This window comes from Perna viridis, chromosome 1 (genome assembly GCF_037379345.1).
Source record: "Perna viridis isolate PV_CMFRI_1.1 ecotype Kerala chromosome 1, ASM3737934v1, whole genome shotgun sequence".
Lineage (NCBI taxonomy): Eukaryota > Metazoa > Mollusca > Bivalvia > Mytilida > Mytilidae > Perna > Perna viridis.
Window position 1 is genome coordinate 45,275,684 of NC_142445.1, and position 65,821 is coordinate 45,341,504.

Consider the following 65,821-nt stretch of genomic DNA (forward strand, 5'->3'; position numbering starts at 1 on the left):
TAATCTCCATAATGATTTTTAAATGTACCCCTATCTTGTGAAAACACTGGGATTTCCCATGCTATTTATAGACCCTTCACTTCCGGTGACCAGTACTGCACTGCAAGTCTGCTAACCCCACATGCCATTCTGAGGATTGTGAGCTGACATACGTAGAATCATGCTGATATATAGTCATCTGCAGGTTAAAGTTAAGGTAAAGTCCAGAGAAGCCATTGAATATTGTGAAATTAGCATAGAAGCCTATGGGAAGTGGAATTAGTGGTTTTTAGCCTTAAGCTGAAGCCATGGCAAAATGAAAAGTTTCTTGAAATAGCTTTAAACTACTTGAAGATCTTGTTAACTTTGCCATGAGAGGAATACACTACAAAAATCCTTCAAAATATGCATTTTTTTAAGTTATAGGTCCAAGTTATGGAAAATTGGTCTTTTTGGCTGATTTTTATGTCCTATCTTGTAAAAAGTGTAGAAAATTTAGTAAAAATATCAAATATTAAACTTTGAGGGCTATATTTACCTAAATATGGTAGTAATAAGCACTTGAAATCAAGTTTTGTGTAGATTTGAGCAAAAATTAGGTTAGAAATGAGGCAAAACTCACTTTCATTACTGCGGTTAAGGCCATATAAGCATTCCCCTATGGCAACATGGAAAATCCATTATTGAGCACTTTTTTTGCTTTAGGTGCCCTTTACTGGTCATGTTTTAATGTGAAAACACTGTATTTACAAACTTAAAGCCAAATATATCACCTTTTGTGAAAATTTAAAGATTTAGGATTTTTGACATGTGATCAAGAAAAAGGGGGAGGCATGTCAGAAATAAATTTTAAAAAATAGACCAATTTCTCAGAAAATGATTACTTTTAAAACTATTTCTTCATTAATATTGTTAAAAAACAAGTTGTGATTGATATTTTTTATTTGAAAAGTCAGAAAAAGTTCTTTGCAAATATTTAATGCATTTCAGTATGGTAGAATATTTTCACTTTTTTGCTGGCACAACTTGGTTACCCTATATTTAAAAATCAAATATTTAAGAAAGTGCTTGTCACATTTCACTGAAACTTTGCAAATGCATTCAGTATGTGTGTAGGAAGATACCTGTATAGTTATTTATTTTTTCTAAGACAAAAAGTGACTCTTTAGGTTACAGACCACCAATTCAACCAATGAGCATTTGGAACGTACGCAAAAATAGTCCTACGCAGAAATTACCCCTGTTCCTCATAGTGCTGTGAAAAAAGTTCTCATTTCATTTAAAAAATTTAAACAGTTTCTGAAAGGAAAAACATTTCTGTACATTTTATAGGTGCATTTTGCTTCTTGTGATGTGAAGCCTAATCTCCATAATGATTTTTAAATGTACCCCTATCTTGTGAAAACACTGGGATTTCCCATGCTATTTATAGACCCTTCACTTCCGGTGACCAGTACTGCACTGCAAGTCTGCTAACCCCACATGCCATTCTGAGGATTGTGAGCTGACATACGTAGAATCATGCTGATATATAGTCATCTGCAGGTTAAAGTTAAGGTAAAGTCCAGAGAAGCCATTGAATATTGTGAAATTAGCATAGAAGCCTATGGGAAGTGGAATTAGTGGTTTTTAGCCTTAAGCTGAAGCCATGGCAAAATGAAAAGTTTCTTGAAATAGCTTTAAACTACTTGAAGATCTTGTTAACTTTGCCATGAGAGGAATACACTACAAAAATCCTTCAAAATATGCATTTTTTTAAGTTATAGGTCCAAGTTATGGAAAATTGGTCTTTTTGGCTGATTTTTATGTCCTATCTTGTAAAAAGTGTAGAAAATTTAGTAAAAATATCAAATATTAAACTTTGAGGGCTATATTTACCTAAATATGGTAGTAATAAGCACTTGAAATCAAGTTTTGTGTAGATTTGAGCAAAAATTAGGTTAGAAATGAGGCAAAACTCACTTTCATTACTGCGGTTAAGGCCATATAAGCATTCCCCTATGGCAACATGGAAAATCCATTATTGAGCACTTTTTTTGCTTTAGGTGCCCTTTACTGGTCATGTTTTAATGTGAAAACACTGTATTTACAAACTTAAAGCCAAATATATCACCTTTTGTGAAAATTTAAAGATTTAGGATTTTTGACATGTGATCAAGAAAAAGGGGGAGGCATGTCAGAAATAAATTTTAAAAAATAGACCAATTTCTCAGAAAATGATTACTTTTAAAACTATTTCTTCATTAATATTGTTAAAAAACAAGTTGTGATTGATATTTTTTATTTGAAAAGTCAGAAAAAGTTCTTTGCAAATATTTAATGCATTTCAGTATGGTAGAATATTTTCACTTTTTTGCTGGCACAACTTGGTTACCCTATATTTAAAAATCAAATATTTAAGAAAGTGCTTGTCACATTTCACTGAAACTTTGCAAATGCATTCAGTATGTGTGTAGGAAGATACCTGTATAGTTATTTATTTTTTCTAAGACAAAAAGTGACTCTTTAGGTTACAGACCACCAATTCAACCAATGAGCATTTGGAACGTACGCAAAAATAGTCCTACGCAGAAATTACCCCTGTTCCTCATAGTGCTGTGAAAAAAGTTCTCATTTCATTTAAAAAATTTAAACAGTTTCTGAAAGGAAAAACATTTCTGTACATTTTATAGGTGCATTTTGCTTCTTGTGATGTGAAGCCTAATCTCCATAATGATTTTTAAATGTACCCCTATCTTGTGAAAACACTGGGATTTCCCATGCTATTTATAGACCCTTCACTTCCGGTGACCAGTACTGCACTGCAAGTCTGCTAACCCCACATGCCATTCTGAGGATTGTGAGCTGACATACGTAGAATCATGCTGATATATAGTCATCTGCAGGTTAAAGTTAAGGTAAAGTCCAGAGAAGCCATTGAATATTGTGAAATTAGCATAGAAGCCTATGGGAAGTGGAATTAGTGGTTTTTAGCCTTAAGCTGAAGCCATGGCAAAATGAAAAGTTTCTTGAAATAGCTTTAAACTACTTGAAGATCTTGTTAACTTTGCCATGAGAGGAATACACTACAAAAATCCTTCAAAATATGCATTTTTTTAAGTTATAGGTCCAAGTTATGGAAAATTGGTCTTTTTGGCTGATTTTTATGTCCTATCTTGTAAAAAGTGTAGAAAATTTAGTAAAAATATCAAATATTAAACTTTGAGGGCTATATTTACCTAAATATGGTAGTAATAAGCACTTGAAATCAAGTTTTGTGTAGATTTGAGCAAAAATTAGGTTAGAAATGAGGCAAAACTCACTTTCATTACTGCGGTTAAGGCCATATAAGCATTCCCCTATGGCAACATGGAAAATCCATTATTGAGCACTTTTTTTGCTTTAGGTGCCCTTTACTGGTCATGTTTTAATGTGAAAACACTGTATTTACAAACTTAAAGCCAACTATATCACCTTTTGTGAAAATTTAAAGATTTAGGATTTTTGACATGTGATCAAGAAAAAGGGGGAGGCATGTCAGAAATAAATTTTAAAAAATAGACCAATTTCTCAGAAAATGATTACTTTTAAAACTATTTCTTCATTAATATTGTTAAAAAACAAGTTGTGATTGATATTTTTTATTTGAAAAGTCAGAAAAAGTTCTTTGCAAATATTTAATGCATTTCAGTATGGTAGAATATTTTCACTTTTTTGCTGGCACAACTTGGTTACCCTATATTTAAAAATCAAATATTTAAGAAAGTGCTTGTCACATTTCACTGAAACTTTGCAAATGCATTCAGTATGTGTGTAGGAAGATACCTGTATAGTTATTTATTTTTTCTAAGACAAAAAGTGACTCTTTAGGTTACAGACCACCAATTCAACCAATGAGCATTTGGAACGTACGCAAAAATAGTCCTACGCAGAAATTACCCCTGTTCCTCATAGTGCTGTGAAAAAAGTTCTCATTTCATTTAAAAAATTTAAACAGTTTCTGAAAGGAAAAACATTTCTGTACATTTTATAGGTGCATTTTGCTTCTTGTGATGTGAAGCCTAATCTCCATAATGATTTTTAAATGTACCCCTATCTTGTGAAAACACTGGGATTTCCCATGCTATTTATAGACCCTTCACTTCCGGTGACCAGTACTGCACTGCAAGTCTGCTAACCCCACATGCCATTCTGAGGATTGTGAGCTGACATACGTAGAATCATGCTGATATATAGTCATCTGCAGGTTAAAGTTAAGGTAAAGTCCAGAGAAGCCATTGAATATTGTGAAATTAGCATAGAAGCCTATGGGAAGTGGAATTAGTGGTTTTTAGCCTTAAGCTGAAGCCATGGCAAAATGAAAAGTTTCTTGAAATAGCTTTAAACTACTTGAAGATCTTGTTAACTTTGCCATGAGAGGAATACACTACAAAAATCCTTCAAAATATGCATTTTTTTAAGTTATAGGTCCAAGTTATGGAAAATTGGTCTTTTTGGCTGATTTTTATGTCCTATCTTGTAAAAAGTGTAGAAAATTTAGTAAAAATATCAAATATTAAACTTTGAGGGCTATATTTACCTAAATATGGTAGTAATAAGCACTTGAAATCAAGTTTTGTGTAGATTTGAGCAAAAATTAGGTTAGAAATGAGGCAAAACTCACTTTCATTACTGCGGTTAAGGCCATATAAGCATTCCCCTATGGCAACATGGAAAATCCATTATTGAGCACTTTTTTTGCTTTAGGTGCCCTTTACTGGTCATGTTTTAATGTGAAAACACTGTATTTACAAACTTAAAGCCAAATATATCACCTTTTGTGAAAATTTAAAGATTTAGGATTTTTGACATGTGATCAAGAAAAAGGGGGAGGCATGTCAGAAATAAATTTTAAAAAATAGACCAATTTCTCAGAAAATGATTACTTTTAAAACTATTTCTTCATTAATATTGTTAAAAAACAAGTTGTGATTGATATTTTTTATTTGAAAAGTCAGAAAAAGTTCTTTGCAAATATTTAATGCATTTCAGTATGGTAGAATATTTTCACTTTTTTGCTGGCACAACTTGGTTACCCTATATTTAAAAATCAAATATTTAAGAAAGTGCTTGTCACATTTCACTGAAACTTTGCAAATGCATTCAGTATGTGTGTAGGAAGATACCTGTATAGTTATTTATTTTTTCTAAGACAAAAAGTGACTCTTTAGGTTACAGACCACCAATTCAACCAATGAGCATTTGGAACGTACGCAAAAATAGTCCTACGCAGAAATTACCCCTGTTCCTCATAGTGCTGTGAAAAAAGTTCTCATTTCATTTAAAAAATTTAAACAGTTTCTGAAAGGAAAAACATTTCTGTACATTTTATAGGTGCATTTTGCTTCTTGTGATGTGAAGCCTAATCTCCATAATGATTTTTAAATGTACCCCTATCTTGTGAAAACACTGGGATTTCCCATGCTATTTATAGACCCTTCACTTCCGGTGACCAGTACTGCACTGCAAGTCTGCTAACCCCACATGCCATTCTGAGGATTGTGAGCTGACATACGTAGAATCATGCTGATATATAGTCATCTGCAGGTTAAAGTTAAGGTAAAGTCCAGAGAAGCCATTGAATATTGTGAAATTAGCATAGAAGCCTATGGGAAGTGGAATTAGTGGTTTTTAGCCTTAAGCTGAAGCCATGGCAAAATGAAAAGTTTCTTGAAATAGCTTTAAACTACTTGAAGATCTTGTTAACTTTGCCATGAGAGGAATACACTACAAAAATCCTTCAAAATATGCATTTTTTTAAGTTATAGGTCCAAGTTATGGAAAATTGGTCTTTTTGGCTGATTTTTATGTCCTATCTTGTAAAAAGTGTAGAAAATTTAGTAAAAATATCAAATATTAAACTTTGAGGGCTATATTTACCTAAATATGGTAGTAATAAGCACTTGAAATCAAGTTTTGTGTAGATTTGAGCAAAAATTAGGTTAGAAATGAGGCAAAACTCACTTTCATTACTGCGGTTAAGGCCATATAAGCATTCCCCTATGGCAACATGGAAAATCCATTATTGAGCACTTTTTTTGCTTTAGGTGCCCTTTACTGGTCATGTTTTAATGTGAAAACACTGTATTTACAAACTTAAAGCCAACTATATCACCTTTTGTGAAAATTTAAAGATTTAGGATTTTTGACATGTGATCAAGAAAAAGGGGGAGGCATGTCAGAAATAAATTTTAAAAAATAGACCAATTTCTCAGAAAATGATTACTTTTAAAACTATTTCTTCATTAATATTGTTAAAAAACAAGTTGTGATTGATATTTTTTATTTGAAAAGTCAGAAAAAGTTCTTTGCAAATATTTAATGCATTTCAGTATGGTAGAATATTTTCACTTTTTTGCTGGCACAACTTGGTTACCCTATATTTAAAAATCAAATATTTAAGAAAGTGCTTGTCACATTTCACTGAAACTTTGCAAATGCATTCAGTATGTGTGTAGGAAGATACCTGTATAGTTATTTATTTTTTCTAAGACAAAAAGTGACTCTTTAGGTTACAGACCACCAATTCAACCAATGAGCATTTGGAACGTACGCAAAAATAGTCCTACGCAGAAATTACCCCTGTTCCTCATAGTGCTGTGAAAAAAGTTCTCATTTCATTTAAAAAATTTAAACAGTTTCTGAAAGGAAAAACATTTCTGTACATTTTATAGGTGCATTTTGCTTCTTGTGATGTGAAGCCTAATCTCCATAATGATTTTTAAATGTACCCCTATCTTGTGAAAACACTGGGATTTCCCATGCTATTTATAGACCCTTCACTTCCGGTGACCAGTACTGCACTGCAAGTCTGCTAACCCCACATGCCATTCTGAGGATTGTGAGCTGACATACGTAGAATCATGCTGATATATAGTCATCTGCAGGTTAAAGTTAAGGTAAAGTCCAGAGAAGCCATTGAATATTGTGAAATTAGCATAGAAGCCTATGGGAAGTGGAATTAGTGGTTTTTAGCCTTAAGCTGAAGCCATGGCAAAATGAAAAGTTTCTTGAAATAGCTTTAAACTACTTGAAGATCTTGTTAACTTTGCCATGAGAGGAATACACTACAAAAATCCTTCAAAATATGCATTTTTTTAAGTTATAGGTCCAAGTTATGGAAAATTGGTCTTTTTGGCTGATTTTTATGTCCTATCTTGTAAAAAGTGTAGAAAATTTAGTAAAAATATCAAATATTAAACTTTGAGGGCTATATTTACCTAAATATGGTAGTAATAAGCACTTGAAATCAAGTTTTGTGTAGATTTGAGCAAAAATTAGGTTAGAAATGAGGCAAAACTCACTTTCATTACTGCGGTTAAGGCCATATAAGCATTCCCCTATGGCAACATGGAAAATCCATTATTGAGCACTTTTTTTGCTTTAGGTGCCCTTTACTGGTCATGTTTTAATGTGAAAACACTGTATTTACAAACTTAAAGCCAACTATATCACCTTTTGTGAAAATTTAAAGATTTAGGATTTTTGACATGTGATCAAGAAAAAGGGGGAGGCATGTCAGAAATAAATTTTAAAAAATAGACCAATTTCTCAGAAAATGATTACTTTTAAAACTATTTCTTCATTAATATTGTTAAAAAACAAGTTGTGATTGATATTTTTTATTTGAAAAGTCAGAAAAAGTTCTTTGCAAATATTTAATGCATTTCAGTATGGTAGAATATTTTCACTTTTTTGTTGGCACAACTTGGTTACCCTATATTTAAAAATCAAATATTTAAGAAAGTGCTTGTCACATTTCACTGAAACTTTGCAAATGCATTCAGTATGTGTGTAGGAAGATACCTGTATAGTTATTTATTTTTTCTAAGACAAAAAGTGACTCTTTAGGTTACAGACCACCAATTCAACCAATGAGCATTTGGAACGTACGCAAAAATAGTCCTACGCAGAAATTACCCCTGTTCCTCATAGTGCTGTGAAAAAAGTTCTCATTTCATTTAAAAAATTTAAACAGTTTCTGAAAGGAAAAACATTTCTGTACATTTTATAGGTGCATTTTGCTTCTTGTGATGTGAAGCCTAATCTCCATAATGATTTTTAAATGTACCCCTATCTTGTGAAAACACTGGGATTTCCCATGCTATTTATAGACCCTTCACTTCCGGTGACCAGTACTGCACTGCAAGTCTGCTAACCCCACATGCCATTCTGAGGATTGTGAGCTGACATACGTAGAATCATGCTGATATATAGTCATCTGCAGGTTAAAGTTAAGGTAAAGTCCAGAGAAGCCATTGAATATTGTGAAATTAGCATAGAAGCCTATGGGAAGTGGAATTAGTGGTTTTTAGCCTTAAGCTGAAGCCATGGCAAAATGAAAAGTTTCTTGAAATAGCTTTAAACTACTTGAAGATCTTGTTAACTTTGCCATGAGAGGAATACACTACAAAAATCCTTCAAAATATGCATTTTTTTAAGTTATAGGTCCAAGTTATGGAAAATTGGTCTTTTTGGCTGATTTTTATGTCCTATCTTGTAAAAAGTGTAGAAAATTTAGTAAAAATATCAAATATTAAACTTTGAGGGCTATATTTACCTAAATATGGTAGTAATAAGCACTTGAAATCAAGTTTTGTGTAGATTTGAGCAAAAATTAGGTTAGAAATGAGGCAAAACTCACTTTCATTACTGCGGTTAAGGCCATATAAGCATTCCCCTATGGCAACATGGAAAATCCATTATTGAGCACTTTTTTTGCTTTAGGTGCCCTTTACTGGTCATGTTTTAATGTGAAAACACTGTATTTACAAACTTAAAGCCAAATATATCACCTTTTGTGAAAATTTAAAGATTTAGGATTTTTGACATGTGATCAAGAAAAAGGGGGAGGCATGTCAGAAATAAATTTTAAAAAATAGACCAATTTCTCAGAAAATGATTACTTTTAAAACTATTTCTTCATTAATATTGTTAAAAAACAAGTTGTGATTGATATTTTTTATTTGAAAAGTCAGAAAAAGTTCTTTGCAAATATTTAATGCATTTCAGTATGGTAGAATATTTTCACTTTTTTGCTGGCACAACTTGGTTACCCTATATTTAAAAATCAAATATTTAAGAAAGTGCTTGTCACATTTCACTGAAACTTTGCAAATGCATTCAGTATGTGTGTAGGAAGATACCTGTATAGTTATTTATTTTTTCTAAGACAAAAAGTGACTCTTTAGGTTACAGACCACCAATTCAACCAATGAGCATTTGGAACGTACGCAAAAATAGTCCTACGCAGAAATTACCCCTGTTCCTCATAGTGCTGTGAAAAAAGTTCTCATTTCATTTAAAAAATTTAAACAGTTTCTGAAAGGAAAAACATTTCTGTACATTTTATAGGTGCATTTTGCTTCTTGTGATGTGAAGCCTAATCTCCATAATGATTTTTAAATGTACCCCTATCTTGTGAAAACACTGGGATTTCCCATGCTATTTATAGACCCTTCACTTCCGGTGACCAGTACTGCACTGCAAGTCTGCTAACCCCACATGCCATTCTGAGGATTGTGAGCTGACATACGTAGAATCATGCTGATATATAGTCATCTGCAGGTTAAAGTTAAGGTAAAGTCCAGAGAAGCCATTGAATATTGTGAAATTAGCATAGAAGCCTATGGGAAGTGGAATTAGTGGTTTTTAGCCTTAAGCTGAAGCCATGGCAAAATGAAAAGTTTCTTGAAATAGCTTTAAACTACTTGAAGATCTTGTTAACTTTGCCATGAGAGGAATACACTACAAAAATCCTTCAAAATATGCATTTTTTTAAGTTATAGGTCCAAGTTATGGAAAATTGGTCTTTTTGGCTGATTTTTATGTCCTATCTTGTAAAAAGTGTAGAAAATTTAGTAAAAATATCAAATATTAAACTTTGAGGGCTATATTTACCTAAATATGGTAGTAATAAGCACTTGAAATCAAGTTTTGTGTAGATTTGAGCAAAAATTAGGTTAGAAATGAGGCAAAACTCACTTTCATTACTGCGGTTAAGGCCATATAAGCATTCCCCTATGGCAACATGGAAAATCCATTATTGAGCACTTTTTTTGCTTTAGGTGCCCTTTACTGGTCATGTTTTAATGTGAAAACACTGTATTTACAAACTTAAAGCCAAATATATCACCTTTTGTGAAAATTTAAAGATTTAGGATTTTTGACATGTGATCAAGAAAAAGGGGGAGGCATGTCAGAAATAAATTTTAAAAAATAGACCAATTTCTCAGAAAATGATTACTTTTAAAACTATTTCTTCATTAATATTGTTAAAAAACAAGTTGTGATTGATATTTTTTATTTGAAAAGTCAGAAAAAGTTCTTTGCAAATATTTAATGCATTTCAGTATGGTAGAATATTTTCACTTTTTTGCTGGCACAACTTGGTTACCCTATATTTAAAAATCAAATATTTAAGAAAGTGCTTGTCACATTTCACTGAAACTTTGCAAATGCATTCAGTATGTGTGTAGGAAGATACCTGTATAGTTATTTATTTTTTCTAAGACAAAAAGTGACTCTTTAGGTTACAGACCACCAATTCAACCAATGAGCATTTGGAACGTACGCAAAAATAGTCCTACGCAGAAATTACCCCTGTTCCTCATAGTGCTGTGAAAAAAGTTCTCATTTCATTTAAAAAATTTAAACAGTTTCTGAAAGGAAAAACATTTCTGTACATTTTATAGGTGCATTTTGCTTCTTGTGATGTGAAGCCTAATCTCCATAATGATTTTTAAATGTACCCCTATCTTGTGAAAACACTGGGATTTCCCATGCTATTTATAGACCCTTCACTTCCGGTGACCAGTACTGCACTGCAAGTCTGCTAACCCCACATGCCATTCTGAGGATTGTGAGCTGACATACGTAGAATCATGCTGATATATAGTCATCTGCAGGTTAAAGTTAAGGTAAAGTCCAGAGAAGCCATTGAATATTGTGAAATTAGCATAGAAGCCTATGGGAAGTGGAATTAGTGGTTTTTAGCCTTAAGCTGAAGCCATGGCAAAATGAAAAGTTTCTTGAAATAGCTTTAAACTACTTGAAGATCTTGTTAACTTTGCCATGAGAGGAATACACTACAAAAATCCTTCAAAATATGCATTTTTTTAAGTTATAGGTCCAAGTTATGGAAAATTGGTCTTTTTGGCTGATTTTTATGTCCTATCTTGTAAAAAGTGTAGAAAATTTAGTAAAAATATCAAATATTAAACTTTGAGGGCTATATTTACCTAAATATGGTAGTAATAAGCACTTGAAATCAAGTTTTGTGTAGATTTGAGCAAAAATTAGGTTAGAAATGAGGCAAAACTCACTTTCATTACTGCGGTTAAGGCCATATAAGCATTCCCCTATGGCAACATGGAAAATCCATTATTGAGCACTTTTTTTGCTTTAGGTGCCCTTTACTGGTCATGTTTTAATGTGAAAACACTGTATTTACAAACTTAAAGCCAAATATATCACCTTTTGTGAAAATTTAAAGATTTAGGATTTTTGACATGTGATCAAGAAAAAGGGGGAGGCATGTCAGAAATAAATTTTAAAAAATAGACCAATTTCTCAGAAAATGATTACTTTTAAAACTATTTCTTCATTAATATTGTTAAAAAACAAGTTGTGATTGATATTTTTTATTTGAAAAGTCAGAAAAAGTTCTTTGCAAATATTTAATGCATTTCAGTATGGTAGAATATTTTCACTTTTTTGCTGGCACAACTTGGTTACCCTATATTTAAAAATCAAATATTTAAGAAAGTGCTTGTCACATTTCACTGAAACTTTGCAAATGCATTCAGTATGTGTGTAGGAAGATACCTGTATAGTTATTTATTTTTTCTAAGACAAAAAGTGACTCTTTAGGTTACAGACCACCAATTCAACCAATGAGCATTTGGAACGTACGCAAAAATAGTCCTACGCAGAAATTACCCCTGTTCCTCATAGTGCTGTGAAAAAAGTTCTCATTTCATTTAAAAAATTTAAACAGTTTCTGAAAGGAAAAACATTTCTGTACATTTTATAGGTGCATTTTGCTTCTTGTGATGTGAAGCCTAATCTCCATAATGATTTTTAAATGTACCCCTATCTTGTGAAAACACTGGGATTTCCCATGCTATTTATAGACCCTTCACTTCCGGTGACCAGTACTGCACTGCAAGTCTGCTAACCCCACATGCCATTCTGAGGATTGTGAGCTGACATACGTAGAATCATGCTGATATATAGTCATCTGCAGGTTAAAGTTAAGGTAAAGTCCAGAGAAGCCATTGAATATTGTGAAATTAGCATAGAAGCCTATGGGAAGTGGAATTAGTGGTTTTTAGCCTTAAGCTGAAGCCATGGCAAAATGAAAAGTTTCTTGAAATAGCTTTAAACTACTTGAAGATCTTGTTAACTTTGCCATGAGAGGAATACACTACAAAAATCCTTCAAAATATGCATTTTTTTAAGTTATAGGTCCAAGTTATGGAAAATTGGTCTTTTTGGCTGATTTTTATGTCCTATCTTGTAAAAAGTGTAGAAAATTTAGTAAAAATATCAAATATTAAACTTTGAGGGCTATATTTACCTAAATATGGTAGTAATAAGCACTTGAAATCAAGTTTTGTGTAGATTTGAGCAAAAATTAGGTTAGAAATGAGGCAAAACTCACTTTCATTACTGCGGTTAAGGCCATATAAGCATTCCCCTATGGCAACATGGAAAATCCATTATTGAGCACTTTTTTTGCTTTAGGTGCCCTTTACTGGTCATGTTTTAATGTGAAAACACTGTATTTACAAACTTAAAGCCAAATATATCACCTTTTGTGAAAATTTAAAGATTTAGGATTTTTGACATGTGATCAAGAAAAAGGGGGAGGCATGTCAGAAATAAATTTTAAAAAATAGACCAATTTCTCAGAAAATGATTACTTTTAAAACTATTTCTTCATTAATATTGTTAAAAAACAAGTTGTGATTGATATTTTTTATTTGAAAAGTCAGAAAAAGTTCTTTGCAAATATTTAATGCATTTCAGTATGGTAGAATATTTTCACTTTTTTGCTGGCACAACTTGGTTACCCTATATTTAAAAATCAAATATTTAAGAAAGTGCTTGTCACATTTCACTGAAACTTTGCAAATGCATTCAGTATGTGTGTAGGAAGATACCTGTATAGTTATTTATTTTTTCTAAGACAAAAAGTGACTCTTTAGGTTACAGACCACCAATTCAACCAATGAGCATTTGGAACGTACGCAAAAATAGTCCTACGCAGAAATTACCCCTGTTCCTCATAGTGCTGTGAAAAAAGTTCTCATTTCATTTAAAAAATTTAAACAGTTTCTGAAAGGAAAAACATTTCTGTACATTTTATAGGTGCATTTTGCTTCTTGTGATGTGAAGCCTAATCTCCATAATGATTTTTAAATGTACCCCTATCTTGTGAAAACACTGGGATTTCCCATGCTATTTATAGACCCTTCACTTCCGGTGACCAGTACTGCACTGCAAGTCTGCTAACCCCACATGCCATTCTGAGGATTGTGAGCTGACATACGTAGAATCATGCTGATATATAGTCATCTGCAGGTTAAAGTTAAGGTAAAGTCCAGAGAAGCCATTGAATATTGTGAAATTAGCATAGAAGCCTATGGGAAGTGGAATTAGTGGTTTTTAGCCTTAAGCTGAAGCCATGGCAAAATGAAAAGTTTCTTGAAATAGCTTTAAACTACTTGAAGATCTTGTTAACTTTGCCATGAGAGGAATACACTACAAAAATCCTTCAAAATATGCATTTTTTTAAGTTATAGGTCCAAGTTATGGAAAATTGGTCTTTTTGGCTGATTTTTATGTCCTATCTTGTAAAAAGTGTAGAAAATTTAGTAAAAATATCAAATATTAAACTTTGAGGGCTATATTTACCTAAATATGGTAGTAATAAGCACTTGAAATCAAGTTTTGTGTAGATTTGAGCAAAAATTAGGTTAGAAATGAGGCAAAACTCACTTTCATTACTGCGGTTAAGGCCATATAAGCATTCCCCTATGGCAACATGGAAAATCCATTATTGAGCACTTTTTTTGCTTTAGGTGCCCTTTACTGGTCATGTTTTAATGTGAAAACACTGTATTTACAAACTTAAAGCCAAATATATCACCTTTTGTGAAAATTTAAAGATTTAGGATTTTTGACATGTGATCAAGAAAAAGGGGGAGGCATGTCAGAAATAAATTTTAAAAAATAGACCAATTTCTCAGAAAATGATTACTTTTAAAACTATTTCTTCATTAATATTGTTAAAAAACAAGTTGTGATTGATATTTTTTATTTGAAAAGTCAGAAAAAGTTCTTTGCAAATATTTAATGCATTTCAGTATGGTAGAATATTTTCACTTTTTTGCTGGCACAACTTGGTTACCCTATATTTAAAAATCAAATATTTAAGAAAGTGCTTGTCACATTTCACTGAAACTTTGCAAATGCATTCAGTATGTGTGTAGGAAGATACCTGTATAGTTATTTATTTTTTCTAAGACAAAAAGTGACTCTTTAGGTTACAGACCACCAATTCAACCAATGAGCATTTGGAACGTACGCAAAAATAGTCCTACGCAGAAATTACCCCTGTTCCTCATAGTGCTGTGAAAAAAGTTCTCATTTCATTTAAAAAATTTAAACAGTTTCTGAAAGGAAAAACATTTCTGTACATTTTATAGGTGCATTTTGCTTCTTGTGATGTGAAGCCTAATCTCCATAATGATTTTTAAATGTACCCCTATCTTGTGAAAACACTGGGATTTCCCATGCTATTTATAGACCCTTCACTTCCGGTGACCAGTACTGCACTGCAAGTCTGCTAACCCCACATGCCATTCTGAGGATTGTGAGCTGACATACGTAGAATCATGCTGATATATAGTCATCTGCAGGTTAAAGTTAAGGTAAAGTCCAGAGAAGCCATTGAATATTGTGAAATTAGCATAGAAGCCTATGGGAAGTGGAATTAGTGGTTTTTAGCCTTAAGCTGAAGCCATGGCAAAATGAAAAGTTTCTTGAAATAGCTTTAAACTACTTGAAGATCTTGTTAACTTTGCCATGAGAGGAATACACTACAAAAATCCTTCAAAATATGCATTTTTTTAAGTTATAGGTCCAAGTTATGGAAAATTGGTCTTTTTGGCTGATTTTTATGTCCTATCTTGTAAAAAGTGTAGAAAATTTAGTAAAAATATCAAATATTAAACTTTGAGGGCTATATTTACCTAAATATGGTAGTAATAAGCACTTGAAATCAAGTTTTGTGTAGATTTGAGCAAAAATTAGGTTAGAAATGAGGCAAAACTCACTTTCATTACTGCGGTTAAGGCCATATAAGCATTCCCCTATGGCAACATGGAAAATCCATTATTGAGCACTTTTTTTGCTTTAGGTGCCCTTTACTGGTCATGTTTTAATGTGAAAACACTGTATTTACAAACTTAAAGCCAAATATATCACCTTTTGTGAAAATTTAAAGATTTAGGATTTTTGACATGTGATCAAGAAAAAGGGGGAGGCATGTCAGAAATAAATTTTAAAAAATAGACCAATTTCTCAGAAAATGATTACTTTTAAAACTATTTCTTCATTAATATTGTTAAAAAACAAGTTGTGATTGATATTTTTTATTTGAAAAGTCAGAAAAAGTTCTTTGCAAATATTTAATGCATTTCAGTATGGTAGAATATTTTCACTTTTTTGCTGGCACAACTTGGTTACCCTATATTTAAAAATCAAATATTTAAGAAAGTGCTTGTCACATTTCACTGAAACTTTGCAAATGCATTCAGTATGTGTGTAGGAAGATACCTGTATAGTTATTTATTTTTTCTAAGACAAAAAGTGACTCTTTAGGTTACAGACCACCAATTCAACCAATGAGCATTTGGAACGTACGCAAAAATAGTCCTACGCAGAAATTACCCCTGTTCCTCATAGTGCTGTGAAAAAAGTTCTCATTTCATTTAAAAAATTTAAACAGTTTCTGAAAGGAAAAACATTTCTGTACATTTTATAGGTGCATTTTGCTTCTTGTGATGTGAAGCCTAATCTCCATAATGATTTTTAAATGTACCCCTATCTTGTGAAAACACTGGGATTTCCCATGCTATTTATAGACCCTTCACTTCCGGTGACCAGTACTGCACTGCAAGTCTGCTAACCCCACATGCCATTCTGAGGATTGTGAGCTGACATACGTAGAATCATGCTGATATATAGTCATCTGCAGGTTAAAGTTAAGGTAAAGTCCAGAGAAGCCATTGAATATTGTGAAATTAGCATAGAAGCCTATGGGAAGTGGAATTAGTGGTTTTTAGCCTTAAAAGAGGTCCATGGTTAAGGCCTTATATAACTAGCTTAAGTCCCCAACGATTTCATGCGCCTTTCCACGGTCAGGAGATGTTGGTAATTAATGTGTCTTTGCGTCGTTATATCACTTAGATTTTTCTGCTTATTTAATTACTCTTGTTGTTGGGATCTATTTTGAATTTATGTAAATACACTGATGCATTTGTTGCGTTTCACCGTAACCGCTCTGCATATGATTATCGTTTTAACGCGTTCCGTTCTGAAACACCTATGTGTATTTAAAAACTCCTAATTCGATATAAAATTTTTCATCCAAATTTCGGTCCCGATTTTTTTCTCAACAAACTTTTCAGTATGAGAAGTTTTGCTTGTGTTAGATATTTCATTATAAGTCTGGTCTATCTTTTACTTTTAATTAACTTATTAATTAATCCATCGGTGATAAAACTACGCATAGTGCAATTTTGGGTTTGCGAATTAACCAATTTAAATCATCAATCTACTAAATACAAGAAGCAAAAAGAAAAAAGACTAATGCAACATCAGTAACATGTTTACAATTACAATGAAACTTATCACAAATAAACGTTTGTGATCTTCATCAAAAGCGTCCATTATGATAAAATATCCGGCTTCCGGATAAAATCCATCGTAAAGTTTCCGTTTTAACTTGTTCTTGTTTCGTACGTCTGTCACACTAAATGTACATTACGATCTTCCTTGATCACTGAACAAACATTTCCGCAAGATAAAACTGTTAAATTTGTTGACCCCCTGAACACATCAGATTTGTAAAAAGTCTTTCCTTATATGTAGATGTTGAAAAATACTAGGTATACATGTACTATATTGCGTGATTTCTATAATCTACGAAGATCGATGATTCTTCCGTTCAGTTTTCAAATACGATTCGTACTTAAACAACAGAGGTTTCAAAATACTATCTGCTTTGTGACTGTCTTTGTAAGAATCATGCAAAATCTGAAAAATGTGTTACACCCCAAAAAGGCTACATATTTTTATTTTCGTAATTAAGTTGTTTTATGGGTCTATACTATGAAATTTGTAATTATTCATTCAAATCTGCCTGCTCTTAAGATATAATCAATATTGAAAACCCAATAGATTCTATTGTATTTGAGTGTCATTTACAGAGTTATCTCCCTTAATTTTGAAATCTACAGTGCATTCTATAGAATTTTTATTTCCTAAGAACACGGGTTATATGAAAAACTAAATGTTAATTTCTGTTTACTATGGCAATTCAAACAAAATATCAAAAATGAAAATATGTAGGCTTTTTACCCATGAATCACACTATGCATGATTCTTAGCTGGAGTGCTACTTAAAATGTGACGTACATTTCGAACAAGAACAAACAAGCAAAAGCAACAAATCTAGTTTCAAACTTATTTCATTAACCTCATTCGTTGCCCGTGATGTAGAAAAACAAACTTATTTCATTAAGCTCTTTCGTTGCCCGTGATGTAGAAAACAAACTTATTTCATTAAGCTCATTCGTTGCCGGTGATGTAGAAAACAAACTTATTTCAGTAAGTTCATTCATTGTCCGTGATGTAGAAAACAAACTTATTTCATTAAGCTCATTCATTTCCCGTGATGTAGAAAAAAAAACATGATTTCGTAATAAGGTACAAAAGTAATCATGCAACTAAAAATAGTGAAATACGTTTTCGGGAAATAAATTACAAGAAGTAATACAAATATGCAATGTCAAAGTGATTTTACAACTTCAGATAACTTATGACTCGCATAAAGTAAGTCAATTGGGATCTCATGCATGCCCTTGTGCAGTTCTAGTGGAATTGCCATTGCCCGGTCAACTTCCAATTATCTCTCTACACATGGGCATGAATTGCCTATGCCCTAACCATGCTAATGTCACAGAAAAGTTCATTTGAAGAGTCCAGTAGATCTGTTACAAAATACATGTTCTTTTTTTATATTTGTTGTAACAAAGCGTTGCTAAGGGTGCACTATACGGTTACATTAAGGCGCACTGTTTCGCACACCAAGTTACCCCGGTCAAATTTTGTAAAACTTAAAATTAAAAGTTGAATTTTGGTGGATACATTGTTTAAATGTAGTTAAGCATTTATACATAGACAGATGTAATACATGTAATGGTAAACAGGTGTAATTTAAAGGAAGAATGGTATCCGGAACGTTTCCATCCCCTGTCGTATTAGGTTCTCTCCTCAGCATCAGATGGCTGATTTTCAAAATACCTTATTTCGCACGACCTTTTGGAACTAAGATTGTGAGAGAATGAATCGAAAAGGGTCTTATTATTTTTACCCTTTTTCCACCTACTCCATGCATGCTTTCATCCTGTGGTAGTGTCTAAGTGCCTGATATTTTATAAAACATAGTAATTGGCTGTTAGTTTTGGAAAGACACCTCTGATTTGTACTAAAACTCAGTAACATTTTTTTTCAGTATGTTACCATGGCTACTAGATTTTATAACAATAATCACTAAGTTACTTATAAATGAATTGAACCTCCACACACCAAGGATTTAAAAAATCTGCACTTTTTATGACAAAACACTAGAAATTTCTGTGCGGAGTGCTTCAAAATAGCTTTATTTCAACAAAATGAAACAAAAATTTTCAGAAATGACCTAACTGTACTGTACTATCTAAAACGCGAGAATCCGAGGATGGTTCTAAATTTAGATTTATTAGTTACCGATGCAGACAATTTCGTAGAATGCTTGAAAAGCTACCTAATATTTTGTTGAATGTATATGTACGTATTTTTCAGAAATTCTTTTATGCACGCACATGTATTATGATTGGCTATAAGCTTTTGTGAAAAAAAACCTTTTTGAAGAATTTGTAAAATGTGCAATATGTACTTCCGCCTTTACAATGATCATCAAAATCACTTATCAACATTTTTTATTAAACATTTTCCATTTGAAGTTAAAATCAAAATATAGGACTTTCAGACTTTTCAAAAACTCCATTTCACTTAGTAGATTAATCGACTGAACCGGGAAGAGGAAGACATGTTGATTACTATCGCCATATATGTACTTAAACATGAGCACATTGGTGGTGAATTCCATTACTTATTTGTCAGCACTTTTTTTTCTATACGAACAGAAACACAATCTTGAAATTCGGATAAAGCAAGACCGAAAATTAACAACTGTATGTATACCACGGTAATTGCGGTTTGTGAGAAATTAAGTATATATAAGCATCTATCATTAAATTTACTTTTAAGCCAGTAGTTAGGGACCTATCATATTCTAGTCTATCAAGTATATCTACAGAGTACGCTATTTCTCAAAAACTAAGACCTAACATTGTTTTCATGTAAATCAAAAACAATCATAAACAAAACTATTATAATACCTTGCATGCTTTTTACTGGTAACAAAATTCTCAGTCCGGATATTAGGACAAGAAGAGAAAAATAATCAAAACATTTCCAGGGAGAACACGTAGCACTTTTATCGATTTGCCTTGCCCAGGATAGCTCATGCGTGGTGTTATCATTCTATAACGGCGATGCTTGGAAATGGTATGCTGTCAACCTGCATCTTTAAAAACCAAGCCTAACTATATATATCATCTTAGCAAATTCTAACTGTCAAATGTTGAAGACTATATAAATCTGAAATTATGCATTATCATATTAATTATAAACATTAAATGTTTGTTTACTTTTTGTTTAATAACAATGAAGAAGAAAAACAACTAAACAACAGATCGATCATCAAACATTCAACAAAAATATAACAAGCTAATTATTTTGCCTTCAATATATGTCAGCGAAATCGCGATAATTTATGTTCAGGAAGTTTTTAATTTGTTTCATAAGTAGTTAAAGGGCTTACATATTTGGAGATGGAAATTTTTCAAGTATTTACAAATAAATGTACATATTTGAATTTTACAGTTAATGCACATATTTTCATTGAACTTTCTGATCATTGTTTTATCTTTAATATGCATTTCAAACGACAAAAAAGCAATAGTCTCTACATGTAAACGGATGGATTAGTCCATGCTCTACAAGGAAAACAGGATGACTTAAGTGACGCATACAATCCGATGAAACAATAGCTATAATTTGTTCCCTTATTTGGTCACATTATGACATACCGACAGTGGTTTAATCCCTCTTGTAGCCAACAAAAATCTCTACATCTTCCTGTGACTATCACTTGAACCGGTGTTCACTCTCTAGGTTACTTCGACTCATTACTCTGTTATACCTCAATAATGGCTGAAGACGACGTAGCTGCTTTGGTAGTAGACAATGGATCTGGAATGTGTAAAGCAGGATTCGCTGGAGATGATGCTCCAAGAGCTGTATTCCCTTCCATTGTCGGAAGACCCAGACATCAGGTAAAATACATTGATTTTTTATTGACTTTTACAGTAACAAGCTCATAATTTTTTGTATTATACAAAAATTATACTGCATAAAACAAATAAAGAATAATTCTAGAAGCGCTATGCTGACTTACTTCTATATATTTTAGTTAAAAATTATATAACGTAAGAAACTTTGCGGATTGCAATGTTGATTTTCTCGTTAATGCTTCTTAAAACAACTAGAAGACTTTTATCTTGTTTGGTCCAATAATTCTATTATACATTAGAAGCACCTTGCTTGTTTCCTGAGTAATACAATTCTTTTGCAGGGCGTGATGGTTGGTATGGGCCAAAAGGATGCATACGTTGGAGATGAAGCCCAGAGCAAGAGAGGTATTCTCACACTCAAATACCCAATTGAACACGGAATCGTCACAAATTGGGACGATATGGAAAAGATCTGGCATCACACTTTCTACAACGAACTCCGTGTTGCACCAGAAGAACACCCAGTTTTACTGACAGAAGCCCCACTTAACCCAAAAGCCAACAGAGAAAAGATGACACAGATCATGTTTGAAACCTTCAATTCACCAGCTATGTACGTTGGTATCCAGGCTGTACTGTCTCTTTACGCTTCTGGTCGTACAACTGGTATTGTGTTGGACTCCGGTGATGGTGTGTCACATACTGTACCAATCTATGAAGGATACGCTTTGCCTCACGCCATCCAGAGAATCGATCTCGCTGGACGTGACCTGACAGATTACATGATGAAAATTCTTACAGAGCGTGGTTATTCATTCACAACTACTGCTGAAAGAGAAATTGTTAGAGACATTAAAGAAAAGCTGTGCTACGTAGCAATAGACTTTGAACAAGAAATGGCCACAGCCGCTTCTTCATCCTCACTGGAGAAGAGCTACGAACTTCCTGACGGTCAGGTCATTACCATTGGGAACGAAAGATTCCGTTGTCCAGAGTCCTTATTCCAACCTTCTTTCCTTGGTATGGAAAATGCTGGAATCCACGAAACAACATACAACAGTATCATGAAATGTGACGTCGATATCCGTAAGGACTTATATGCTAACATCGTCATGTCCGGAGGAACCACTATGTTCCCCGGTATTGCTGACCGTATGCAAAAGGAAGTAACCGCTTTAGCCCCACAAACAATGAAAATCAAGGTAATTGCACCACCAGAAAGGAAATATTCTGTCTGGATTGGTGGTTCCATCTTAGCCTCACTTTCAACATTCCAACAGATGTGGATCAGCAAGCAAGAGTACGATGAAGCCGGTCCATCCATTGTACACAGGAAATGTTTCTAAGGATGACTTTACTATTCTAGTTGAAATGTCACCTTTTTGTTGTAAATGGTTTAATTCATTGTGTAATATATTAGATGAAATATTCTGAAAGAAATTATTATTAAAATAAAAAAAATGATAAAGTATGTGATGATGTTATCGTATTAAGCTTAGGTGGTTAACAGGTTGTCTATTCCACACAATTTTTTTCGGAAGTAAAAGCAAAAAAAAAAATATTTTGAGAAATACTTTTCTCCGTTTGGTACTCAACCTTGCTTTGGTACAATCTGAACGTTCTGGTTCTGTTGTTTTTTTAGTTTCAAACCTACCTTTTATTTATGTTCTCCTTCATTCCGATTAACTGTATTATTATTAGTATACAGTTTAAATACCGATGAAGAACTTGGATAACGTGTTTTATTGTCCCGAAAGCAGTGCGAAATCAACAAAATGTACGAAAATAGCTAAATTTAGGTACATTTAAAGAGTTCAGTGAATATTTGTGTTAGAAGCACTTCCTGGAATTAAGCTTAAAAGGCTTCAGAACAAAACTATTCATTAAAAACAAATAATGCATTATCTTAAGTGAAGAAGTAATATCAAGTCGTACCCCCCTCCCCCCCAAAAAAAACCAAACAAACAAAAACAAAAACAAACAAACAAACAAAAACAAAGCAAACATGATCGAATCCAAGGATAACATGCAACAAATACAGCGGAAAATAATAAAAATAAAGGGGGAAAATGGGAGGAAAAAAAAAACTACATATGCCAATATGATGTTCCTTTCTGAAGGTGAACAAACTGTACACGCAAAATCGAAGATATATAACTCTGTTGCAAAAACTTACATGTGAAAAGTTTGAACAGAAACACACAAAAAAAAAATAATATAATCAATAATGGCAATAGTAGTGATGAAGGTAACTATTACATACTTGTAACAAGCGTGAACCGTTAGTATGGTTTGCCAAAAAATTAGAAATACCAAAAGGAAGGGAAATAACTTGAAAACACTAGACAGAAACCTGAAAACAACAGACGAGATACAAGTTTTTCATGTCACAAAGAACCTCAAAACATAGAAACAAAGTGCCCGAACCCAAATAAAACCGGTTGACTGTCGGAAATAACGTTTATGACAGATGAAGATTGTTTATAACTGACCCATATAAGGTTATGGGATGACCTAAATAAGGTTATTGGATAACCCTAATACGGTTATGGGATGACTTTAGCATTATGAAGCGACGAGCTTGACCGATGGGTAAAAAAGCCAACTTCCAAGTTGTAGTTGTATAATCTGCTTATTATAAAGTCTGATTAAGAAAATCGATACTATGGTCGAAACGTCTAGTGAAACGTAATACATAAGACTTTTAAGATCAAAACTTCATATACTGAAACAACTTCCATTTCTGAAGAAGAAATGAAATGTTGACAATTGGAACTTCAACGTTCTCAAACTTGTCAAAGTGTATAACAGACAGCTTTGTTGTATCTTCTGACCTCTAAGTTTGTGTTGAGTCTATGGGTTCAACACATCTGGGTATAGATGAGGTTTAAACAGACAACAAATCTAGGATCTTTTATTTACTGTATCTTGTTGGTATCTTGTGTATTTGATGTTGGTTTGCACAATAGCTTTTCTAGGGACTAGGTGTGTATTTGATGTTGGTTTGTACAACAGCTTTTCTCTGGACCAGGTTGATGAATTGTTCGAGACCTGATGTTGGTACCATGTGTTTTTGATGTTGGTTTTTACAGCAGCTTTTCTCGGGACCAGGTTGATGAATTGCTTGATACCATCGCCGAAGTCCGGGAATGGGATGATCAGCGGCTGTACTGCAGACGATACAGGAAGCGCTAGCTACGTGTAATACATGACATTTTCTACTGGAAATTTTGCGAAGTATGACATCGTTTTAAATTCACAGTGAAAATGATGGTGCGTAATATGATAGTAAAATCATTTTTCTTCTTATAAAAAGCAAGGGAATTTAAGTAATGAATTTTGCTGTCTAAACGATTTTAGTGCGTTTTTTTTTTAAATATTGCATTAGTTAAATTGTAAATAGTAAGTTGTACACCATAACCGTATATATACCAGGATTCCCTATAGCTTTAGAAACAAATAATCCGTCTTTGGGTTAAATACGTAAATCAAACAAAACATCCACACATAAACAAAACCCAAAACAAAACAAAACAAAACAAAACAAAAACAAACAAACAAACAAACAAAAAACAGAAACAAAAAAACGACATTTTTTTAAGACTATAAACTTCCATTTTAAACCTCTGTTATAATTTAGAATACGACAAAAATGCAATTTGGTTACGGTAAATGGAAGAGACTGAAAACGGAACGAAAAAAGATCTAACCGAACATTGTTTATCATTGTATGCAGGGCCATTAATTCCACAGATACGTGTAGGTAGTTGCCTACTATTGCAGACTGGCAAAAAAAGACAGGTTCAAAATAAACACGCCCACCAGTGACTTGAACGACAGAGTGTATTCTAACTTTATGGTAGTTACATCGATTGTCGATTTACTTGTATGGTAGTTTATAGGCTAATTTTAATTTTTCAATATCAAAAATGACATGCAAGATGAAGGAACTGTCTGACTGAAAGAAGAAAAAAAAGAAAAAATAGCGTAGAGGAAAAGTTCGGCGTCTTTTTATGTAATGCATGAGTAGTATATAAAAGTAATGCACTCGTGCTATTTGTAAATAAAAAATAATGGAACAATAACTGAAGATAAAAGTGAGATTTATGCACCAAAACAATACTTTGTGATTTGACAAAGTGACAAAAAAGGAGGAGGAGCACTGTTTTGAGAGGTGGGGAAAACGGGCCATTATTTGGGGGGGGGGATTGAAAAACTTTTGAAGCAGGAATAAAAGAAAATTGCGGGAATTTTCGGGTAAGAGGCATTTTAGCGATGAAAGAGGGCAAACATTTGGGGAATTTGCAACACTGACCCTTTTTATCACTAGAAGTCACAGTGTCAGTATTTGCTTCAAATTATTAAGTCCAAAAACACATTAGAAACATTATTTCATTAAATAATAACTAGGGGGCGACCATTAGATTCTTAGGTGGCCTGTCAATTTTTTTAGGCAAAAAATTTTATTTTCCATAGCATGTGTTACTTTTTAAGTTTATTATTAAAGACATAATTAAATGAAGTTCATTCTCTATAATACAAGGCATAGTCTCTACTATATCTGACAGGTGACATTCCTGAACTTAAAAACGACGTCCCAAATTTAGCGGGAAATGTTGCTAGGGACTTTTTAGGGGACAGATTCGCATATCTATGTTTATGAATGAAATCTACAGTTGCAATATTCAACTACACATTACCCCAGTGAAGTCATTTATGTACATGTATTTAATATTGCCACTGCAGACTATTTGGGTGTTGCATAAAACGTGTGGAGTATTTAAACATGTATACTTTTCTAATTTATGAAAATATGGCGAGCGTAGCGAACCAAATTTTTTAAGGTTTTGCCCATGTCATATTTTGTAATTACTGTCTTTGAGAATACTTCTGCAAAATCAAGTTTTTGAGGTCATCAGTCTTCATTATCGTATTGTGTTAGCTGTTGACAATTTATTTATGTACGTAACGATTTGTTCTATGAGCAACTCGGTGGAAGTTTCTGGAAAAGCAGAAGACGCTTACCATACCGGTGTAACCATTCTCATAGTTTTTTTACTGATTCTGAATAGCTCATTTGCATTTGTTTCTTAGCATGTTATATTTTACTCATTTCATGTTCTTTTTCGTGTGTGTCTGTTTTCCTTGACGGGTCTTTATCCTTGCATTATATTATTTAAATTCAGAATCTTGGTTCCCCTAATCACTCTATAAATATATTCTCGGAAGTCAGAAAAACACAATCTGAAAAATGGAACATTGAAAAGTGAATCTTCATTGAAACTCTGAAAGTATGAAATTAGAACTCTGTAGTAACCATGAAATATTAGAAAAGAAATATGAAGAATGACGTTAGAACTGTGAAGTATCAAGTAAAAACTCTTAAGTATTAAGTAATAACTCTTTAAAATATGAAGTAAGAACTCTGGAAGTATGAAATAAGAACTCTGAATTACGAAGTAAGAACTCTAAAGTATGAAGATACCGCTCTAATGTATGAAGCAAGCAATCTGAAGTTTGATGAAAAAAACTATGAGTATGAAATAAGAACGCTGAAGGACGAAGTAAGAACTCAGAAGTATGAAGATACCACTCGCTTTATGTATGTAATACTTAAATTTTGAATAGTTATATATTTTTCTCTGGTGTTGAATTAAGACAACTATCCACCAATTTAAGCTTTCAAGGCAATGTTTATTGTTTTATTGTGATCTAGAAGAAATGGTTTCAAACACTTATGACACAAATACTCCAACACTGTTCACGCGTTAACAAAATCCCATTTGCAATTATAACTGAATGCAGGATGTCTTATCTGCTTATTTGCTTTAATTTTGTAAAAAAAACAACAACTTTTAATCCCTTTAGTGTGCTAGTGAATCCCTGAGATTATGATACATCCTTCTTGAATAAGAAATGAGCTATTCGGTTTCCCCTAGACTTACATTCGAAAAGGTGGGCATTTGAAGTTTGAACATTTTTCAATAATGGGCGACATGGACGATGTAGCCGCTTTGGTAGTTGACAATGGATGTGGAATGTGTAAAGAAGGATTTGCTGGAGATGATGCCCCAAGAGCTGTTTTCCCTTCCATCGTTGGAAGACGTAGACATCTGGTCAAAATATTCTTACTTGTAATGGTTTTTATTATGGCAAACTGAATTTCTTGAATATTACAAGAACGGTGCAGGCTTATTCCTAAACATTTCAGTAAAAAAAGTGAACTTATAAACCAAAACTCAGCATATCAAAAAAATGTCCAAGATTTTCAATATTTTATAAAAATGAAACGAAGCATTCTTTGTATTACGTGGTGATCTGTACGTATCTTTATGTCAGAAGTTAACGATACAGTGTTTTGTTAACTATCGCATACGACTATCAATCAGATTTTGTGTTAACCATCAAATATTATATTCTATCAGATTTTGTAAAAGAACGAATTTCAATTTCAATCAGATTTTGTTAAATATCGTATATCATTTTTTTTAAATCAGATTTTGTTGAAACTTTACGGATCAAAATTGTTTTTTTTTCATGTTTATTCTTACGGAAGCAACCAAGACTAAAAACTCGTTCGATCCTAAAATTCTTTGTAACACGAGAAGTACATTGATTGATCTTTTTATAAGTTTAACTCTTTTTCAGGGCGTGATGGTTGGTATGGGTCAAAAAAATGCATACGTTGGAGATGAAGCCCAGAGCAAGAGAGGTACTCTCACTAAAATACCCAATTGAGCACGGAATCGTCACAAACTGGGACAATATGGAAAAGATCTGGCATCACACTTTCTACAACGAACTTCGTGTTGCACCAGAAGAACACCCAGTTTTACTGACAGAAGCCCCACTTAACCCAAAAGCCAACAGAGAAAAGATGACACAAATCATGTTTGAAACTTTCAATTGCCCAACTATGTACGTTGGTATCCAGGCCGTGCTGTCTCTCTACGCTTCTGGTCGTACAACCAATATTATGTTGGACTCTGGCGATGGAGTTTCACACACCGTACCAATCTATGAAGGTTATGCATTACCCCATGCAATCCTTAGATTAGATCTCGCCGGTCGTGATCTAAGAGACTACATCACAAAAATTAACACAGAGCGTGGTTATTCATTCACCACCACAGCAGAGAGAGAAATTGTCAGAGACATTAAAGAAAAATTATGTTATGTAGCTTTAGACTTTGAACAAGAAATGCAGACAGCTGCATCATCGTCCTCACTGGAGAAGAGCTACGAACTTCCGGACGGCCAGGTCATCACAATCGGTAATGAAAGGTTCCGCTGTCCCGAAACTTTATTCCAACCATCCTTTATTGGAATGGAATCAGCTGGAATCCACGAAACTACATATAACAGCATCATGAAATGTGATGTTGATATTCGTAAAGATTTATACGCTAATGTTGTTCTGTCGGGTGGTACTACTATGTTTCCCGGTATTGCCGACAGAATGCAAAAAGAAATTGCATCACTTGCACCAATCACAATGAAAATCAAGGTCATTGCTCCACCAGAAAGGAAATACTCTGTCTGAATTGGTAGTTCCATCTTATTCTCACTTTCAACATTCCAACAGATGTGGATCAGCAAGGAGGAATACGATGAGTCTGGTCCTTCTATCGTTCACAGAAAGTGCTTCTAATGTGTCTAACTGGTATAATGATTTTTAGTATCACTGTGGTATAATGTTATGTATGTTTGTTAGTATAAAATATGTTGATATGATTGTTTGTGTATATTTCTCAAATATTTTAATCAATGATAATAATGATCATGATAGAATTTCAGGACTAGGTTGACGAATTGTTCGAGACCTGATGTTGCCGAAGAGAAAAAGCTGTTGATCCGAAACCTGTCCTTTATGGGACATTATTCTTGAGTTTTACAAAAATCCTGTTGTCCCTTTTTAGTATGCGTTTCAAGCAATTTGTTTTTAGAAATGCCTTCTGAAATAACCACAAATTTTGAACTCTTTACTCACAAAGTACAATTTATGAAAATAACAAATACAATACAGATATTCTGCAAAGAGAAAAATATAAGAAGTTGAGAATAGTGCATAAAAGTAGAGCAAGGACATAGGTTGTTCTACAAAATTCATTTCAACACGGCGTAGTAGAAATATCCCTCGGAACAGCGAGGTTGTCCTACAAAATTCATTTCAATATGGCTTTGTAGAGACATCAGTCGGAACAGTTAGGTGGTTCTACAAAGTTCATTTCAATATGGCATAGTAGAGACATCCTTCGGAACAGCGATGTGGTTCTACAAAATTCATTCAATATGGCAAAATAGAGACATCCCTCGGAATAGCGAGGTTGTATTAAAGAATTAATTTCAGTATGACAGTCATGTAAAACTAGTAAAAAATACACAAAACTACAGATATACATATATATAACGGAAAGAGTACTCAAGGAATGAAAGTTAAAAGAATGGAACCCAAGAACAAAGACTATGCAAGGAAAACAGAAACACACAATAAAGAGCATAATGAAGAGCATGGACCAGCATCAGTAAGGTAAGCGTCTTCTGCTTTTCTAGAAACAGAAAATATCAAGTCCGGGGTAGTCGAAAATACGAACGTAAAATATGGCACGGCGACCGATACGGTTATCATGGTGCAGATGGATAAATCGTAACGATCCACGAGTTCATGATGACGACCATAAAACGTTCGTAGTAATGACTTCAATCTTGCAGGAACTTGACCCTGTTCCAGAAGCCTAATTAGAGACTGACGTATCAGTGTAATAACCTTTTTTTCTCAAGTTCTTGGCTAGATTCGATGTATAAAATTCCCGAAACTAGGATTAACAATAATACGTCATCTATATAGTGGAACTGAGATCAGAGGATTTGGCTAAACGATGTTCTTTCTTTTGGATCAGAAAGTTATAAAGTCAGCCTCATTAGAGTGAAGGAATAAGTAAGCGAGTAGAGGAGCACAATTTGTTCCCGTTGGAATGCCGAACGTTTAGTATACATTGTTGATATAATTTTTATGGCCTTATTTGTTTGCGATGGAAAATATATCACCAATATTATGGATAAATCATTATTCCTTTCTAATAAAAAAAACAGGGGATTTTATCCTGTGAAGACTGATTTACCTGTGTTTTAGGGTAGGGGTGATAAATGTTTTCTCTATAATTGAAAATAAACCCTTCTCAATTTCAAAAATACGTATCATATAGATATTGCAAATTTCGGTAGGATGTGCACGTGTAACCTCTCCTCAGCAGCATCAGAGCCAAAAATGTAGGATTCTCAAGTGTTATGATTGTTGTTATGTTTGAGTTTGTTTCAAGCAACTTGTGGTCCCATTTTGAAAGAAAGAATTATGTTCGCTTAATTAAAATGACATTTGACCTCAGCATTAATTCCTGGTTGGATTTTATGTTTAGCATTGGTTAAATCGTACCTGTACAAGCATTCCATATAGCTTTAGAAAACAGATAATCAGTCTGGGGATGAAAGAAACTATGTAAATGCCTTAAATCGAATCAAACCAAAACGGCAATTTGAAGTTGTAGCTTATTTTCTCTGTTTTAGTTAAGAATGCGACAAAAGGTAATTAAGTTGGAAGTGATTTTGCAGAAAGGTATTAAAAGAGCGAGCTTTTAATTAGCTTTTGAGTAAAACGTGCGTATAGGGTACACGGCTATATCATTTATCAATGGAAAGATGCATTAATGTTTTTTGGGTACTATAACTTATCCAAGTAAATAAAGGTCGAATCTTCCGCTTATAAAGTTAAAACTTCGACAATATTATCTATTTATTAAGAAATTAACGCAAATATCTCTTCAACAAACGATTGGGATGGTCCTTAGTTTTATTTGATATTAATTAAGGCTCATGACAGAGTCTAATCAAAAGGAAATTTGTGACCCAAACCCTGTGCTTTCTGAATTAAATTAAAATGATGTGTTGTCTTGATTTTTTAACAACTTTATGGCATTTTTACAGGGTTCATTGCGGTACTAACTAATTAACTGCTATTATTTGACCACTTATCGCCCTACTAGGCCTAACAAGAGGATACAACCACTATTCCCCTTACTTCTTTGCAATCAAGTTCCTTCTTTGCAAACAATACAGTTCGTTTATTCTGCATTACTTATTCTTTGACTTCTTTAATTTATCTAAAACAATTAGTCATATCGCTTATTGTAAATAAACTGGAAGTTATTTAAAAAAAACTAAGCAAATCTGTTGATCAAAATTGGAAAAATCTACATGATGGGGGAAATGCGTATTTGTTTTAGTGGTTGAGTTAGATGTTTGTCATGGCCCCATTTAATGGCTAAACCATGCAAAAAAATGTCAGAATACCACCAGATCAATTTTATTTATGAAACTTTTAAGAACTTAAAAACGTAAACAAAAAATACTTTTGTAATTTTACATGCAGGATTTTTCAATTGAGCTACTACACATGTGTTGAGTTTCCAAGCTTATGATCAGATGATTTTTTTTACCAGTTGAATAAGTGTTCAAAACCAAATAAATCAAATAGTTCAAAACAAAATAAATAACAAACAAAATTTTTACATACATTGGAACATAACATATATCAAATAAAAAAAGTATTAAAGGACGGAATTAACTTGTCCCATTTACGTCAATGATCATGTTCAGTAACGAAATGAAACTGTGAGTTAATTTGAAACAAGTTATTTCTTTCAACTGATTTCTATGACTTGTTAATATGCTTTGTCTACAGAAATTCAGCTGAAACAATAAAAAGAACAACTCTGAAATTTCTCTTTTTTTATAATTAGGCTCTCTCTTTTCTAATGAAACAGTAATATGAGTTAGTCCATGGGCTAGGAGGGACCACCGTGCGCCCCCACTCATCAACTTCATGGTGATTTTTAGGTACCTTTATACCTCCCATTACCGAATCAATTTGTCGCCAAAGAATATTCTCGGATTCCTGTTCAGTATAAGCCTACATTTGTACCCCACTGGGTAAAAAAAGCCAAGATTTTTGTGACTCAATTGTTTGAGCGTCTAAGCCTTCCTGGGATATCATGTGTAAACAAACTAAACAAATTTAGACGTTATCGTGTAGCCTAATGTCTCAGCTTTACAATGGTACCAAGAAGTTGCGGTAACACTTAGGGTTATGGGTTAAAACTGTGATATTTAAAAAAAAATGTATACAATTTACGTTCTAAAATGTGTGACAATCTGTTTTATTCTTAAACTTCCCTTTTTGAAAATTTTGTCGTCTTCGAGACAATAAAAACATAATTTTGCTTGATTGATACAAGAAGATCTCCATAAAAAATGCCAACAGACATTGCTTACAGTTCGTGTATGTTATAAACGATCATTTTCTTTCACAATCGGGCAGATTTTAGTGGGTAGGGGTACAATTCTTTCATCCAAATAACCCTGGAAAGACGTTTAATTGTGCATTGCCTTGGCTCATTAGAAGGGTAAGATGCTACATAAATGTGTTTGAATATACAAAAGCTTGTTTGAAGTAGAGTACTTGAAAGACATTGCCCATTACATGTGAAATGGAAGAAAATATAAAAATCCGAAAATTCCCCATTTTATGAAAAACTCATTATTGTCACATTGAAACTGAAAATAACTCGCCTGAAATGAGTAGATATGTTAAATACATCGTTAATCAAAACAATAGTACCCAAATTGTCTTTTTACATCAATTATATGCTAAAAATTAACATTTTGGTTCATGTTTAGGTATTCTTTTCATGGGTGGGGGTGGCAATTATTCACCTAATTGGACTTGGAAAAGTTCAAATATTTATTACTTGGGCTCATTACAAAACTAAGACACTATGTAATTGTATTTAAATATACAAAACCTTATTTGAACTACGGTATTTGAAAAAAAATGCCAATTACCGTTGAAATGGAAGAAAATATGAAAATCCGAAAATTTCCCTTTTTATGAAAAACTCATTATTGTCGTATTGAAACTGAAAAATACGCGCCTGAAATGATAAGATATGTTGGATACATCGATAATTAAAACAACAATACCCAACTTGTCTATTGTATACCATTTATATATCAATAATTAACATTTTGGTTCATGTTGAGGTATTTTTTTCATGGGTAGGGATGACTTTTTTTCACCGCACTTGACTGAGAAAAGTACAAATATTTATTACTTGGGCTCATTTCGAAGCTAAGATACTATATTAATGTACTGTATCACACAAATCTTGATTAAATTACGGTATTCTGAAAAAAGGGAAATAACGGGTGATATAGAAGAAATTCTGAAATTCTGAAAATTCCCCTTTTTACGATTTTATAGTTATTGTACACCAAAAAGAAAATCTAAACGCCTTAATTGATCACATATATTAAGAACATCATTGTCTTAATTATGAATACCTAAAATATGATGTCAGTATGCTGTGAATAAGAATTCTGTTTGATACTTAGACCAGTTTTCTAGGAGTAGGGGTAATATTTTCAACATTTTTTAAAAATTCTTTCTTAAAATTAGTTTTTCGTGGTTTATTTCAGTAGAAAATTAAATTATCTATCGAGTGATACCAAATTTGAGAGTTTTAGTTGAGCAATAACTTGAAGAGTCAGCCCACGCATTAAGTTGACTTGTTAGTGTTAATAATAGAATAGCTGTTGTTAAGACAAAACGTTTGTAAGGTGAAAAATAAAAGGCCTAAGAGATATTGTGGATAAGATGTGGGGAGGTCTACTCTGTTCACGTCTTAATAACAACTTGAACGAAATTTCTGGTTTGCAGCGTTGACACCTTTCCAAAATCGTAAAGTCTTTATACGTGTTCGGAAGTAATACAAGTAATAGAAGTAACATAAGATAGTTAATGATGTATGTGATGTTGCTAACTTGGACAAGGTATGGGAATTATTCGTATTACCGACGGAAAGTCAAGGTACCATGAAGTATAGAATGACAATGTATCTGCGAATAGATTGTTTACACATACTGTTTGTGCAGAAAATTATGTTAAAATTGTTAAAAAAAATAGAAATAACATACGTATTTTGTCATTGTCAGATCTGGTTCACAACAACTGGTAGTTATTATAGACCACCTATAGCTCTGAAAGAACGTTTGTGTATTTACTGTAACGATAATAGCATTGAAAGAGTAATCAAGGGAAACAGGGTTTTAGCGGTAACCATAAGAATGTAATCCAGGGACAAAGACCAGACATGGAAAACAGACATATACAACAAAGAATGTAAAGTAACTGCAATAATACATACAAAGGAACAAAAGCAAATAAGCAACTCGGCCTTCACTAAAAACTGAGAGCATGGACTAGGTGCATCGGTAGAGAAAGCAACCTCTGCTTTTCTAGAAACACCCGCCGAGTTGCTCATAAAAATCAAGTCCGGGTTAGACGAAAGAGGAAAGGAACACTGTGACACGTTGAACAAATCAGTTTTCTTGGAACAGATGGATACACCATAACGATCCACGAGTTCATGATGACGACCATAAAACTTCTGTAGTGATGACTTCAATCTTGTAGTAACATAACCCTGTTCAAAAAGCCTACTTGTTAAAAGTCTAGCGCGATACAAAAAGGTCTGCGTAATTTCGGCAAGCTCTGGCATAACGTATGAGTTGTGATATGAACACTCATACGCAGGTGCTGAAGGGATGTTGCCACAGATGAAAGAAAGTTGACAATACTGAATGAAAAGTCATCATGTTTGTCGTAAAGTTTGGTCAAAAGTTTTTCCTTACCATCGATTTCTTAGCATAGGTCAAGATATGAGGCTGACTTCATTGTGTATGTAGTATCTTTTATCTCAAGTTCCTTGGGGTAGATTCGATGTATCAAATCCCCGAAATTAGGATTGTTTGAAGATAATACATCATCTGTATAGCGGAAACTGAGATCAAAGGATTTGGCTAAACGATGTTCTTTCTTTTGGATCAGAAGGTTATATAGTCAGCCTCATAAGAGTGAAGGTATAGGTCAGCAAGTAGAGGAGCACAATATGTTCCCATTGGAATGTCGACCGTTTGTTAAAAAACGCGTCCACCACAATGAACAAATAAAATTGAGAAATCCTTCTTGTTTGAATGTAATTTTTACACCAATTTACGAGAAGTTTTATTCACCAATACATGTGTTTTTAATAAGGACTTTTTACCTGTTAGATACCGATAACAAACTTGAATTTTTAATGCCAAATATAGAAATGGTTCCAATTTTAGCCATTTGTGTACATAAATTGTTTTATAGACGAAAACATGCATTCATTTAATACAATACGTTTTGAGCGTTACATATATAGTATATAATATTATTTTATCTTGCTTTCTGTGGATTGTTTTATTCGTATTTTACGACATCTATGCCCTTTCATTGATGTGTAATATGTAATATAAACAATGGTGACACTTAAAATAGTATTTGTTGTTTTTTTTTGTTTGAGTAACAAATAATTTGCTATACATTAAGTGATTTAGAGTACTCTTAAAAACAATTAAATCCGTTGTTAATTAACACCACGTAAATGAAAACGCAGACATCACTTAAGGTAGATCATACCTATTACACGGGGCATTCTTTTCTGTCATCTTGCAAAATCACACAGAAGTCACAGGTACTTGGGGCATGGATGGTTTCGACCACCCCCGTTTTTCTCGAGAACCATCATTTCCTTCCGATTTTTTTAAATTTTCAGTTTCTGGGCCCATTCAATGAAAATATCACAAAAGAATGCCTAATACCATCATTTTATAAAAGAATCGACCTGGTTAATATTAAAGGGTACTTGGGGCACGAATGGTCTCGGCCACCCTCTTTTTTCTCGAGAACAATTATTTCCTCCCAATTCGTTTCTTTGATTTAAATTCGTATTTTTGTCAGTTTCTGGGCCCACTCATTGAAAATATCACAAAAGAATGCCTAATACCACCATTTTTATCTGTTCCTTTTACTTCTACCCGAGTCAATGGTGGTATTGCCTTCATGAATCCAGCGAGTTAGGACATATGAGAATGCTTTCGAATGGCGTCGATTCAACGAACGAAATGTCAATAATTTTCAACTCCTGACATCAATGTTTCATTTAGTTAAACCTTCAGAGGATGACATAGGCCTACTAATCATAATTTCAATACATTAAATGTTGACTTTTGAGGTGTACAACGCCATCTATAATAGAAACTGAATGCAGGATATCTTTATCAGCTGATTTTTTTTCACATTTGCGAAATACATTTTAATCCTATTAATGAGCTAGTACATCCCTGTAGTTACATCCTTTTTAAATAAGAAAAAAAGCTACTCAGTTTCCCCTAGACTTACATTCGAAAAGGTGGGCATTTGGGGTCTGAACATTTTTCAATAATGGGCGATATGGACGACGTAGCCGCTTTGGTAGTAGACAATGGATCTGGAATGTGTAAAGCAGGATTTGCTGGAGATGATGCTCCAAGAGCTGTTTTCCCTTCCATCGTCGGAAGACCCAGGCATCAGGTAAAACCTTTTTACTTATAATGTTTACTTACCCCTTAAAATTCAGTTAAAAACACTAGTTATTTAACGTAAGAATCAAAGCGTTGCATATTATAAATGTTTATGCTTTATGAATATGAAAAGAAGCTCCTAGTTTCAATGAAACGAGCATATATTAAAACAATGATTTGGATGCTCCTTATACGAATATTGACTTTAGATCTTAATTTACGGACATGATATGTTCAATATTTTTTTTTTGTAATTTGCATTAAATATTACTGATCTCCCAACATTGTGCATCTCTATATTTCAGACGCAACTAACTGCACAATAATTTATCAACTATTGCATTTTATTTTCATTCCCAAATCGTTTTTCAATTATATTTTGATGGAATTTTGCGGATCGTAATATGCTTCTGAAAATCGAAAAGTCTATTATCGAGGTTATCTTATAACCATTGGTGACATTAGAAGCACACTGATTGTTCTTTTAAGAAATTGGACTCTTTTTCAGGGTGTGATGGTTGGTATGGGCCAAAAGGATACATATGTTGGAGATGAAGCCCAGAGCAAGAGAGGTATCCTCACACTAAAATACCCAATTGAACACGGAATCGTCACAAACTGGGACGATATGGAAAAGATCTGGCATCACACTTTCTACAACGAACTCCGTGTTGCACCAGAAGAACACCCAGTTTTACTGACAGAAGCCCCACTTAACCCAAAAGCCAACAGAGAAAAGATGACACAGATCATGTTTGAAACCTTCAATTCACCAGCTATGTACGTTGGTATCCAGGCCGTGCTGTCTCTCTACGCTTCTGGTCGTACAACCGGTATTGTGTTGGACTCTGGCGATGGAGTTTCACACACCGTACCCATCTATGAAGGCTATGCATTACCCCATGCAATCCTTAGGTTAGATCTTGCTGGACGTGACCTTACAGACTACCTCATGAAAATTAACACAGAGCGTGGTTATTCATTCACCACCACAGCAGAGAGAGAAATTGTCAGAGACATTAAAGAAAAGCTTAGTTATGTAGCTTTAGACTTTGAACAAGAAATGCAGACAGCTGCATCCTCATCCTCACTGGAGAAGAGCTACGAACTTCCGGACGGCCAGGTCATCACAATCGGTAATGAAAGGTTCCGCTGTCCCGAAACTCTATTCCAACCATCCTTTATTGGAATGGAAGCAGCTGGAATCCACGAAACTACATATAACAGCATCATGAAATGTGATGTTGATATTCGTAAAGATTTATACGCTAATGTTGTCCTGTCGGGTGGCACTACTATGTTTCCCGGTATTGCCGACAGAATGCAAAAAGAAATTACATCACTAGCACCTAGCACAATGAAAATTAAAATCATTGCTCCACCAGAAAGGAAATACTCTGTCTGGATTGGTGGTTCCATCTTATCCTCACTTTCAACATTCCAACAGATGTGGATAAGCAAACAAGAATACGACGAGTCTGGTCCTTCAATTGTTCACAGGAAGTGTTTCTAATTATATGTTTGAAGTGTCTTACTGGTATAACAATTTTCAGTATCACCATGGTATGATGTTATATGTATGTACCAAATAAAAGTATGTGTATACGACTGTTCGTACCTAATCAATATTTAGTTTGAATGAATTACCGAAAAAAAATGATTTAGAAACATACACACAAAGCTGTAAACAGTGGCGAATCCGAAGGGGTGCAGGGGGTTAGCAACCCTTTCATATTATTGGAAAATTTTTCATTTTCATGTGTAAAATTGAAAAAAAAATGGCAAATAATGTCCTAGCACCCCATATTTCTTAGGACCCCCCCCCCCCCCCATTTCAAAGTGTCTGGATCCGCCCCTGATTAATCCATCTTATTGTGGCCGTGGAGACTGGAACATAATATACACGACACATTCAAATGGACAAAAAGTCGTAAATAACAGACAAGATGTGATGCAGCAGTTGTAGGAAAAGTTTAGAAAACATTTTGCATTCACATTACATACAATACAAATGTAATGTTGCATTGCTGAAGACTTCCGTCTTTATCTTGTACCCCAAAACCTAAACAAGCAATTCATGAAGTTTACTTCAGGAATATAACGAATATCTGAATATATTATCTTGTATAGAGAACCTGGGTGCGATTTACGCATAATAGACCGCTAAGCTTTTTATGTTAGGCGTTAATCGAACTAAAAATCTTTATACAAGGTAATGTATTCAGATATTAGTTACATTCCTTATAATTTGATATTTTGGCAAAAATTATGATAAATTCATACTTATTTATTCTCATACACAGGCCTTTTTTCAGACAGGATTATTTCATTGGTAAAAGTAGTCTGGTTAAAATGGGCGTGGTTTGAAGTTCATGACCTTGTTAATTGATTAAAGTGATAGGAAAATTTTGTATCCAAGATAAAGTAAAACGACATCTTTTATTACAGTAAAAATTATCATATTAAATTATACATTTATGTATCGTATTCTTTTTCCTGTTTGAGAATAGAATAAATACAATAAAAAAATCCGGTTCAAATTTACGGAAGCGACCGCATGTTATACGTTAACACAAAATATATACTTTAAAAACATCTTTATCTGAGAAAACGGTCTCTTTATTAACTAAAATTAGCTGATATAAAGACAGATAAAATATCCCTTCCCCAAAATCAATCAAACAAAACAAACAAAAACAGTTACAAAAACAAACTAGAGGCCCAAGAGAGCCTGAATCGATTACCTGGTTAACCATTTGCTTATTTGAAAATAAAAACTTGAGGAATGAGACAGGCTATGTTAAAATCAACTGAATTGTCAAATGCAGGAAATGGTTTTAATAGCATTTTCATGACCTGAACCAGAATTTTGCTAAAGGCAACAATTTTTTAAATTATGTTCAAAAAACCGTCTTCCGACCCCTATGTTTCATTTTTAGTATAGGCAGCTGTATCTATTCACGGATTAAAAAACCACAACAGTCACTTTGAGCACAAGACACCAAAGAACTATTAAACTTATTTTCATTAAACGAACTTAAATGGTTTTTGAGAAGAAGATTTTCAAAGCTGTACATGTGAAAACAAACCACAAAAACTGTTTCAGGGGCCGTAACTCCTACATAAGTTGATGAATGGTTTTGAAAATTTCGGCATAGGTCCATCTCATGATGCTAAACTGCATTATCTCCAGCCAGAATTTCGCTACAGGCAACGGTTTTTGAGTTATTTGCAAAAACTGCCTTTTGACCCCTATGTTCTTTTTTTCAGTAATGGCAGCCATGTTTTTTTTCACGAATCAAATCCTAACGTTCATTTCGTGGGGGATACTCTAAGGAACAATTATGCGGCTTTCATTGAATTCGGTACAATGGTTTTAGAAAAAGAGATTTTCAAAGTTACACATGCGAAAAACGCAAAAAAAAAATGTTTCAGTGGCCGTAACTCCTACATCTGCAGCTGACGAATCGTTTAGAAAATTTTACCATAGGTCCGTCTGATTATGCTTAACAATATAACACTGCCATAATTTTGCTAAAGGCAATGGTGTCTGATTTATTTGCAAAAAAACTGTTTTCTGACCCTTATTTCTATTTTTAGATCTTTTTTAACGAAACAAAATTCCCAGCAGTCATTTTGTGTGGATACATTAAGAAACAAATATGCTAACTTTCATTTCATTGAATTCTGTGATATGGTTTTTGAGATGAAGATTTTCAAAGTCGCAAATGCGAAAAATGCCCCAAAAATGTTCAGAGGCTGTAACTAGTCCATCAGCTGACGAATCGCTTTGAAAATTTGAGCAAAAGTCCGTCTCAAGATGCTGAACAATATTTCATCCCGTAAGAATTTTGTTAAAGACAAAAGTTTTTGAGTTATTTGCAAAAAAACTGCCTTCCGATCCCCCTGTTCTATTTTTAGTAACAGTGGCCATGTTTTTTTCACGAATTAAAAATCCTAACGGTCATTTTGTCTAGGATACCCTAATGAACAAATAATGCCAACTTTTATTGAGTTCTGTGCGATGGGAAAAAAGATGTTCAAAGTCGCACATGCAAAAAATGCCAAAAGAAAACTGTTTCAGGGGCCATAACACCTACATCAATTGACAAATCGTTTTGAAAATTTCGGCAAAGGTCTGTCTCATGATACTTAACAATATTATTTTGCCAGAAATTCGCTAAAGACAACGGTTTCTGAGTTATTTGCAAAAACTGCCTTCTGACCCCTATGTTCTATTTTTAGTAACGGCGGCCATGTTTTTCATGGATCAAAAATCCGAACAATCATTTTGTGCAGAACACCCCAAGGAACAATCATGCCAAGTTTACAATCTGTCTGTCTAGTAGTTGCAGAGGAGCTGATTTTTTAAAATTTGTCCACGACGACGACGGACGTCTAGTGAGATAATGAAGTAATTTAAAAAATCCATAGAAAATAGTAAGATTACATTCATATAGACATCCACTCGGCCTTTTCCGGGAAGATTGGGTTGGTAGGTTAAAAGAAGAAAAGAAAACCATTTAGACCTTTCAGCTACTGTAGATTCTTTCGAGAACTTAGTCTCTGTTGGGCTCAACTTATGTAGAATCGTGTTAAGTTCTTTCCTATTGGATAGTTTGAGAGTCATTTAAATTAATGAGAATAATCTTCCAAGACCAATGGCTTATTTTTCCGTACATAAAATTTATATCTCACGATAATTTGTTGCTGTTGAGAAAAAAACTCATGCCTCTGGTGAAAAACATAGGACTAAGAAGGAGGTTAATTTTCTTATTAAATCGTTGAAAATGAGACTTCAGTTTGAGAAAAATATTAAGACATAATACAATATTTTATTCTAAAATTAAGAAGCGAATTGAACTAATAGATTATTTTAATACTGTACGTCTTAAAAACACTTAGAGTGAACAATTGTCGGTCCATATTCTTCATACTCTTCCTTGGGAATCCAAAGTTTTGACATTCTGTGAGAGGACGCCAACAAAGATCCCCCTGTCCATGTAAGATGTTCCGTTTCCGGTCTGGTGATTATGTTTATTTTCGTGTCCGGTGGTGAGATGTTTCCTATTTCTCTCTTCAAGCGATCAGACAGTCCCTTACACATAGAAAACCCACCTGACAAAACGATATTTTGAAACATGTCAGTTCTGATTTCGGCATCGCATTTCATAATACTATTAAATACTGTTTCGTGGATTCCCGGAAACTCCATATTTGACAACCATGGCTTAAACATTGGTTCCAAACATCTGAAACATTCATCAGAGACCGTTATAACTTTTCCATCCGGAAGTTCGTATGTTTTCTCATAAGAAAGTGTAGAGGCCCGTCGTAGTTCCTGCTCAAAATCAAAAACGACGTAAGACATTTTTTCTTTTATTTCCTGAACCATTTGTATTTCCTCATAAGTTGTTAAATAGTGTCCGCGGTCGTTTAAAAGTTTACTGAGGTAGTCAGTTAAAACTCGACCACATATTTCGCTTTTCATAGTGGCATAAGGTAGAAAATGGCTGTCATATATTGGCACTATTTCAGTCAGGCCATCGCCAAAATCTACTACTATTCCTGTTTCCCGGCCAGAGGCGATCAAGGAAAGGACTGCCTTGGCTTTCAAAAATACGGCTGAAAAATCAAATGTCTCAAACATAATTTGTATCATCTTTTCTCTGTTCGCCTTCGGATTATTTGCCGGTTCAGATAGTAGAATTGGATGTTCTTGTGGGTCTATTTTTAATTCGTTGATGAAAGTATGATGCCAAAGTATTTCTATATCATTCCAGTTTGTTATCAAGCCATATTCCACAGGGTATTTCAAATGTAAGATATCTCGTTTCGTATGTGCTTCGGCGCCGATGACGTATTCTTTCCATGCACCACCTTGTATATTCTATAAAATATTAAAACTACGAATTATTTGCTAATTATACAAGATAAGTAGCTTTATGCTTTAGACTTTTAACCATATACATGTATTTGCTACTGTCGGTAAAAAATTTTATACGTCACAGGTATTCACCTGATTAGGTAGTGAGTTGTGTTCACAAACCATTTACTTTCATACACACTTAGTTTATTTAAGGCACTGAAGAAGGTCATTTGTTGACTGAAAATTTTGCCCATTACATACTTTATTATAGTGTGTTAACATCTTTATCGGTATCGTTGTACAATCCTTTAGACTTATATATATATATATATATATATATATATATATATATATATATATATATATATATATATATATATATATAACGTCTCAGAATGTGACGACTCTATTCTCTACACTGCTCCATCGGATCAAATTGATACAGGGAAGATAACGTAAACTTACAGAAGGGTCTGAAAAATTCCCAACGATGTTAGAACTGTCAAATTTGCGTCACATTCTGAGACATTGTATAATATTGATTTGTTGTGACATGCATCATTAATTTGATCCTCTATCCTACATATTAACACCTAGATGAACTGTCCCGTACTACCATACATCGTGTACTAAGTTACAGCCCTAGATTAATCCTACGAGGAGGAATCACCCGGCCAGCGAAAGCTATATTTCATATAGCCTAGCTGGCCGAGTGGTCTATGGCGCTGGACTTCGTGCAGGCGGTGTTGCCATTATAGATGTCACAGGAGTTCGAGTACCGCGGAGAGAACGACAAAAATTTGCTTCGCAAATTTGACAGTTCTAACTTCGTTTGGGAATTTTTCAGACCCTTCTATAAATATATATATACGAGGAGGAATGACCCGGCCAGCGAAAGCTGTATAGCCTAGCTGGCCGAGTGGTCTGGGGCGCTAGACTTAGTGCAGGCGGTGTTGCCAAAGATGTCGCAGCAGTACGACTTCTAGTCCTGGGGAGGGAATGATTAAAAAATTGCTCCATTTGACAGTTCTAACATCGTTGGGAATTTTTCAGAACTTCTATAAGTTTACGTTATCTTTTCCCTGTATCAATTTGATCCGATGGAGCAGTGTAGCGAATACAGTCGTCACATTCTGAGACGTTGTATATATATATATATATATATATATACATATACACGATGAACTTTGAATATATGTACCAACACTTTTAGCGACCTTTCTGTGAGCGAAATTGAATAAAAAAAAAGAACACATGAGCTTGAAACCTGATAATGAAGTCCGGTATTTTAGAGATTCATTATAAAATTTCAAGATTCTTTGCCATGTATGATGAAAACAATTCTAAAAGCACACACGCGATCTGAAAATATCTTTCTATGGTAAAAGTATATATACAATATTTTGAAATCGATTTCCCCACTCAGGAACCTACGACCGATCAAACCATTCCACTTCTAAATTCTCGACCGCCGTAATAGTTTCTTTAACAAAAAAATCTCGTTTATTGATCAACCTTGTGGAAGTAACTGAAATTGATATTACACCAATGTATTATTTGCCAAATAATGTCAGTCTTTTACATGGCTGACCATTGCTTGTTGTGTAACTGTCCGATTGATGCAAAATTTACAATATTTTTAGATATAAAAACTTCATTCCATTGAAAAGTATAGTGATACTCAACCGTGTGTACACAACGCAAAAAAATATCGTAGGTTGTCTTGTTATTTGTAAATATTGTGTGTACCTTGATATGTGTGTTTACATGTACTTATTTTACCTTATATCGACCGACGACAGATGTGAACACCGACTTAGGAGTGGCTTCTCCAGCTAATCCTGCCCTACATGTCTGGGACCCATTGTCAACTACTACGGCCACTCTAGTATCCATCGTCAGCTCGTGTCATGTACAGGAAAACCTATCAATCTAAACACAATTAAATACTAGTAGTTTTTCCGGGACATTTTTTGTAATCACTGAAGGTGTTAGATTTTTATACTAAATGTATCAGTTGAAAATTTACGGACACGTCCTTTTTAATTGAACTATAATAAATATCTCTGAAAAAATGTATAACCGTGGGCTATTACAAAAATGGTCAAGTTAAATTTTATACAGTTTGATCTCAGTTTTTTAGTAAATGATTGACGGGGTACGTCCACGGAAGTCTGAGTGTAATCTGACTTTGCTTTTTGGGATCGTCTCCTCTCAATGATAACAAGAATTCCTGTATGCTTAAGACACCCAAACGACTCGGCTACTCAGAGTCATGAATTTTTTTTTTAGAGAAAGTGGAACTTAAAGCTGCATTAGCTGTCATTTTCGTAAATTTTTGTTTCTGTTGAAATATACCTTAACTTTAAATTATTTCTACCAAATAGTACTTTTCCTGTATAATTTCATTCGATATCCACAAATAAAATGTGTTAAATACATGAAATATGTGTCTATATATTTATTGTCTTGCAAGACAAAAAATCGACCTAAATAAATCCGTATGCATGTGACTTCTGGTGACCTTAATCCACGCATGTGCTGTAAGGGTCTCTTTTTTAAAAACAAATCTGATTGCAAAGCGAAAGTGGTAATCAATAGCAAGGAAGACCGTCGGATTCAAGCCGTAAAAGACAAAAGTTTGAATATTATGCAAGGATCCTTTTAAAATTTACGTATTGTGATATAATGTGGCACAAATATGGTCAGTAACTGTCATTATTTATTTGAAAACTAATCAAGAATAATAGATGAAATGAATTGTTAACAAGACACGTGCTTACCTGTGTATCCGTTATTGTTATTTTTTTTTACCAAGGTTAAAGTATTTTTAACCCAGGTTAATGTCCTGTCGGCAATCTTCGGAAGTAATGGCGAAAAATAATTAGATCTGAGCTATCGATCTTCTCTGATTAAAAAAACGTTGTTTTCACAACATACTGAAGGTATTATCGACATTTATTGCTTCAATTGCATTACTACAAACTTATTTCATTTTATCAGCAAAATTCAGTAGAATCAAAACTGAACAAATTTGACAGCTAATGCAGCTTTAACTTAGTAAGTCCAGCCGCTCCAGTGTATAGTTATTGTCCATCAGCTTCTACCATGCTCGAAACTCACCTTCATTACACCGGAAAAGCGGCTTACACTAAAACTACTAAGACAAGAATATGTTACCAATACATGAAACTGTAGACCTATGGTCGTCAACACGAAATGGTTGACTGATAAAGAGTGTCCGACTCAAATATGACAAATGAACTCATATATATTCTCCCTCTTTCAATGGGTTTGATCTTCAACGAGCAGCACAGTGGTGGACGTTTTTGGCAAGAAACAGGAACTCCTCGTCATGCCCTTCCAGAGCACCCGAGATTACCCAGGTTTTTGGTTGAGTTTGTATTGTTCGTTTTTTTTTACCCGAAAGGCGAAAATCTGAGTCACGATTGAAATCAGGTACACTGGAAATCATGTAAACAGGCCAAAATCTGTCTGAAATATTTGTAATGCAGAAAGTACCAATATTTTCGCAAAATTTAGTTAACTCTGATTTACTTTACAAATTCGGTTACTATGCTGACGGTCCTATGATAGAGAAATCGGGTAGATTTCTTTTGGAGTAATTCAGCTTGACTTGAAAGGTCAATTTCGTTGTTGTGAACACGCTACTATGTGTCCGAAGCATACTTTTTTTATAGGTAGAACGGTACTATTTCTCATTATTTTAGGTTGGCCTTTTGTGTACCTTACTTAAGTAAATACTTGCGGACACTGTGATTGGACAAATTATGCTGATACCCAAAATGTTTTATTAATTCCAGGCTCTAACATTATTATACTTTAAAAAATTGCATTATATTTTTTGAAAACCATTTCATATGCGTCATTCGCAGAATAAGGGAGAACTTTGACCCCAAACATCATCTGCTTCAAATGACAAAGAATCGAGACGGTTTTGCTATGACTTTGATCGCAATTTTAGTTAGAGAAATGAAGATATTACTGGAAAAAATTCAGTTTATAGCTCCGTCATTGTTTTAAAGGTGTGAACTTTTCAAAAGTTTCACTATTGTCGCCTATGGGAAATAAATAGTAACCGTTCTAACTTTACCAGGTCACAACATGCACTCATCCTCTGTCTTTTCGCTACACACAGACTACGCGTTCAGATATTTAACTATTTTTTTTTGTTTTGTGAGTTCGCGTTTTCACATTGATTTCCGTTGAACTTGAAAAATGTCATTACAATACAACAATTACGCCTTTTCGGACTTTTCCCCAGACGCGTTCATATCCATCTTCAAGGGTTATAGAGATGGCTGTATAAATCATTATCTCAATATACTCAAAGATAAAGATATTGTTTCCATAGCAAAACCATAAGCTCTCAATACAGAAAAAAGATGGTAAAATAGTCTCAGAGAAAAAAGATATTGACGAAAATAGAATACAACAACATTAAAACGGACAGAGAAATTTGACAGATAAAAGATATACCACAAACTATAATGTTATATAAATGCGTTGTGAGTAGTTCAACATTTTGGCCTCTCTTTAGTAATAAGACCTTGAAAATTAAAAATTGTTTTATTTAAATAGCTGTTTGATTTACGGATGGGAACGAAACCTCGCTCTGAAGTCGATAATTCGAGTACAATTTTAGTACTCAAATACTCATTTGCCTTTTTAACATCTTGATACAAGTTCGTTTTCATTGTCTCTCTCCGTATTACCAACTGGAATATGCAACTGATTAGAGACCTGAAAATATTACTCAGCAACGTTTTTTTAATCCAGGAAAACCACTGAAAAAATATTTTCTCTATATTGCATTGAAATACAGTATATCTGCAAACTACCACAAATGGGCATCTCGAAATCTTCCATAGCTGAACTTTGGATCGCAATCCCCGTCATTAAGAAGACACATAGTACCTTGAATATCAATTCCTAGTATCCTGTTGGATTCGTCTCCTTAGAAAACTAGTAAAATTCCATGATGATATGATAATGTTGAATTTACGGGCCTAGCTTAATTATATATTAAGTAGGTATATGAGACCCGAATTTGACTTAATCAGTCAAATATTGCATGAAAGTTTGTTGTGATTATCATATCTACCTTTTTTTCCAATAACCAAGCTTTCCAAGTATTAGTACTTTCGTTGTAAAAAGCGACTCTTTGAGTATAGGGGATCTTCTACAATAACATCCATATCAAAGGACCTGGGCCCTTTTTCTAACAAATATAGAGCCATTTTCAAGAACTGCTAAAATGTCATGCAAGATATTTTCATTGAAATATATAGAAAAAAATAGGGAATTTTCAAAGTGGCACCTATTAAACCACACAATGCAAGTTCTTCGTTCATATGATTAACTAAAACATATATTCTCGATGAATTATAGTGAAAATGCAACTTTTTGTTAAAAAATAAAACACGTGAACAGCAGAACTTGTGTAGCCCACTAAAAGTTTTCTGTGTGGTGTCTTTATATTTTTTTGTAACCCCGTTACCATGGTAACTATCAAAGTAATGTTACTGTACTGCCGGCAAGGTCATTCCGTGCCGTTTTCAATTGTTCTATCTCCATAGAAACCATTACTGAATTTACGTAATAACTTTGTTTTGCATTAATTCAGACCTACATTTTAACATCATATTTATATAGTTATTTGTCATAGTTGTAATGCTGCAGTTAAAGTTCGTGATCCAAAAGGGTCTAAAAGTATCATTTTTTGCATTGTTAGAATTTAATATAAACTATACTCTATATCATAAAAGAAAATAGATATGTGTTGACCTTGAATATGACAAAAATAAAAAATATATATAATTTTTTTTATGTTTTCTACATCCCCCACTTCTGATCTTTAAAAATGTTTCATTTCCATCAAGAGATAAAAATGTTAGTATGTAGTCAGAATATACCTATAAAACAATAAAAATACATTTTGTGGTGAAAATAAGGGCAAAGTCACGAGAAAAATGCCAATTTTTAAAATCAGAAATTACGAAGATAGCCTTTTCAATGACGTTGAAATGAATAAATTTTACCTTGAAGTTTAAAAATTTGTTTTTTTATGTCCTTACAGCAGTAACACTTAACCTGCTATCCTGTGGAAAAAGCACTAAAAATCGCCATTTTCTTGTAAATTACCATGGTTACCAAGTTTCTCTTCACATTTCTTAAAATAAAAAAAAATTGCACAGTTTTCCATAATTTTCTTATGTATTAGGACACTTCCATCTACTTTTGAAAGTATACACATATCAACGGTGCAATTTTGTACTGTTTGGTATTTAAAATTACATAACACAGGATTCTGAAAATGAAAAAAGTGACTATTTTCGGAAACCATTGTATACACTTTTAATACCCTAGTAGCTTAAGATATGGATATGACTCCCTTCTAAAACTGGTTGTATTATTATCATGGTGTTGTCACGCTATCTAAAGCATAAATTTATAATGTTTGAATAAATGGTTTCCATGGTAACTAGTTCACTGAAAATAGCAAAATTTTCCTTCTGGTAGTTAAGATAAATATTAATGGTTTCTATGGCAACGGGTTTGTAAAATAAAAAATTCTGCTAATTTCGATGTTAACACGTCATATACTTATTTTAAAGATACTTAAAAAATTGTCCCACGTGATCTTGATTCATACTGAGAATGGCACTTAAAAACCAAGTTAAACCTATTGACCATATATATAATCGAGTCATGGCGTATTTAAATGACCGAACTTATTATTTCTCCTAGCTTTAACTCGTGATTACTTTTTTGTAAAGAAAATGCTGGGAAGCCTTTGGTCCAACAAGTATAATTGAGGGGAGAGGAAAATAATTCGCAAGTCAACATAATTTTAAATGTATCCTGCAGTTTATTTGAACACGAATTATGTATTAAAAAGAACTTCATGATACTTCAGTATCACCGATGTTGACTTCCTGAATTAAATTTTGCAATATCATTTACTTTTTTTCAAATATTAAATCAGGGGAATTACTAGCAAAGCTACGTGAGCGAATTGGTGAAAGCAAAAACGCAAATACTACCAGTTCTACTTTTTTCTGTAATGAACAGTGATGTTGCAATCTCATTGCAAGTTCTACCAGAGACTTAGATATAACTGCATATATGAGACACGTAACCAAAAATCTTTAATAATCAATTTATTATTTTTGAAGGCATTTATGATTTTTTAAAGTAAAATGGAATTGGTAACAAAAACAACATAAACAGTTTTGTCCTGATTGTCAATTATTGCACGAGAAGTCTTGAATTAAATGTTTAGAAACACTTTCTGTGTACAATTGATGGTCCAGACTCGTCGTATTCTTGTTTGCTGATCCACATCTGTTGGAATGTTGAAAGTGAGGCCAAGATGGAACCACCAATCCAGACTGAGTACTTTCTTTCTGGTGGAGCAATAATTTTAATTTTCATTGTGCTGGGTGCAAGGGATGTAATTTCCTTCTGCATTCTATCTGCAATGCCTGGATACATAGTAGTACCACCAGAAAGGACGGTATTAGAATACAAGTCTTTACGAATATCAACATCACATTTCATGATGCTGTTGTATGTTGTTTCGTGAATACCTGCTGTTTCCATACCAAGGAATGATGGCTGAAATAGTGCTTCTGGGCAACGGAATCTTTCGTTACCAATGGTGATAACTTGACCGTCAGGAAGTTCGTAACTCTTCTCCAATGAAGACGAAGAAGCCGCTGTGGACATTTCTTGTTCAAAGTCTAAAGCTACATAACACAATTTTTCTTTAATGTCTCTGACAATTTCTCTCTCGGCTGTGGTAGTGAATGAATAACCACGCTCGGTGAGAATTTTCATGAGGTAGTCTGTAAGGTCACGGCCGGCGAGATCGATTCTCATGATTGCGTGAGGAAGAGCATAACCTTCATAGATGGGAACAGTGTGTGACACACCATCACCTGAGTCCAACACAATACCGGTTGTACGACCAGAAGCGTACAGAGACAGTACGGCCTGGATAGCAACGTACATAGCTGGTGAATTGAAGGTTTCAAACATGATCTGTGTCATCTTTTCTCTGTTGGCTTTTGGGTTAAGTGGGGCTTCTGTTAGTAAAACGGGGTGTTCTTCTGGTGCAACACGGAGTTCGTTGTAGAAAGTGTGATGCCAGATCTTTTCCATATCGTCCCAGTTAGTGACGATTCCGTGTTCAATAGGATATTTGAGAGTGAGGATACCTCTTTTGCTCTGGGCTTCATCCCCAACATAGCTGTCCTTCTGACCCATACCAACCATCACACCCTGAAAAGGAAACAGGAAATGATTAAGAAGCATTTTTTAACAGTAAGGAAGTTTAAAGTAGGACTGACATATTTTCTCTCCATTTGTATACTGTAAACGAAGAAATTGCTGATCAGCATATTTATGACTATGATATCTTGTGTTGATATAACACTCGATTCGGGATAAAGTTCAACAGTTATTGGTTATCTTCAAATTATCATAAATTACTGAAATCCATACCTTATATGGACGTACTCACGATCATATCTCGATTTCTGATAAAATAGTATCAGCTCGAGAATGACAATTCGGTATCAGGGTACACATTTTGGTATCCCTACTTTTAATCAAGTTTTATAGGTCAAGCTGTCGCTAATTCCAGCAAAAGTCGCCTCTCAATTTCTTAATTTATACTTCAAACCCGATGTTTAAACATTTTAATCCTTAAAAGAAAGATAGAATAGCTTATTCCAGGTTTATTTTTCATTATTCTCCATACTTTCTTGGATTTTTTAACATGTAGGTATTCCCCGAAAGCCGTTCATCATTCAAGTCTTTTTATCCTTTTCAACGGATTCTCCCACTTTTCTCGTATTTTTACAACAAAATCTTAACATAATAGTTAACTTAAAAACTTGAGCCCATATAAAATAAATTGTAACATTATTTACAAGAACAACAATTCAGATTGTGTTCATGCATTCTTTAATCGTTGTTATCATTGCATAATTATTTTTTCATGGTCGGTCACTTTTGGTGAATAAAACTATCTGTGTTATGAGTAATTTACATTTTATCTGTTAAGTTACTTCACTTCTGATACAGAACTTTACATAGAAAAAAAAATCATTTTCAATACTTTAAAGAACACCATTAAAAAGAATAAGACATTTTCATATAAAATTTTAGTTTTTACCTGTTGGTAAGTAACTTCAGTTTTGAAACAGAACACTACGGACGCTGAGTCTATTTTTCCTATCTTGTGTAATGAAAACCTAATCAGTCGCGGATGCAATGAAAGTCACACCAGGCATACGCCCCACCCAAAATCAGCTGTTTTACATTTTTTTTTCAATTTCACACATTCAATTAAGCCAGAAATATTATTTTGCCTCGCCCGCTCGGTCTTTGATAATAATAACGCCAACTGGACCCGTCTTAAGAAATCTTCTCCAATATAACAATAAAACACCATTTAAAAGATGTAAAAACATACCTGATGCCTGGGTCTTCCGACGATGGAAGGGAAAACAGCTCTTGGAGCATCATCTCCAGCAAATCCTGCTTTACACATTCCAGATCCATTGTCTACTACCAAAGCGGCTACGTCGTCGTCACACATTTTTGCAGTTCTGCTTAAATAGCGATGTTGTTTTGTTCAAAGCCAACTAACTTAAGTAATGAAAGCAAAATTTCTCACCCTTTATAGTAAATGGGCGGTCTTTTCTCGGAATTGTAAGGTAAGAACTTCCAAATATGGCAAGCATAAATAGTTTTAACCAATGGCATTCAGCCAACTTTTTCATGCGCGATCGACGTCATTAATATAGACAGGTAAATAGATGTGTTTACTCTATAGACTATTATTAAACGTTACAAATTCAAATATTTTCCTGTGAGGCATTTTTTATAGTGACATTTCAGTTATGATTATATAGTTCAATATAATTTAGGGCATAACTAGTTACCTCGAAAATTACAGGTTCAGAGTGTGGCTTACGGGCAAGTTCAATTGTCGTCAAAATACATGTAAAACTACATGAAAATACTAAAATACCTACAGAGTAAACTACTACGTTACTATTACAGAAATGGATACAGCGATTAGTATTATAGTCTTGTAAAATTAGTTTTTCTTTTGCTTTTAAAAACATCTAGATAGATTTTTGAGTCCTAAATAAGGGCGGATCCATATATTTTTCAAACGGGGAACCTTTCAGTGAGACTTCCACAAACCAGACTACAACACATAATTTTCATTTTGTTTTTGTTTTAAAGTGAAATAATTTGTCTCAATGCCATTAATACCAAGTCAATCGATTGTTGTTTATACTTACCTTAATCTTCTGCTATTTTTTTTCACACCAAACGAAAGCGAATAAAAATGCAGAGCAAGAATTTCATATTTTAACGCTTAAGGTTTATGAAAAGTTGGGACCTGAATTTTGACATAATTAAAATTCCGGGGTATTTTACCATCCCCCCGGAAAAATCCCTTCGATCATCATCAATTCAGTCTGAAATCCTACTTTTAATGTAAATGCTTCCCGAATTAAGAGAAATATGCAGGTATTAATGTAAAACTTTACTTCCGCATCAGATGGACAAAGATAATTCATAATTGAAAAAGCACGCATATCAATAGAAAAAAACCCTTCTATGTTTTAAGTGTATTACTCATATTTTACTGTTTACTTCCCTTAAATGTGAATGACATGTGCTATAGAGGTTTACAGTCAAATAAAATAGAAAGGAATGTATAATCAAGCATCGACTTTGAAGTACCAAATTTGCTCTGTGCCTGGCACATACGTTAAACGGGTCAGGTAAAGGAGCAAGTAAATAATTTTCCAAAGTCAGTCCTATTACCAGTAAGATTAGTTCCACGAAATACAAGAACGCAAGATTAAATGAATAAGCTATCTCTACAATTTAGAACTTAAGACAGCCACGGACAAAAAAAATTCAATATTCTCGCATTACTCAAAAAATGTAAATTAAACTGCAGCCGCCGCCGAAAAAATATTTTGAGCGTAAAAAATTTTGAAACCTAACGAAAAATTCCATTGGCACCCCATCGAGAAGAATACAGAAATACCCTAAATGGTATATCACCAAATTCCAACCCTCCCCCTTTAGGATTATATCTCCACCTTCGCTAGGGTGAGAATATTGACTCAAAAGCCTGACTTGGGAGCTTAGGGTGATGCCACGGACGAAGGGTATTCCATGGTACAAGTATATTTAAATAGTTTTGGTGTACGATTACTAAGACTGCCACAGAAGCATGTACATGTATAATCATTTATATTTGACCGAAGTAATTTCGTTATCAACAGCCCTATAAGTTGAAAAAATTGAACTGGGTGAACTGACTTTGTAGATATAAATACGAAGTGTGATGAAGTGATCAGTTGACTTTTTTGCGATATGATATGTGGGTTAGAATTTTAATAAACATTTTTGGTGCATTATTGTGATTCTGTCATTTTTATTGTGAAGTTTTCAAACTTGACCCTAGCCCAATGCCATTAAATATTAACAGGTTGATCTCTTAATATTTGTGTGATTTTAGTAACCAAAACTTTAGTTTTAAACTAATTAAAGCAGCATTGATTTAATTATTGTTACACTAAAAAACGATATATTAGTGCGATGTGGATTTCTCAAGTGCGTATATACCCTTTAGAGTAAAGCAAGATGTAATATAAATGTATAGAACTGTTCAACAAACACGTGACTGCTACAAACACATTAACAGTCCAGCATACCGAAGTTGGCAATATTGGTATTATCGTATTTCAAAATTAACAACTGTTTAACTTAAAAAAACATATTAAAGTGATTGAAATTATTTCAGCAATAAGTACTTCAAGTCTTTTTTCTAACACTACTTGTCGAGAATAAAGTAAGTGTAAAAAAGGGAAGAAGATAGAAGATAAGGACGAGAGAAAAAAGAAGAAACCACATTATGTATAAGACGAAGAAATATTTGAACTATATCTAAAAAAGAGAAGGATCAGTATACACATAGATAATTTGTATATTGACTGTGGCAGAGTCAATAGTCGAAAGAAAGATAAAATGGTGTACCTGGTTCATGTTGCAACTCTGATATTAATACTATTTTAATTATTCATTAAGGATTAAAACTAAACATAGCACTTACTTAAATCTGTGTGACGAGTTTGAAGTTTGATTCAACCAAAAGTGTTCACAGTTTATAATGTTTACCAAATATGGTGACAGGTATACATATAATTAATCCATATATGGTAAGGCCGTACCTGCTTATCGATCATATTTTTAGATAAACTCCGCCCATCACAAAAATTGTAAACATTGAAATGTAATAAATAGCTCGGTATGGTTAGCGGATGTCACTTTATTTTAAAACGAAGCAAAATTCACTCGACTTAAAAACAGTAGAAAAATGTGTGACGATGTAGCCGCTTTGGTAGTAGACAATGGATCTGGAATGTGTAAAGCAGGATTTGCTGGAGATGATGCTCCAAGAGCTGTTTTCCCTTCCATCGTCGGAAGACCCAGGCATCAGGTGAATGATTTCTTGTCTGACAACCATATGTTCAAATTTCCAATACTGCTGACTTCTTTTTTTTTTGTTCACATTTTTTTCCAGTATTTTTTTCGTAATGTTCTTACCTTTAACGATCGTAATTACTATCATATTTTCAAAAATGTCTAGTCTAACCATACTCAACGCAGGACTCGTCTGATCGAATCGGACTCGTCGAATTTTTCGATTTATCAACTACAGACTCTATTTGGTTCCTGTTTTGAATATTTTTTTTAGAAATTATTATGAGCATGTACACATGTTTAACAAATATTTTTGGGTTTTACTTTCAAAATCATTTAAATAAAATCTCGAGTAGCTCTAAGAATCACTTGTAAATACATTACAGGGTTCATGCTATGCCGAAGACAAATTTTGTGTTACTATTATTTCTGTAGACTTTGTATCTGATTTAAGCAATTTCATGGGCGTAACCACATCAATCGATAAATGTCTTACGATAATGTAATAAACCAAAGGTGTATGGCAATATTTTATTTATGTCCTAACTTGTGCTCATTAACATAATTGTTAGATATATTTTCATCGAATCTTAATGTTGATATCAGCATACTCTATTATGAGTATGTAAGTAACATTCATGTAATAATTTTTCTATGTTTTCAGGGTGTGATGGTTGGTATGGGTCAGAAGGACAGCTACGTTGGAGACGAAGCCCAGAGCAAGAGAGGTATCCTCACTCTCAAATATCCTATTGAACACGGAATCGTCACTAACTGGGACGATATGGAAAAGATCTGGCACCACACTTTCTACAATGAACTTCGTGTTGCACCAGAAGAACACCCAGTTTTACTAACAGAAGCCCCACTTAACCCAAAAGCCAACAGAGAAAAGATGACACAGATCATGTTTGAAACCTTCAATTCACCAGCTATGTATGTTGCTATCCAGGCCGTACTGTCTCTGTACGCTTCTGGTCGTACAACCGGTATTGTGTTGGACTCTGGTGATGGAGTTTCACATACCGTCCCCATATATGAGGGTTACGCACTTCCTCACGCCATCCAAAGAATCGATCTCGCCGGTCGTGACCTTACAGACTATCTTATGAAAATCCTCACCGAGCGTGGTTATTCATTCACTACCACAGCCGAGAGAGAAATTGTCAGAGACATTAAAGAAAAATTATGTTACGTAGCTTTAGATTTCGAACAAGAAATGGCTACTGCCGCTTCTTCGTCTTCATTGGAGAAGAGTTACGAACTTCCTGACGGTCAAGTTATCACCATTGGTAACGAAAGATTCCGTTGCCCAGAGGCATTATTTCAGCCATCATTCCTTGGTATGGAAACTGCAGGTATTCACGAAACAACATACAACAGCATCATGAAATGTGATGTTGATATTCGTAAAGACTTGTATTCTAATACCGTCCTTTCTGGTGGCACTACTATGTATCCAGGCATTGCCGATAGAATGCAGAAGGAAATTACATCCCTTGCACCTAGCACTATGAAAATTAAAGTCATTGCTCCACCAGAAAGGAAATACTCTGTCTGGATTGGTGGTTCTATCTTGGCCTCACTTTCAACATTCCAACAGATGTGGATCAGCAAACAAGAATACGACGAGTCTGGACCATCAATTGTACACAGGAAGTGTTTCTAAACTAATTATCAAGCGATGAAACTTTGTGAAATAGATCTGTGATATTATTCCATTGATTTTTCAGGGACATGTGCAATTTTAGTAGATCATTTTATATGTTTTTAATAAAATAATTGAAAAACTATGTTCTTTGTTTTTAGTTTTCAAGAGGGACGTGGTTTTCATCACTTTTATTCACATGCATTGTTATTTGTAAACTGATAAATAAAATTAATGTTTTTTTTCTACTACTACTATCAGAAAATAGCAAATTTGTTATATTCCAAAGGAAAATATCAAATCCAAATGCTCATGCTACAATTTTTAATTGAAATGCAGGCTTTGAGCCTTCAATGACAAATTTTCTTTTTGTTATGACTAAGAACTAAAAAAAAATATCAGTCCTAAATTAGATTAATTGTAATTTAATTTTCTATGGTGAAAATAATTTCTAGATATGAACACTCTTTTCAATAAAAAAAAAGATTCTGTATGCTTTGTACAAGTCTGATACACCGAGTCGGTTAAAAAAACAACAAAATACAAAAACAAAAAACAAAAACAAAAACAACAAAAAAAAACAAAAAAACAAAAAAAAATCCGCAGGTAGGTCTTTTCATGTGGAAGCAAAAACTAGCGTTTTAAGATGCTTAGTTGTAACAGAAGATTAGAAGGTTTACTACAAAATACATGTATAAACTACTGGGTACACCATAACATTTTAACACTTTAGTTCGTGGGATTTGATCAAACATTTGATAGGTAGAATTAGATATGTAGGGTTAATACCGAACGTTTATACTGGTAAGCAAGCTCTTGGTTTTATAACGATGTTAAGGGGTTTTGAATGCATGGGGTGATTATGAAATTCTGAATGTTTTCTACATATATATTAACTCAATTTTATGCATTCGCAACAACCTTGAATAAAAAGCTTCGCAGAGTGCAGCATGATACGACCGTAGTGGTCGAAACATTGGGGCAAGTGTGGACACAATATTAGTTTTTACACACTTAAGCATAGGGACTTACAATTCAATATGGAGACACCAACTGGATTGGACACTATATTGCACAAAATTTGAAATTCAAATACAAAAATTTTCAAAATAAGATCAATAATAAAAAAGTCGAATTTTTTTTGGGTTTAGTCCCTTTGACCACTTGTAACTCAAAAAACCGTAAGCGATATCTGCAATCTGATTGAAAAATGCAGGAGGGATTTTTATGAGGAATCCATTTTTTTCAAAATCTGACCAAAAATAAAGTAGTCGATTTTTGGGGTGTGGCCCTTTGACCTTTTATCTTGAAAACAAAAAGCGATATCTGAAATTTGACCGAAAAATGCAGACAGGGATTTTTAATAATGAATCCAATAAAGAAAATTGAAATCGGACCAAATATAAAAAAAAGTCGATTTTTTTTTTGCGGTATGCCCTATTAGTAGGATAAAAAAGTCTTCAAGTAACGAAGCAGGCGCGTAGCTGAGGCCAAATTGAAGTGTAGGCAAAACTACGGCAGGGGATCCAGGGGGCAAAGCCCCCTCCCCCGAAGCTCCGCGGAGATAGCGTTTTAGAGCATCATTTATGCCTCTCCTGGATGTATTTTATCTAAAAAAAAATATTAAGTGCAGGCAAAAGCTTTTTTGCCTAACGGCAGCTACACGCCTGTGAAGTTCAATGCACCGAAATATAAAACGGCTATATATGGTATCATTTTTTAGGAAAATCATTCTATTTTTAAATTAAAACTGTCGTACAAACGTCTTGTGGTCACAATTTGTATAATTTGGCGTTTTGTGAGGGCGCCCTATTTCCCTCGACAAATATAGGCTGTTAAGAAGTCAATTTTGATTATGAAAACATGAAAAAAAATTGACATATGTTAATGATCTAAGTGCTTTTCACAGTAAGCATTTAGGATTACATGAAGCTGTAATTTTGAATTAAATATTGTCATGCAGAACATATTGACGAAGTTTTGCATACCGTATTTTTGTGCTAATTTTAAGCCAATCTTCATCAATTGTGTGAAACTCGTTCATTTTTATCAACCTTTTGAATGAACTCTCAATTTTGTGTAATGAAGTATTTTTGATTAGTAAATAAAAAGGTCAATATCGGTGGTACAAGCTACTTCATATCAAAGTACTGAAGTACTGAGTCAATGAAGGCCATCATAGTTTGCTCTGTTCACATTTTAAATCACAAAAAATGGATTGTATAATAATTAAATAGGGAAAGTAATTTTCAAACCCCTGTTCCGAAGGAGAGGGGGTATACAGTTTTACAGTTGTCCGTGTTTCCATATTTTCGTAACACTTCTAACATTGTTGTTACGATCATAGAACATAAGACCCCCTTTGTTATTTTCATTCAGGCTCCTTATCATTGCTTATGTGTGCCTTTGATAAAGGTACAATCACCCACAGCATACTTGATTCAGCTTCTGAATCTGTTTTGATCTTGAACTTTGTGAGTTTTATGCTCATAAAGTTTTATAAGTTTTATGCTCATAAGGTTTTATGAGTTTTATGCCGAAGAAGGATATCAGTTATCCGAAATATTCAATGTAAATTTTACCATCTTCTGGTGATGTTAAACATATTTATATATATTGGGTCTGAAAAATTCCCAACGATGTTAGAACTGTCAAATTTGCGAATAGCCTGGGTGGCCGTATGGGTCTAGGACGCTGGACGGTGCAGGCGGTGTTGCCATAGATGTCACAGCGGTACGAGTTCGAGTCCCGCGGAGGGAAAGACCAAAAATTTGCTTCGCAAATTTGACAGTTTTAACATCGTTGGGAATTTTTTTTGTCGTGTTATGATTACGTTATGTCAACATAAATTTACGTTATGTAGATTATCTTTACGTGCAGTGATTTCTTCTTTACGTGATGTGGACAAAAAATTCATGATGACGTGTATAGAATAAACACTCTAGGGTGACTGGATAGACTATCCAAAAATATATATATATATATATATATATATATATATATATATATATATATATATATATATATATATATATATATATATATTAACTCGAATTTATACATTCGCAACCTTGAATAAAAAGCTTCGCAGAGCGCAGCATGATACGATCACAGTTGTCGGTCCCTGAACAGTTGGGGCAAGTGTGGACACAATATTAGATTTGACACACTTAAGCATAGGGACTTACAATTCGTTATGGACACAACAAATGGTTTGGACACAATATAGCACAAAACTTGAATTTCAAATACAAAAAATTTTCAAAATCAGATCGATAATAAAAAAAGTCGATTTTTTGGGGTTTAGTATCTTTGACCACTTATAACTCAAAAAAACGTAAGCGATATCTGAAATCTGATTAGAAAATGCAGGCAGGGATTTTCATGAGGAATCCATTTTTTTCAAAATCAGTTCAAAAATAAAGTAGTCGATTTTTTGGGGGTGGCCCCTTTGATCTTATAACTCGAAAACAAAAAGAAAAAAAAATCAGTATATTTGCAGACTATAGCAAAACAGACAAGAAAGAATCTAACCCTAACTTAACTTAACATAATTCATTGAAAACAACTGAGACACTCCATTGAAACTGTCATTATAATTTGGAAGTGTTAAATGATAAGGATGCTGTGGTTTATATAATACGATAACAAACTGGTTAATGATTAATGTTTTCCAAAGCACTCAACAGATGTCACGGTAGTATAAGGTTGGAATATAGGTATAAATTACGAATTAAATGAATTGAAAGATTTCTAGCATTTTAATAAGCGATTGGTTTAAATTAGAATATCAAAGTTAAGAAATAATGTTTTATTTTTAATTGATATATTCGGTAATATTTTAGATTTGTTTTCTTTCAATGATAAATGTCAGTTAATGATATTAATAAGATTGCTTTTATTTATTGGCAAAGTGATAAGAAATAAAAGCGATAATTAGGGCATAAATACTCAACCAGAAAGTTTTAAAGATAACCTCTTGGTAGATAGAATTAGCATGGTTAAATCAAAATAATATTACATAATTCTTAAGGGCAAAAAGTATTATTCTTATTGACTTAAACTTCTTTAGGAAATAAAATACTTGTTGGAAAGTTTTAATACGGATATTCAATATTTCGGACAATGTACACTTTGGTTTAAGGCACCTGACCAGTTCACTATTTAAGTTCGACGAAAGTCATTCTTGTCACTTACCTGGTGACAAGAGTAAATATGTGAACTATAAATTGAACTTGGTTTGTTAAAGGTGCGTATTTATTTCGGATGATTTTAATATAATTTATTTTGTTAAAACATTCATATTTTAAGATAAAAGTATTTCTTTAAATAAGCTAATTTGAACCAAGACAAAGCTGTATTTAACTCAGTTATTTATATTTGGAAATAAGTACTTCAGAGAATAAAATACTGCTCAAAGTTTGTGTCTTCATTAATGTTTAATTATGTTTAATGTTTGAAAGATAAATTGAATGATATACAATGTTCATTATTGTAACTTTTGTTAATCATTATTACTGTATATATGGTCTTAGCTGGTGTCAAGAGTAAAGATGTGAACTTGTGAAATTGCCAAAGACATTAAAGAAAAAATTATGTTATGTTGCTTTAGACTTCGAACAAGAAATGGCCACTGCTGCCTCTTCGTCTTCATTGGAGAAGAGTTACGAACTTCCAGATGGTCAAGTTATCACCATTTGTAACGAAAGATTCCGTTGCCCAGAGGCACTATTTCAGCCATTATTCCTTGGTATGGAAACTGCAGGTATTCACGAAACAACAAACAACAGCATCATGAAATGTGATGTTGATATTCGTAAAGACTTGTATTCTAATACCGTCCTTTCTGGTAGTACTACAATTGTACACAGAAAGTGTTTCTAAACTAATGATCTAGCGATGAAATTTTGTTAAAGAGATCTGTAATATTATTCCATTGATTTTTCAGGGACATGTGCAATTTTAGTAGATCATTTTATATATTTCTTAATAAAATAATTGAAAACCAAGTTTTTTGTTTTCAATTTTTAAGGGGGACGTAGTTTTCATCACTTTTTTTCACACGCAATTGTTATTTGTAAACTAATAAATAAAATTAATGTTTTTTTTCTACTACTTCTATCAGAAAATAGCAAATTTGTTATATTCCATAACATATTAAAGTGATTAAGATTATTTCAGCAATAAGTTATTCAAGTCTTGTTTCTAACACTACTTGTCGAGAATAAACTAAGCGTAAAAAGGGAAGAAGATAGAAGATAAGGACGAGAGAAAAAAGAAAAAACTACATTATGTATAAGACGAAGAAATATTTGAACTATATCTAAAAAAGAGAAGGATCAGTATACACATAGATAATTTGTATATTGACTGTTGTAGAGTCAATAGTCGAAAGAAAGATAAAATGGTGTACATGGTTCATATTGCAACTCTGATATTAATACTATTTTAATTATTCATTAAGGATTAAAACTAAACATAGCACTTAATTAAATCTGTGTGACGAGTTTGAAGTTTGATTCAACCAAAAGTGTTCATAGTTTATAATGTTTACCAAATATGGTGACAGGTATACATATAATTAATCCATATATGGTAAGGCCGTACCTGCTTATCGATCATATTTTTAGATAAACTCCGCCCATCACAAAAATTGTAAACATTGAAATGCAATAAATAGCTCGGTATGTTTAGTGGATGTCACTTTATTTTAAAACGAAGCAAAGTTCACTCGACTTAAAACAGTAGAAAAATGTGTGACGATGTATCCGCTTTGGTAGTAGACAATGGATCTGGAATGTGTAAAGCAGGATTTGCTGGAGATGATGCTCCAAGAGCTGTTTTCCCTTCCATCGTCGGAAGACCCAGGCATCAAGTAAATGTTTTCTTGCTTGACAACCATATGTTCAAATTTCCAATACTGCTGACTTCTTTTTTTTTTTTGTTCACATTTTTTCCAGTATTTTTTTTCGTAATGTTCTTACCTTTAACGATCGTAATTACTATCATGTTTTCAAAAATGTCTAGTCGAACTATACTCAACGCAGGACTCGTCAAGTTTTTCGATTTATCAACTACAGACCCTATTTGGTTCCTGTTTTGAATATTTTTTTTTAGAAAATATTATGAGCATGTACATATGTTTAACAAATATATTTTGGTTTTCCTTTCAAAATCATTTAAATAAAATCTCGAGTAGCTCTAAGAATCACATGTAAATACATTACAGGGTTCATGCTATGCCGAAGACAAATTTTGTGTTACTATTATTTCTGTAGACTTTGTATCTGATTTAAGCAATTTCATGGGCGTAACCACATCAATCGATAAATGTCTTACGATAATGTAATAAACCAAAGGTTTATGTCAATATTTTATTTATGTCCTAACTTGTGCTCGTTAACATTATTGTTAGATATATTTTCATCGAATCTTAATGTTGATATCAGCATACTCTATTATGAGTATGTAAGTAACATTCATGTAATAATTTTTCTATGTTTTCAGGGTGTGATGGTTGGTATGGGTCAGAAGGACAGCTACGTTGGAGATGAAGCCCAGAGCAAGAGAGGTATCCTCACACTCAAATATCCCATTGAACACGGAATCGTCACTAACTGGGACGATATGGAAAAGATCTGGCACCACACTTTCTACAACGAACTTCGTGTTGCACCAGAAGAACACCCCGTTTTACTAACAGAAGCCCCACTTAACCCAAAAGCCAACAGAGAAAAGATGACACAGATCATGTTTGAAACCTTCAATTCACCAGCTATGTATGTTGCTATCCAGGCCGTACTGTCTCTGTACGCTTCTGGTCGTACAACCGGTATTGTGTTGGACTCTGGTGATGGAGTTTCACATACCGTCCCCATATACGAGGGTTACGCACTTCCTCACGCCATCCAAAGAATCGATCTCGCCGGTCGTGACCTTACAGACTATCTTATGAAAATCCTCACCGAGCGTGGTTATTCATTCACTACCACAGCCGAGAGAGAAATTGTCAGAGACATTAAAGAAAAATTATGTTACGTAGCTTTAGACTTCGAACAAGAAATGGCTACTGCCGCTTCTTCGTCTTCATTGGAGAAGAGTTACGAACTTCCTGACGGTCAAGTTATCACCATTGGTAACGAAAGATTCCGTTGCCCAGAGGCATTATTTCAGCCATCATTCCTTGGTATGGAAACTGTAGGTATTCACGAAACAACATACAACAGCATCATGAAATGTGATGTTGATATTCGTAAAGACTTGTATTCTAATACCGTCCTTTCTGGTGGTACTACTATGTATCCAGGCATTGCCGATAGAATGCAGAAGGAAATTACATCCCTTGCACCCAGCACGATGAAAATTAAAGTCATTGCTCCACCAGAAAGAAAGTACTCAGTCTGGATTGGTGGTTCCATCTTGGCCTCACTTTCAACTTTCCAACAGATGTGGATCAGCCAACAAGAATACGACGAGTCCGGACCATCAATTGTACACAGGAAGTGTTTCTAAACTAATGATCTAGCGATGAAACTTTGTAAAATAGATCTGTGATATTATTCCATTGATTTTTCAGGGACATGTGCAATTTTAGTAGATCATTTTATATATTTTTTAATAAAATAATTGAAAAACTATGTTCTTTGTTTTCAGTTTTCAAGGGGGACGTGGTTTTCATCACTTTTATTCACATGCATTGTTATTTGTAAACTGATAAATAAAATTAATGTTTTTTTTTCTACTACTTCTATCAGAAAATAGCAAATTTGTTATATTCCAAAGGAAAATTTCAAATCCAAATGCCCATGCTATAATTTTCAATTGAAATGCAGGTTTTGTGCCTTCAAAGACAAATTTACAAAGAACGGCATTGGAAAATATCAGTCCTAAATAAGATTCATTGTAATTTAATAATCTGTGGTAAAAAAATAATATCTAGATATGAACACTCTTGTTAATAGAAAAAAGATCATGTATGCTTTGTACAAGTCTGACATGCCGAGTCGGATAAAAAAAACAAAGAAAAGAAAAAAAACAATCCGCAGGTATATGTATAAGTAGATCTTCTCACGTGGAAACAGAGGCTAGCTTTATTAAGATGCTTAGTTGTAATAGAAGGTCAAAAGGTTTACTACAGAATTCCATGTATAAACTACTGGATACACCACCAAATTTTAACACTTTAGTTCGTGGGATTTGGTCAAACATTTGATAGATAGAATTAGATATGTAGGGTTTATATCGAACGTTTGTACTGGTAGGCATGCTCTTGGTTTAATAACGATGTTAATGGGTTATGAATGCATCGGGTGATTATGAAATTCTGTATGTATTGCTCTTTTATTATATGTTAAATGAAAAAAATACATATATATATATATATATTAACTCGAATTTATACATTCGCAACCTTGAATAAAAAGCTTCGCAGAGCGCAGCATGATACGACCGCTGTGGTCGGAATCTTGAACGGTTGGGGCAAGTGTGGACACAATATTAGTTTTCACACACTTAAGCATAGGGACTTACAATTCAATATGGACACACCAACTGGATTGGACAATATATTGCACAAAATTTGAAATTCAAATACAAAAAATTTTCAAAATCAGATCGATAATAAAAAAAGTCGATTTTTTGGGGTTTAGTATCTTTGACCACTTATAACTCAAAAAAACGTAAGCGATATCTGAAATCTGATTAAAAAATGCAGGCAGGGATTTTCATGAGGAATCCATTTTTTTTTTAAATCAGTTCAAAAATAAAGTAGTCGATTTTTTGGGGGTGGCCCCTTTGACCTTATAACTCGAAAACAAAAAGAGATATCTGAAATTTTATTGAAAAATGCAGGCAGAGATTTTCATAAAGAATCCAATAAAAAAATTGATATCGGACCAAATATAAATAGTCGATTTTTTGCGGAATGACCCCTATAACTCAAAATCCATAAGAGATATCTGAAAACTTATTGAAAAATGCAGGCAGCGATTGTAATAAGGAATCCAATATTTATTTTTTTTTAAATAGACCAAAAATTAAAAAGTTTATTTTTAAGTGATGTTGCCCCTTAACCCCTTATAACCTGAAAACGGTCCAAAACACATCAAATCTGCCGATGCATTTGTTTACCAGAATTAAAAAAAAAGAAACACAATGAAACAGGAACTATCAAAATCGGAAAAATAACAAACATTCTACATGGGTTTAATAAAACACCTATTTTCACAATTTTTTTGCCCCTTTTCTAAAATGACAGGTGACCACGCACTCTAAATTCTAAATTGACATTAATATTTCTTTAGTGGTAAAATCATATCAATTTTTTTTAATAATTGGTCGACCATAACTAAAGTAATAGCACGAAAACCAAGCTAGTGTCCACATTTTTTATACTTAAAGTTTTCACTTAACCTGTATCACAAGGAGTTGCCCCTCTATAGGTATATACAACCCATCTCCGTGTCAGGCTGCATATTGTTATTGGGAACTAGTCACCGCGTCTGTATCTAGAAAAATAGCTGCAAAATGCATTTTGGAGAAAAAAAAAACAGAGCATTGCATACAAATGTATTTTGTTTGTTG

General features: G+C 33.6%; 6 protein-coding genes and 1 pseudogene across 6 annotated transcripts; 5 read left to right on the plus strand and 2 right to left on the minus strand.

The window, feature by feature from the left end:
- The first annotated feature begins 20,524 nt into the window (after nucleotides 1–20,524).
- Nucleotides 20,525–22,161, plus strand: LOC148628958 (actin, cytoplasmic-like). The gene is made up of 2 exons (XM_088541512.1): nucleotides 20,525–20,732; nucleotides 21,032–22,161. The coding sequence occupies exons 1-2, from the start codon at nucleotides 20,607–20,609 to the stop codon at nucleotides 22,034–22,036; spliced, it is 1,131 nt and encodes a 376-aa protein (XP_088397638.1). The 5' UTR covers nucleotides 20,525–20,606; the 3' UTR covers nucleotides 22,037–22,161.
- Nucleotides 22,162–26,677: 4,516 nt separating this feature from the next.
- On the plus strand, nucleotides 26,678–28,341 carry LOC148628959 (actin, cytoplasmic-like; annotated as a pseudogene).
- A 7,713-nt stretch (nucleotides 28,342–36,054) lies between these two features.
- On the plus strand, nucleotides 36,055–37,686 carry LOC148628960 (actin, non-muscle 6.2-like). The gene is made up of 2 exons (XM_088541539.1): nucleotides 36,055–36,183; nucleotides 36,682–37,686. The coding sequence occupies exons 1-2, from the start codon at nucleotides 36,055–36,057 to the stop codon at nucleotides 37,684–37,686; spliced, it is 1,134 nt and encodes a 377-aa protein (XP_088397665.1).
- A 3,308-nt stretch (nucleotides 37,687–40,994) lies between these two features.
- On the minus strand, nucleotides 40,995–54,276 carry LOC148628961 (actin, cytoplasmic-like). The gene is made up of 3 exons (XM_088541594.1): nucleotides 54,221–54,276; nucleotides 43,825–43,974; nucleotides 40,995–42,063 (listed from the first exon to the last, which is right to left on the minus strand). The coding sequence occupies exons 2-3, from the start codon at nucleotides 43,936–43,938 to the stop codon at nucleotides 41,065–41,067; spliced, it is 1,113 nt and encodes a 370-aa protein (XP_088397720.1). The 5' UTR covers nucleotides 43,939–43,974; nucleotides 54,221–54,276; the 3' UTR covers nucleotides 40,995–41,064.
- Nucleotides 49,212–51,739, minus strand: LOC148628962 (actin-2-like). Its single transcript, XM_088541579.1, has 2 exons — nucleotides 51,548–51,739; nucleotides 49,212–50,349 (listed from the first exon to the last, which is right to left on the minus strand). The coding sequence occupies exons 1-2, from the start codon at nucleotides 51,671–51,673 to the stop codon at nucleotides 49,345–49,347; spliced, it is 1,131 nt and encodes a 376-aa protein (XP_088397705.1). The 5' UTR covers nucleotides 51,674–51,739; the 3' UTR covers nucleotides 49,212–49,344.
- A 149-nt stretch (nucleotides 54,277–54,425) lies between the features above and the next one.
- LOC148628963 (actin, cytoplasmic-like) lies at nucleotides 54,426–56,384 on the plus strand. Its single transcript, XM_088541551.1, has 2 exons — nucleotides 54,426–54,607; nucleotides 55,256–56,384. Exons 1-2 carry the CDS (start codon nucleotides 54,485–54,487, stop codon nucleotides 56,258–56,260), a joined length of 1,128 nt encoding a protein of 375 aa, XP_088397677.1. The 5' UTR covers nucleotides 54,426–54,484; the 3' UTR covers nucleotides 56,261–56,384.
- A 5,555-nt stretch (nucleotides 56,385–61,939) lies between these two features.
- LOC148628964 (actin, cytoplasmic-like) lies at nucleotides 61,940–63,876 on the plus strand. The gene is made up of 2 exons (XM_088541565.1): nucleotides 61,940–62,114; nucleotides 62,747–63,876. The coding sequence occupies exons 1-2, from the start codon at nucleotides 61,992–61,994 to the stop codon at nucleotides 63,749–63,751; spliced, it is 1,128 nt and encodes a 375-aa protein (XP_088397691.1). The 5' UTR covers nucleotides 61,940–61,991; the 3' UTR covers nucleotides 63,752–63,876.
- Nucleotides 63,877–65,821: the final 1,945 nt, after the last annotated feature.

Excerpts from the sequence above, each read along its gene's own strand:
- LOC148628958 (XM_088541512.1), top strand. The coding sequence starts at position 20,607 with ATGGCTGAAGACGACGTAGCTGCTTTGGTAGTAGACAATGGATCTGGA. Across the intron at positions 20,733-21,031 it reads TCGGAAGACCCAGACATCAG|GGCGTGATGGTTGGTATGGG; the intron begins GTAAAATACATT and ends ATTCTTTTGCAG.
- LOC148628960 (XM_088541539.1), top strand. The coding sequence starts at position 36,055 with ATGGGCGATATGGACGACGTAGCCGCTTTGGTAGTAGACAATGGATCT. Across the intron at positions 36,184-36,681 it reads TCGGAAGACCCAGGCATCAG|GGTGTGATGGTTGGTATGGG; the intron begins GTAAAACCTTTT and ends ACTCTTTTTCAG.
- LOC148628961 (XM_088541594.1), bottom strand. The coding sequence starts at position 43,938 with ATGGATACTAGAGTGGCCGTAGTAGTTGACAATGGGTCCCAGACATGT. Across the intron at positions 42,064-43,824 it reads CTGTCGTCGGTCGATATAAG|AATATACAAGGTGGTGCATG; the intron begins GTAAAATAAGTA and ends AATATTTTATAG.
- LOC148628962 (XM_088541579.1), bottom strand. The coding sequence starts at position 51,673 with ATGTGTGACGACGACGTAGCCGCTTTGGTAGTAGACAATGGATCTGGA. Across the intron at positions 50,350-51,547 it reads TCGGAAGACCCAGGCATCAG|GGTGTGATGGTTGGTATGGG; the intron begins GTATGTTTTTAC and ends TTTCCTTTTCAG.
- LOC148628963 (XM_088541551.1), top strand. The coding sequence starts at position 54,485 with ATGTGTGACGATGTAGCCGCTTTGGTAGTAGACAATGGATCTGGAATG. Across the intron at positions 54,608-55,255 it reads TCGGAAGACCCAGGCATCAG|GGTGTGATGGTTGGTATGGG; the intron begins GTGAATGATTTC and ends CTATGTTTTCAG.
- LOC148628964 (XM_088541565.1), top strand. The coding sequence starts at position 61,992 with ATGTGTGACGATGTATCCGCTTTGGTAGTAGACAATGGATCTGGAATG. Across the intron at positions 62,115-62,746 it reads TCGGAAGACCCAGGCATCAA|GGTGTGATGGTTGGTATGGG; the intron begins GTAAATGTTTTC and ends CTATGTTTTCAG.